Raw genomic sequence first — 72,089 nt, 5'->3', positions numbered from 1 at the left:
CATCAGAGCCATAACTAACAAGACTCCCTATGAACTATTCAAAGGGAGGAAGCCAAATATCTCTCATCTCAGAGCCTTTGGATGCAAGTGTTTTGTTCACAAAAATGGAAAAAGGAACTTGGGAAAGTTCAATGAGAGAAGTGAAGAGGCTATATTCCTTGGTTATGCCTCAAACAGAAAAGCCTATAGAGCTTACAATAAGAACTCTTTGTGTGTTGAAGAAAGCATTCATATCATATTTGATGAATCTAACTCTTTTATGAATGTACAAGAACATGATAACAATGATTTTGAAATTGGATTGATCAGAAACAGGGATGAAGAAGAAGAAAATCATAAGCAAACTAGAGAAGAGCAAAGAGATCCAAATGAAGAGATTGTGGAAAATCCTCAGGAAAACAATCAAGAAGCTCAAGCAAATGAAGAACAGACCAATGAAGAGCAAATCCTCGAGGATCATGAAGCAGAAGAAGAAGGTATAAATGTAGAAGTTCCGGCAAGAGAATTCCAGCCTAAGCCCTTCAAATATCAAGGATCTCATCCCACCGATCTAATAATCAGTGATATAGGCAGAGGAACTCAGACCAGATCACAGATGAGGAACTTCGGCGCATTCAATGCATTTCTCCCGATACTAGAACCTCAAAATCATCAGGAAGCCTTAGAAGATGCTGATTGGATTGTAGACATGCAAGAGGAACTGAACGAGTTTGAAAGAAACAAAGTCTGGCATCTTGAAACCAAACCCAAGGAAAAGAAGATAATTGGCCTCAAATGGGTATTCAGGAACAAGCTAGATGAATACGGAACAATCGTGAGGAACAAAGCTCGTCTAGTTGTGAAAGGCTACAACCAACAGGAAGGTATTGATTTCGAAGAAACCTTTGCTCCTGTAGCTAGATTAGAAGCTATTAGAATACTTATTGCTTTTCCTTCTTACATGGGTTTCAAAGTTTACCAAATGGATGTGAAATGTGCTTTTCTCAATGGTTACTTGATGGAGGATATATATGTTGAACAACCTCCAGGTTTTGAAAACACAAAATTTCCAAATCATGTGTATAAGCTTGATGATGTGTCTATTTTATATAGTATTTTACCCCCATCCCTTGGTCATAATTAGTAGTGTTTTTGGCTCTTTAGAGCCACTTTTTTTACTAATTGGTGTTTCTAGTGTTTTCGTAGATTTGGTTGACTTTTGCAGGGATTTACACTTTTGGAGTATTTTCCCGAGATATTTTGGAGCAATCACAAACATTGGAGAAGCACGACCAGATTTTATAGCCCGGGGCCGGTTAGAGCAATCGAACCGGTGATTAAGGGCTCGGTATAGGTGATACCGGGGCATTAGGACCGAGTATTCAAAACCGGTAGAGGAAACCCCGATTGGCCCGAAGAATTGGAGCCCAATCGTAGTCCAAATAGTGGCCCAAGAGAGTCGTCCGGCCAAAGAGGCTGGCGCCCGGAGGCGCGCCCGGCCGGGCAGGAGAAGCAAAGGTCGGCGCCCGGTGACGCGCCCGGCCGGGCACGAGATTCAATTTGAAGAGCAAAAAAGGCGCGCCAGATCGGGCGGTGCCTCTCCCGATCGGGCGCGTGTAAATATTAGGAGTTAATTTCGTCGTTTAAGTTTGTTTTAGTTTAGGATTTGTACGGAGTACAAATACTCCTCCGTAATACGATTTTAGGATCTATCTCGATCTCTCCCTCTCTCTCTCTCTCTCTCTCTCTCTCTTAATTGTTTTCTTAGATTTTCTTTCTTTTAAACCTTTGTTCTTAATCCATTCTTAATTCCAGATTTATTTTGGTAACGATTTCTCTTCCCTTAATTGTTTATTTTATTCCTTTAATCATTTCTTGCTTTATTGCTTTGATTAGTTTAGTTTCTATTATGTGTGAGTAGTTTTCTTTCTAGGGTTTATGGGGATCCATAAATAATATGAAGGGGTAATTTATTGTTGTTAATTATCAATGCTAGATTAATTTCCTATTGATTGATTTAATGCTCTGTGACTAGATTAGGCCTGATCTTTTATGCATGAGTTTGACAATATTGATTCGATATTCGACAAATGAGAATTGATGTTTAGGTCTAGTTTCAATAGGCAGGTTAACTTATAAATGGTTAGATCGATATTCGAAAGATGAGATTTAATACCGGTAAATTAATTGTGTGATTATAATACGTAGCGAAAGCCCTTTATAATCTGATTAATATATGCATTGATGAATGATTATTATATTCTACCCTGGAATATTATTTAGTGGTGAACCTATGCCCTAGATCCTTTTATTCATTGTTTTCTCCCTATTCTTAATCTTCGTAGTTTAGTTTCATATTCAAATTTATATATTGGCTACTTCATAATCTAGATTATATTAGTTAATTAGGTATAGAAAGACTCGTTTCTCTGTGGATTCGACCCTACTTCCCTGTCTACATTAGTTAGAGAATTTAGGAATTACTTTTGATTAGGGGATACGACTTTACCCTGTCAAAATTTTAGCGTCGTTGTCGGGGAAACGGTTTTTATTTTTTATTCTGATTATTTTTGTAGTTTAGATTATTTCTTTTTTGTCTTAGAGATCGTTAGATCTTTGAGGAAAATCTCACATTTGCATCTAGTTTTTTGTTTATGCCCAGGTGTTCCAGATCAGGGTACATCCCATTAGATCCTGAGATCGAACGCTCCTTTCATAGACAGGAAAATCTCTACAAGCAAATCCTGGCGGATTCCGGTGATAATAATAATAATCACCGCGATCCTCCAAGTGGTTTTAGCGATTCAGAGGTATCATCAGACGCAGAATCAGAGATGGCGGTTCCAAAGAAGCTTAGTGATTACTCACAACCAAAGCTTTCAGATTTTCCACATCTCACTCCCACTCCGGCTCTTGATGGGGTTCAATTCGAAATTAAACCTCAATTTATCATGATGATAGAGAGGAAGCAATTCAGTGGAGCTAAGGGTGAAGACCCGAATCTTCACATAGCCGACTATTGTCAATATTGTAATACCATCAGGCAAGTCGGGGTCACGCAAGACCAAATCAGGGAGATTCTTTTTCCCTTTTCTTTAACTGGAAAAGCTAAATTGTGGTTTAATGGCTTAAATAGAATTGCACTTGGTATAACTGACTGGGAAACTCTGGTTTTGAATTTTTATAATAAGTATTATCCTGTAGAGAGAACAGCCGTACTACGGAGTGCGATTCAGAACTTTGCCCAAGAAGCCGATGAATCTTTATATGAGGCTTGGGAGAGGTTCAAGGACCTACAAAGAGAATGCCCCCGCCATAATTTAGCATAATGGCAGTTAATCCAAGCCTTTTATAATGGAATTGGAAATTCCTCTAGAATAATTTTAGATTCTGCAGCTAGTGGGAGATTTATGAATCTTAATGTTGATGATGCAGGTCAGGTTATTGAAGATGTGGAGATATATAATTCCCAATATGGGAATCCTAGAGGATTTGCTAACAAGGGGAAAAATAGTGTTGACTCTGTATCCTTTTTGCAAGCTCAACTGACCTCTATATGCCAAAAATTAGATAATCTTAGCACTGCCAATGTAGCTAATGTTTCTGCAATTAATGATAATTCTAATGAGGCCTTCTGTGAAAATTGTGGTATTTTAGGTCATTGGGAACAAGATTGCAGGAGTTCCGTGGAGCAAGTTAATGCCTTTCAAGCTTATAGGCAGAATAACCCATACTCCAACACCTACAATCCTGGGTATCGGAACCATCCGTACCTTTCCTACCGGAGTACTAATGTTCAAAATCCACCACCACAAGAACCACAGGCGCCACAGCAACAGCAGCAGAAATATTACCATCCCAGTGCTGGCTAGAAGAACCAACCACAACAACCCTCCTCATCTTCCGACCCTTCTCTGGTGGAAATTTGAGCGATGTTGGTTAATATGCAGAAGCACATGGAGAGTAGAGATGCGACAATTGATTCAATCCCAGCACACAATAAAATTGTAGATAATCAAATTGCGCAACTTTCCGCTACTTTACAAGCCCGCCAACAGGGAGCTCTGCCAGCACAGCCGACTAGGCCTACGGATCAAGCATATGCAATTACTCTAAGGAGTGGTTCAAACTATGAAGGGCCCTCTATGCCCAGAGTTGATGAACCTGATTTATTAAATAATGCTAATCTTGATTCCGTTAAACCAAACAATGTAGTTAATAGCCCTGCAGGGCCAAAGGATAGTACTAACATATCCAATTCTACATTGCAGGGTACGACTCCAATAGGTGGCTACTCCAGACAAGAGCAACAATGCTCCAAAGCCAATTATCAAACTTCCATTCCCCAATCGTCACTTGAAGACAAATTTGGATAAGCAGTTTGGTAAGTTCTTGGAGATGGTAAAAAATTTGAAGGTAACAGTTCCCTTCACTGAATTAATCACACAAATTCCTTCATATGCAAAATTTATGAAAGAAATATTGACAAGGAAAAGGTCTATTAGTGAGGTAGAGACAGAAGCTTTCACTGTAGAGTGTAGTGTCGTACATCAAAATAAGTCTCCACCTAGATTAAAAGATCCGGGTAGTTTTTCTATCCCTTGTCATATAGGCAATCTAATGATTGATAATGCATTGTGTGATTTGGGTGCTAGCGTTAGTGTCATGCCATTATCCGTGTGTTCCAAGTTGAATATGGGTAAATTAAAAGCTACTAATATAACTCTACAAATGGCCGACCATTCTTTCAAATACCCCTTAGGTGTTTTAGAGGATGTCCCCGTTAGAGTAGGTAAATTTTATATACATGTTGATTTTGTTGTTCTTGATACGGCTGAGGATATGCAAACCCCAATTATTTTGGGTAAACCATTCCTTAACACTGCAGGAGCAATCATAGATGTGAGAAGTGGTAAGTTAACGCTATCACTGGGGATGATAAAATTGTTTTCAATCTTAATAATACCCCTAAAAGCCCCATGACTGAGGAGAAATGTTTTAGTGTTAATGTGGTTGAGAATTATTCTAACAAGCCCCAAGCTCTTGAAAAAGATCCCTTGGAGGCGGTATCTTGTGTTGCATCCTTTTCATATGAGATAGACAAATGGCAGAAGGAAGTTGATGCAATAGAAAGAGCCCTCTACACTGTTGGTCTTGGTTTTGAGGACGAAAAGGTGGAATCAATCAAGCAAGTTGTGCAATTTGAGCCTACGGTAAGTATTCCGCCAGATCGAGTTGCAAGTGTTGAATGCAATGACAATTTGATGCAACCCTCGATCAAAGAAAGATCTTTAGTGCGTAGCATTGAAGACCTCCCAGTCCAAGTCAAGGAGGATCCACCAGACAAAGTGAATTGGCGTCCTACAGGGCATGTCAGGAAGCCGCGTCACAGCCTAAACACCGCTAGACCGGGTGAGAAACTGCTCGATCAAGCGTTTGGCCAAGGGTCCTAGTTGTTATACTTGGTAAGAAGGTCGTGCGGGACCTAGATAAACCAGCGCTTTGGGGGAGGCAACCCGTATTTTTAATGCTTTTTAGACTAGTTTTTCTTTCCTTTTCTTATGAGAGGAGAGATGAGAGAATTTAATGAGTTTTATGAGTGTTTATACAGGTTTGAAAGTAAGGAGTTAATCAAAATTTGAAGAAAAGAAGAAAGTAGAGATTTCGTCAATAAGCCTCGGGCCCGACCGGGCGAAGCTCGCCCGATCGGGCGCGAGAGCAAGGCTTCAAAATCAAGTAATTTTGCCCGACCGGGCGATGGGCGCCCGACCGGGCGCGAAACTCGTCGTATACGGACTAAATTGTCCGCCCGATCAGGCGAATCTCGCCCAACCGGGCGTGAGAAGAGGCAAAAATTATCTCATCAGATCGCCCGACCAGGCGAATCCCGCCCGACCGGGCGCGAGAGACCATCAGATTTGAGTGTTAGATCGCCTGACCGGGCGAAGGGCGCCCGATCGGGCACGGGAGTTGAAGGCAATGCGGGGCATCAGATCGCCCGATCGGGCGAATGGCGCCCGACCGGGCGCGAGAACTAATTGAATCGAAAATTCCAGATCGCCCGACCGGGCGACATACCGTCCGACCGGGCGTGAGGTTGTCCGCCTCCTTTTCTTATCTCTTTTCTTCTTTCTTCCTTCATTTCTTCTTTCCTCCATTACTTTCTCTCTCTAAAACTTAAATTCTCTCTACCTTCTCTCTAAGATTTCTTCTTCATTTCTCACCCAAATTCAAAACTTTTTACATATTTGTAATCCCCTCTTCATCCTCTACATTCCCATATAAAAATTTTCAAATTTTGTTCAAATAAATTTTCATACCCATTTCTACCATGGCTTCAAAGAGGGCTCGGTCTATTTTCAGTAGGAGCTCCAGTTCGAGGGAGGAACAACTCCCGTACTGGCCGACGATCCGTATTGCTAGCCGAGAGCAAAAGGAGCGGCTAGAACACTTAATCGGGCGTGAGGTAATTCCTTCTCGGTGGTTACACCGCCCTACTTTAGAATCATTTGGTTTGTATGATTTTGTAAAACGATTTTTAAATGACATTGGCATGAGAAAATTTGTTGATATGCACTATCCTACATTCCGAGAACTTACTTGTGAATTCTTGTCTTCTTTACAAGTTGTTAGTAGTAGAAATAGGCCGGATTTAATTTTTAGGTTGAACAATAGGAATATTAGTTTAACTTATGTAGAATTTTGTAAATTATTTGAATTAAATTCTGAATTACCTCACCAATGGCATGTGGACTATAAAATGGGTGACATATATCATTCTTTGACTGGTTTGCCTAATCCTGACCCCCAACATGCTAGTACCAAACCTATTCATCACCCTGTCCTAAAACTCTGACAAAGATTTGCGGGTTTGTGTTTTTTAGGTAGGAACGAGCCCCATAATTCCCAATCTAACGAACTAGCTGTCATAGGACACTATGTGTATGGGTTCGAGAAATTGAACATAGGTAGGTTTATTATTCATCATCTGAGTAAACATGCCACGGCCAGTACCACATCAAAAACCCTCATCCGTTTAGGAGGCCTTATCACTCGAATAGCAGTGAAAAAGGCCGGTTTTGTAGTAGATGGACCCCACCAATTGACCAACTGTGGACCAGATACCTATATGACTGCTAGATATTTTGAGGAGTTGGGGTGGGTACGACCGGATAGCGAGCAGACACCCTTCTGGTGTATTAGGACTGGGAGCGAGCAACCTTTGCCCATCTTTCCCCTACCCAGTCCTGACTTGACTGCCTTTCCCCCAGGGCAACCATCCTATACATATGATCTTTTAGTTGCCAACGCTAGGGGGCAAGCACCACCACCACCAGTACCACAACCCCAGCCTCAGCCTCAGCCCGAGGTGGCATTCTCTCCACCTCGCATGTCTCACTCCGTCCCTCATGTTGACTCTGACCCAGTTTGGGACCTTTAGAGTATAGGTCAGGCCTTAGGACGTATTGAGCATTCCCATACTGACCTTAGGAGGATGGTAGGCTCCATAGACCAGAGGTTAAGGTACCTAGAGAGGAACCATGGTAAAGCTCTCTACCCTATGTATGATGTTTATGCTCGTCGGGGCAACATTCCCGACGATGCTATTCACCCTTACTGGTTTCAGCCTCCACCCCAGGGATACGATAGGGATCCCACTGCCCATGGTATTTACACTGACTATTCTTCCTTCCATGGGTACGGCCAGGACATTCCTTTCGGGAGACCGGCGGGGGGGAGTTTTCATGCTGGTTATTTTGGTGGTAGCTCTTCTGGTGCAGGTAGCAGTGGAGGTGCAGGTTTTGGCTCCATGGATGAGGATGATCAGGACTAGCTATGCTGGGCTAGTTCCCGAGCCAATGAGGACATTGTCTGATTCTAGCTTGGGGGAGATTTTGGATTTGGTATCTTTCTTTTTCTTTTTTCTTTTATTTTTGGTGTGTTTTCTTAGGTTAGATTTATTGCTTTCTAGGTTAGTTTTATTGCTTTCTTATACATTAAAAATACCAAAAAAAAATTGAAAAATAAAAAAAAATCCAAAAATACGTTCCAATGAATTGTAAATCATGCTTCCCTGTGCCCCTTACTTGAGAAAATTGTTTTGATTCTTCGTATTTGATGATAAGCATTGTGGATTAGTTGATCATGATTTGATGTTTGATTTCCTTGAAACCTTAACATGCGTCAATTTTGCCCAACTACTTGTGAATATAGTGCTTGACTAGTTGATTTGATTAGGAATGTGTGTTAGTTCCTGGTATGTCAATGAATTTGATTATTATTTGCAACTTTAAGTAATGTTTATACGACTCATTATTATGCACATTGTGGAGGACGAAGGCATCTGTTCTTTTAGGTAGCCTCCAGATGATTGTAGATACATTTGTTCCCTTCTTGCTACCCATGTTGTTGCCTTGACTTTTTGTTGTTTTATTAGCCACATTACGAGCCTATTCTGCCCCATTGGTTACTAGTCCCAAGCTTGGCTTGGGGGAGCTATTAGTGAGTGAGGTGAGGGAGTTTGTAGTGTGCTTATTATTTGCACAATTTGGGTGGGTTTTTGAGAAGTTGTTTTGTTTTTTATCATGTTTATTTTTGATGAGTTTGAGAGTTATATTCAAACTCATCAAAAATAAAGCATGGTGTTATGAAAAAAAAAAAAAAAAAAGAGGAGAAGTTCAAGAAAAAAAAATGTAAAAAAAAATAAGTGAACTTCAAAAGAAAAGAAAAAAAAGGTGTTCAAATGTTCTAGTTGGAGGTTAATCAAAGAAAAAAAGAGAGCTTGAATGAAAAATTCAAGTTTGGAAATAAAGTTTGTTTATTCACTCCACTTCTTCATTATCATATTCTTATGAGTGAAATTGTAAGTGTTGGGATTGTTTATTATGATTGGAGTATGTTTGGTTGATGTTAGAGTTGGTTATGTAGGAGATGTTGATAATTATTTATTTTGATCATGGGCTTTATTAGTATTTTCTCCCTTAAGCATAGCTTTTCTCTCACTTATTCCCAAATTTATCCTACCCTTTACCCTAGCCTTACATTACAAGCTTTAAAGACCTTCCGACCTTTGTACATAGAATTGTATGAATGTGAAAGTGTTGTTTATCAATGCAAGTTATGATTTGACATATTTCAAGTCGAATAGTAGGTTGAGCGTTTATTGTTTTATACACACGAGAGTGTGAGTTGGGAGGGCATTGTTCACATAAAGGGGTTGGTTGGAGAGCGATCGAGTACATCTTTTACTCGCCACATAAATGAGAGTTGAGTGTGTGAGCATTAGTCTTGAATTCTATATGCTCTTGTGGTTTGCTCTATTTGAAAATTGTTAGGGGAGATTGGTAGTTAGATGGATTTGATTGGATGATTTTGAAGCATGTTTATTTGATTTACCCTGAATCGTTTGTGCTTGATTTTTACTTTTTGGGGTGAAGCATATTTATTGATTCATTGATGAGATCTTTGCTTAGGGACAAGCAAAAGGTTTGGCTTGGGGGAGTTTGATGTGTCTATTTTATATAGTATTTTACCCCCGTCCCTTGGTCATAATTAGTAGTGTTTTTGGCTCTTCAGAGCCACTTTTATTACTAATTGGTGTTTTCTAGTGTTTTCGTAGATTTGGTTGACTTTTGCAGGGATTTACACTTTTGGAGTATTTTCCCGAGATATTTTGGAGCAATCACGAACATTGGAGAAGCACGACCAGATTTTATAGCCCAGGGCCGGTTAGAGCCATCGAACCGGTGATTAAGGGCTCGGTATAGGTGATACCGGGGCATTTGGACCGAGTATTCAAGACCGGAAGAGGAAACCCGGATTGTCCCGAATAATTGGAGCCCAATCGTAGTCCAAATAGTGGCCTAAGAGAGTCGTCCAGCCAAAGAGGCTGGCGCCCGGAGGCGCGCCCGGCCGGGCGAGAGAAGCAAAGGTCGGCGCCCGGTGACGCGACCGGCCAGGCGCGAGATTCAATCTGAAGAGCAAAAAAGGCGCGCCCGATCAGGCGGTGCCTCGCCCGATCGGACGCGTGTAAATATTAGGAGTTAATTTCGTCGTTTAAGTTTGTTTTAGTTTAGGATTTGTACAAAGTATAAATACTCCTCCGTAATACGATTTTAGGATCTATCTCTCTCTCTCTCTCTCTCTCTCTCTCTCTCTCTCTCTCTCTCTCTCTCTTTCTCTTACTCTCTTAATTATTTTCTTAGATTTTCTTTCTTTTAAACCTTTGTTCTTAATCCATTCTTAATTCCAGATTTATTTTGGTAACGATTTCTCTTCCCTTAATTGTTTATTTTATTCCTTTATCATGTCTTGCTTTATTGCTTTGATTAGTTTAGTTTTTTATTATGTGTGAGTAGTTTTCTTTCTAGGGTTTATGGGGATCCATAAATAATATGAAGGGGTAATTTATTGTTGTTAATTATCAATGCTAGATTAATTTCCTATTGATTGATTTAATGCTCTGTGACTAGATTAGGCCTGATCTTTTATGCATGAGTTTGACAATATTGGTTCGAGATTCGACAGATGAGAATTGATGTTTAGGTCTAGTTTCAATAGGCAGGTTAATTTATAAATGGTTAGGTCGAGATTCGAAAGATGAGATTTAATACCGGTAAATTAATTGTGTGATTATAATACGTAGCGAAAGCCCTTTATAATCTGATTAATATATGCATTGATGAATGATTATTATATTCTACCCTGGAATATAATTTAGTGGTGAACCTATGCCCTAGATCCTTTTATTCATTGTTTTCTCCCTATTCTTAATCTTCGTAGTTTAGTGTCATATTCAAATTTATATATTGGCTACTTCATAATCTAGATTATATTAGTTAATTAGGAATAGAAAGACTCGTTTCTCTGTGGATTCGACCCTACTTCCCTATCTACATTAGTTAGAGGATTTAGGAATTACTTTTGATTAGGTGATACGACTTTACCCTGTCACTTGACAAAGCCCTTTATGGTCTTAAGCAAGCCCCAAGAGCCTGGTATGAAAGGCTCTCTAAGTTTCTTTTGCAAAACGATTTTAAGAGAGGAAAAGTTGATAAAACTTTGTTTTTAAAATCAAAAGGAACTGATCTTTTAGTTGTACAAATCTATGTGGACGATATTATCTTTGGTGCAACTAACAATGTCTTGTGCAAGTACTTCGCTGATCTCATGAGTGGTGAGTTTGAAATGAGCATGATGGGAGAATTGAATTTCTTCCTTGGCCTACAAATCAAGCAGACAGAGAAAGGAATCTCAATTCATCAGCAAAAGTATATCAAGGAACTACTGAAAAGGTACAACCTTGATCAAGCAAAAACAAATCACACACTCATGGGAACAGGCACAAGACTGGATGATGATCCAACAGGAACTAGTGTGGATCAAAATATGTACAGAGGTATGATAGGTTCCTTACTGTACTTAACTGCTAGTAGACCTGACATTGCTTTCAGTGTTGGACTTTGTGTCAGGTTTCAGTCAAATCCTAAGGAATCTCACCTAACTGCCGTAAAGAGGATACTTAGATACTTGAAAGGAACTGATGAGTTATGTATCTTCTATCCTAGAAGTGATTCTTTTTATCTGAAAGGTTTTGCAGATGCAGATTATGCAGGAGACTTAGTCAATCGAAAAAGTACATCAGGTATGGTCCAGTTCCTAGGGCCGTGCTTAGTCTCATGGGGTTCTAAGAAACAAAACACCGTTGCTTTATCTACTGCTGAAGCAGAATATGTAGCTGCTGCTGCCTGTTGCTCTCAAGTATTGTGGATAAAATAACAACTCAGAGACTTTGGTATGAAATTTGATTGTATTCCTATATTCTGTGATAACACAAGTGCCATATGCATCTCTAAGGATCCAGTGCATCACTCACGTGTTAAGCATATTCATATTCGTCATCACTTCTTAAAAGATAATGCTGAGAAAGGCTTAATTAAATTAGAATTTTGTGAAACTACTAACCAAATTGCTGATATTTTGACTAAGCCTTTAAACAGAGAAAGACATGAGATGATGAGGATGGAGCTTGGAATGATTAATTTGTGTTAAGGAAAAATCCTTGATGTTCCCTCAGGTAAAATCTCCAAACTAATGTACATTTTATCTCACACAAAAATGATATGTTTATTTACATAGATATGGCAAGTGATTTAAGCATGTATGTTCAAAGTTGTGCATAAAAGAAATGATAATTCTTGAAATCCTTGACTAATGGCATGAGCTATGTTGACTTGTTCCGTGCATTAATTTGTATATTCATAAGTTTATCTATTCGACAAAATTAATCGTTTTTGATAAATCTTCCTTAATTTTTTTAATTTTATCTTATCAAACACGGTTTATCTGATGGATACATTCAATATTCATCCTCTTTTTTTGAATTAATCCCTTTACATGCAAAATACATTTCACTTTCTAGAATTATCCTTTTATTTACCCAATGCTATAAATGCAAGTGACGCATCATCATAATTCACCTCACCTAACCTCTGCTCTAAAACGACACATCACAATTACTCCAGTATAAAAGGTGATGGGTAATTCAGAGAAATTTTTTCCTCTCAAATCAATTATACCTCTCCCTTACAAAGAACCTCACTCATATTCACCCATGGACATCTCACCAAAAGACCAAACCCTAAACAAAGAACAAACCTCTGTTGTTAAAATTCAAGAAATTACCACAGATAAAACCTCATAAACTCTTCATCAACTTCTTCTTGAGTATCCTTCGTCACCGAACACTACCAAAATGGAAGAGGAACCAGAACAGCAACCCACAGAAGAAGAGATTGAGGAATTGGGGGTTTCTTTCAAGAACAAGACAGCAGCGATGAAGCGTCTTGAGGATAATGCAAGGCATTTTGTGTCCGGTCTAAGCTTGAATCTTCCATGGTGTAAAGCTAGTAAGTTTAATAAATTTCTTGAGTTAGTTGAATTTTAAAATTGGACTTATCTGTTGAGTGAATGCTTTAATAAGCCATTGTATGCTAATGCTTTGAGAGATTTTCATTCTTCCTTCTCGTGTGAAAAAGGGAAAATTTCTTGTGTAGTTTTAAGGAAGTCTATTGATTTTGATGCCAAGTATTTAGGAGAGTTGTTTGATGTTCCTAATGCTGGCTATGAGTTATATTTCAAAAGATCTGTGCAGAAACCTCTTCCAAACACCTCAATTGAATCCATTGTTCAACAACTTTACCCCTCTCCAAAAACTGCTGTTTGAAATCGTGTGCAATGATATTGACCCAAGAACCCAGAAAAGAGATTCAGCCAACAAGCTTGACTGTATCTTCATGTTTTGCCTTGAACACAAAATTCCCATCAACTTTCCTTCTATCATGATTCAGCACCTTGACCATTGTGTACCCCGCAACTGGAAAATAGGTTATGGTAACCTTCTGACTACAGTCTTTGAAAGCTTTGACATTGACCTATTTGCATGTGAACCCCTGCTTCTAAAAACTAATGAGTATGTTCAGAGAACCTTTTTCGAAAATAGAGGATTGCATTTAGTTCTAGATTTTTGGAGGTACTGCCTACTATCTCATAAGGAGAAGAGGAAACAAAGGTTGAGGGGGAAGCATCTGGAGCAAAAGTTGTTGAAGGAGGAAAGCCAAAAGAGAAAAAGAGAGAGAGGGAGAAAGGGTTAGAGGCTGAAGTTCAGGAGAAGGATGTATTGGAGACAGGGGGAAGGAAGAGGAAAAGTTTGAGGCTGTCAAAGAAGAAAGAAAAAGAGCTTGAGCCTGTTCTCATTGATCTAGGGGAACAGGACGCTGGGAAAGAAGCTCAAGTTCCTACTCCTCCTGTGTCTCCTAAGTCTGCACCAAAGGAAACAGGATTTGAAGAAATCAACTCTCCAGCTATGCTCAATGAAGCAGTTTCAATTGAGCTGCAGGAACTGAAGGACATGCTCAAAGATGTCATCTCAGAACTCAGGAGCAACACAGGCAGGGTGGATGCTCTAGAGAGAGCTGTGTCTAGTTGTGCTGCTGATGCAAAGTCGTTACTTCTTCAGGTTGCTCAGGCGAGGGATGAAGCAATCAAGCAGGTGGTCGAGAAGATTGCAGCCAAGCTTGATGACCTCACTGCAGAGGAAATCTGATCCTATTCCTGTTTCCTTAGCCTATGATGATGATGCTTTTGTGTTCATTTTGCTATTCCTGAAAAATGTTTTTCTTTTGGGTTTGCAACTAAAACAAGGATTATTAGCTGTTTTTTTAAACTTGTGGATTTGATGCACTTTTGGCCGATGTTTAACATTGGTTTTGGATGGATGTTTTGTCAATATTTTGTGCATATTTTCTTCTTTGAATTGCTTATATGATCTCTGTCATATCATTAAACCATGTTATGGTGCTGTGCTTGAGATAATTTGCTATATACATTGTGTTTTTTATAATGCCAAAAGGGGGAAAGTATACAGGCAAACTACCTACACACTTATCATCCATCTCTGTCTCCAGAGTTTTGTGTCTCTCTGATTCTCAGTCAGGTATAAAACTTTGAAAAATCTTCTTTTCAATTCCTTTTTCTTTTCGGTAGTTTAATTGATCCCTTAACTTGATTTTTGCTCTAACATGTTTGCCTTGTTTGTCATCATCAAAAAGGGGGAATATTGTTGCCCTTGATGTTTTGATGATAACACAAGTCAAATAAGTGGACTAATGATTTCTGTAAGTCTTGTGGTTTATTTATAAGTTGCAGGAAACACTCAAGGCAAAGGAACACGAGGAGCTAAAAACAAAAGAGATCAGTTGCAAAGTTCCTATAAAGGAACTAAAGTTTCGGAGCAGAAGCTAAGGAAAGAAGACTCGGAGCTGAGACTTCTTAGAGAAAATAAAGTATGAAATATTTTCTATTTTAGGTTTTATATAAGTGAAAATTAATAAGGAATTAACACTTAGTGGAATGCGTTTAAAAAAGATAAGCAGTATTGACTTGCTAAAAAATAGGAGTGTTTGTTTGGAAAAAATATCTTTTTCTGATTTTATCTTTTTAAATTGATATCTTTATTTTCAGAAAAATATTTTTGAAAAATAACTCCCTAAACTTACGTAACTGGTTGTTGATTCAGTCTTCATCACTTACAAATACACTGCTTCCTTAAGGCTCAACGTGTCCAAATTTTTAGGACATGATTTGAGATATTTGGAAGTGGTGGATAGTAGTGGCGTTGATATGCAGCGGTGGTGGGTTAAGTAGTGGGAGGTATGGCGTTTTCTCCAAGCAACATTCTCTTATAAATATCGAAGTTATTTTCTAGATAACTTCACCTTGCTCAAACACTTTTATCTTTCTTTCTAGCTTTCAAAAGAGACAAGAGTCGCATTCCACTTAAGTGTTTTTCTTAATTACTTTCACTAGAGTTTTATAATTGAGTTGTATTTTGGGAATTGGGAGTTTGTGTGAACTCTAAGAGAATTCAGTAAGAGAAAGAGAGAGAAGAGAATAGAGAAGAGAAGAGTAGCAAGTAGAGGGACTTGCTGCTGGGAACTTCAAGTTCATAGAGGAACTTGAAGATTGATTCTTTAGTTTGTAATAGATTGTTTGCCCTTTTATAGTGAAGAATCTTTCCTAAAATCCCAAGCGGTCGTGGTTTTTCCTCTTGTTAGGGCCAAGAAGTTTTCCACGTAAAATCTCTCTGTGTTTACTTTGAGTTCCTGTAGCTTAGATATTTTAATTCCGCAAAAAGTTATCTCAATTCTCTCAATCTACAATTCACCCTTCCTCTTGTATTATTCTTCTAAAGTAACAATCGGCCTAACCGAAAACTGGTCAGGGAAGACCATCATTCTTCTCCTTCTCTTCCTCAGCGGCTCTATGTCCGAATCAGAGCTCTCCGACTCTGAAAGATCCTTAACGGTGGTAGGAGTCTTCCCTTCTCTCCTTTCTCTGCCCTCTCCTTTGACAGACTGCGGAGAATGGGGGGTAGGAAGCGGATAAGCAAGCAGCCAAAAGAAGTAGAACTTCAAAAAAAATGCTAAGTCAAAGTTTGAAGAGCTCACCGAAGTCTTCAGCAAAGACTCGTCTTTAGCAACTGTTGCTCCTTGCAATTCTGCAGCTCTAAAAGTCCATTCACCACCTTCAAAAGCCCTGGCTACTCTGGCTACTTCAGCATCAGTCTTAGCAGCTTCTTCTTCTTTAGGGGTTAAGCAAATGAAGGGATATTGCTTTTCCCACCAAGGTCTCTGGTTCAGGTAAAGCAGGGCAGATTTGAAGCTTGTTTGAGTGAAGGTGCAGAGGAAGATCCTTAGAATCAGTGATCCGCGGCACGTTGTTTGTCACAGCTCTTTCAGCAATGATTCCTAAACGCCCATAATCAATCTGGACATCTCTCTCGTGCAGCACTGAAAGACAAAAATTCAAGCCGTTAATACAACAAAGCAAAAGCTGAAGAGTACTAAAATGTAAAGTAAAAAGCAGGAAAGCTAAATCCTCATCCCCAGCCGAAGATACTTACAGTCTCTGTACTTTCGGCTGAGGCTGACAGCAGCAAGCAAGCGCTCTTGGAACGCATAGAAAGAGTCTAGTAGCCAGTTCTCCGGCACATGCTTCCATCGGCCCGTCCTTCCGGGATTATCCTTCTTCCCGAAGAGTTTTAGCTGACCATAATCCGGATTGCTAGCTACCTCGGGCTCTTCGGGGCTAAGGTCCTCCATGCCGGGATTGGGTCTAGATAGGTACCGGGGGCACCAAAGAAGTTCAGATGATCAGGATCTTAAGGAGCTCTGGCCCAGATCCACTGCCCTCGCCAGTCCTTATCCGAACTTTTGTTCGGCCACACAGTCAGATACCTCGGCAAGCTCTCAATCCGCCACTATCCGGACCCATGCTGGCCATATCCACTCTGGGTATTCGACACCAGTCTGTGCAACTTTTTAAAGTAGTACAAGTTCGGTTGAAAGCCGTAAAACAGGCACACCTAGAGATAGGACATCATCCTTCGGATGCTGACAGGTGTCAACTAACACAGGGAGATTCGGTATTTGATAAGTAAGTCCCTCACGAAGGGATGCAGGGGGAACCGCAGCCCGTACTGCAATTTCCAAGTGTAAACCCTCACGTAGCCTGGGGGTGGACGATGGATTCTATCAGTCTCGATGGGCATTCGGCACCAATACCCGTCTTCTTCCAAAATAGCATAGAACAGCTTCACCTGTTCGGCAAGGCGACTATCCTCCCCATTCTTCACCCACCAGGGGTAGGGGCGGTTCGTCATCAAGCCGAAGTTCTCTTCGGTAATTACCCATCAACGGCCCTAGGGGGCAGGTCCCAAATCACGGCAGCCGGAGCTTCTTCCTGGTCGAAAGTGCTCGGCTCCTCCGTTTCACGGGGAGGCACCGTATTAAGAGGTACAGCGGGAATTCCTTCTTCTCATGCAAGCTGAGGGTTTTCCTCACCTTGATTGTTAATTCGATCCCTCGGATGTCGAGTTCGGCCTCGAGCTCTGCCTCTAGCCAGGGTCGCAAAAGCTCGAAAATTCGAGAGAAAGGTCGGAAAAAAGAAAAGGGATACTTCGAACTCAACGAAAATCAAAGGAAATTCGAAGAAAATTACCTTAAATCGAAGCGGAATTTGCCGATCTACAAGTTCGGAGTATCAAATTTCAGTTTTGAAGCCCAGTTCTCGGGGAATCAGTGAAGTTTGAAGTCGGAATTAAGGGTTTGCGCGAGTTTGGAGTGTGAATTTGTGAAGAAATGAGGAGAGAGAGTTCGAAATGCGGTTTATATTTCTAGAAATAGGATATCTGGGATTCTGCCCTTTAATCTCTCATTAATCCCTCATAAAGTAACCGTTAAACACACTCCCTCCAAATTAACTAGCCATTATCCGTCCAACTTCCTTAATCATTATCCAAATGACAGTTATTTCCTTAATGGCTGTTTAAAATTTAAATATTTTGATTTAATTAAATCATTTACTTCCCTCCATTTTTTGTTAATCAAAACCCGACGGGGGCAAGTTGTTTGGGTCCAATTTAGCCTAATTGGGTCAGTCCATAAATGATTTAATCATAAGCTCAAGGTCAAAAGTTCAACTCTCCAATCCATGCCAAGTAAAGTCAAGGTCCAGTCAACGTGGCAAGCCCACTTGACTCCAAACCCATTTCTCCTTATTGTGCTAAGGACCTAAGGTATAAAAGCCATCAATTGTCTCATTTTACATTCATTCACATATAGCCCCAAGCATTTAATACTCTTTAATATCACTTTTTCTTTCTACATTGTACTGACTTCGGCATCGGAGGGGCCTTTCTCGGCACAACCCCTGAGACCAGTTTACGTGTGTTTGCTGTGTAGGAAACCCTCGGCCCAGCCTCATTTGGACCGAGTTCAACCTTCATCCCACTTCAGAGGACCTTGCCGAAGGTCCCATTGTTTTACCCGAAACAAGTAGAAATGAATTGAAAGTTTTAAAAAAAAAATGTAAATATTCCTCACGAATCACGACCATCATTACGTCCATTAGTAATTCTATGGACAATTACATCACTTAGAATCATCTTTATAATACTTCGTATATCAAGTAAAAAGTAAAATTGTGAGCTCTATTGGTCTATAAACACAGAGCCCCTTGGATAATATTGATTGATGCTAGATGATGGAAGATCAGACACTTATTAAGGCAAAAGCGCTGCATTTCGTTGGTGATGCTGACATAGAACGCATGGAGTATGCTATTATCGACATATTACTGTATTGGTTTACTAGTTAACCTTATACAAGAATAGCCTGATATAATTAAGGTGATGATCGAATTGTGTGTAATGTTGTTGAATTTTGATCTTCCAGAAATTTTTCATTGTCTTCCAGCCCCCAAAAGTGGAGGAACTACCGTATGTATCTCTGTATCTTGTTTATGCTCAGGTTTATATACTCCGTATAGAAATTAGAATCTCATGTACTCTCCTTGTTGTTTGACTAATTATGCTAATACTATGAAAGATTTTGACTTTTCGACCTTGGCCAAGTAATGCTATCAAGTATTTAAGAGCAATGAATCTTTGATTGCCAGACCTGGTGCTGATCAATTCATAGCAAACTAAAAATTCATAGCAAACTGAAAATTCATAGCGAACTATTAAGAGCAGGAATTAAAAATTCCTGATGTTATCTGAAAAGTTCCTTGCATTGACTGTAACTACATTGAGGACTGATTACGGTTAATTACCAGAGGGAACTTGTATAAATCATTTACATCACGGGAATTTCAGAAGAGATACACATCTTTGAATCTGCTCCTCCACTAACAACAATGATGTGGCAACCAAATGAAACCAAGATTTTTTGTGTCATTTGCAAAAAAGAAATTCAATTAGTATGCCTAAGAACTGTAATGCAGAATTAACTAAAAAGCCAGTAACAGATAGGTTCAAAAAACGAAAAAAAACTAAAGTATTTAGAGTAATAGAGATAAGAGAGAACAGTGACACACCATGCTCCATGTTGCATTCCCTGTTTCAACATCCCAAATTATAAAAATCAAGGCACTCATACAATACTTTTTATTAGATTACAATAGTGTATCTGGTCTTAACTCTTAAGCAGTTTAAAACACAAGCACAGCTAGCATGACCAAAAAAAAAAAAAGCAACCTTTTCTTTGTTTTGGACTGTTTATATGATGCATTCATTCTCTCTAACCATAGCCAAGATGCCTCCAAAATTTAAACAACATATATGAAATCAAGTTAATTTGGCAAACAGCAGCACTAGTTAAGAATACAACATACAATCAAGAGTAGAAAATCAAAGAAATTTATTTTTTATTACTAGAATACGAAAGGAAACAATGAAAATATGAATAACCAAGATACGATTAATTTCTAATAGTGTGAGAAACAAATTTTCGCTATGAAAAACTGAAGCATCCCCGTTTTTCAAAAAACAAAAAAAAAGAAATGTTTTGAGAGTAAACATACAAGAAACTTAGGTCCTTTTCACTAAAATAAAATTATTTAAACGGATTATGTTGATTTTTTTACTAATTAAAGATGAATTTTGGATGGCGAAACCCAAAATAATACTTGATCCTTGAGTATACGAACATGAAATAGGTTCAATTGTGTTATTGTCCAAATTGAAGATGCCGCGATCATTATGCCAAATGTCTCCTTCCCAGTATGTCTTAGAAGGATCAATGAAGTAGATGGCATTAGGGTGTAAACCCGGGTACTTACTAGCACGTAGAGAAAAGGACTGATCGTGACCAATAAACACACAACGGTCTTCTAGTGCTGTCAAACGTACTAGCTCCCTCTCAGCAAATCGAACCTTGAAAATGTCGAAGTGCATAGTCTTTATAGGGGCTTCACGCCCCTTTGGAGTATTATTGACTAATTAATGCCTGAGAATGAGCACGACATCACTAAAATTGCTATTATCAAACGTTGTCAAGGTATAAACTGTATGACAAATCTTTCTCAAATCATTGAGCTCTTGGCTCTTCTCTTGTTTAAAATGTTCCTCAAGTTGAGTTTCAAGATCATCATAGGAGAAATCACACACTTTTTGCCTCTCATCACAAACAAAGTCGTACACCTCAAGCCCAGACTCATTCAAAACATAGAACAAGTTAGTAGTATTGGAGGAATCCAGCCGTAAATTAATCCTCTGTGGGAAATAGTCGTCTCGTACTTCAATCCACTCTTTACTAGACTTGGGAGCATCCCAAATGCGTAAGCAAGCAAGAATTGAATAGATGTTGTGCCATCCAAGAGCGGTGATCACACAATTCACATGACGTGGGTCTGAATGCGAGAGGGCCATATGACGAACTTGTAAAATTTCCGTAGAACCCTTCATCAAGGAAGGAAGACGGATGGCATTCATATCCTTGTCACTGAAATAGGGATTGGTTAGATAGATGGGGTGACAATTATCCTGAGGATCCTCGAAGGCCAACCATTCCCCTATTGATGCAAGGCACTTAGCCGTGTCGGGTATACCAAGACACTCCCTTCGATTTAGCCTCACCACTTGATTCACTACAGGGCTATAGAACGAGTCCACAATACAACCGGTCTTCTCATCTAGTTCTGGAGTGAGTTTTAACCATGGAATTCTCGGGTTTGGCAGACAGTTTTTACCATCCACCACCTCTAGTGATGATGATGGCAAGATGCTCAGATTGGCTAGTTGTTGATGTTGAGATAAAAAAATGTTTGGTTCTTGCTACTCCTGACATTGGTGTAACCAAACGATGACAACCAAGTGATGTTGTCAACTTCCTCAGCATTCTGACATCACAAAAACAGGGAGTTAGAAATCAGTTCAATCCAGAGCTAATATAGTAATAACCAAGAAAAAATAAAACCCCGATACCTTATTGCCATTTCAATTTCCAAAAGCCTGCAAAACAAAATCCCAACCAACAATAAAACACATAAAAATCATGTTTAAGTCTGACATTATAAACCCAAAAAACCCTGCAACACATTAACAACTCAATAATCTCCAAAAATTCTTGTTTCTTAAGAATACTAATAGCAAAATTATAGTATTAGATAGCTCGTTATAATGCTTGATAACCAATATTTCAATAGTCTGAAGCCTAAATTGATTATACCAACAATTAAATTTACGATTAACACTAGATTGGGAAATTGATATTCGATTATTCGGTCATTAATAAGAAATATGTGTTGGACCATATACTATGTATAGCTAATGGGCCGGTGTTATGTTACGCCCTAATCTCATAGGTTGTATATATAATTGTGTATACGCTAAAGAACAACACACTATTCACCCTATTCTCTCTAAATTGACAATATGTTACCTCAGAGGCTGCTACAATGGAGGAGATTGGAGAGGCGCTTAGAGAGTGGGGGGAGGGTGCAGCGAGGCATGAAAAAGTTCTTTTAGGGAAAAAAAAGAAATTTATAGAGAGTGCCACAATCTAATTTTTTCGACCAATATTAAAACAAATTTATTCTCCGTATTTATCATCACCTAAGTAAAAAATATACCAAATAATAAATAATACTATCGGTCAAATAAAAATTATTATTTACTAAACTAGATGAAATACAATTTGTGATAGGATATTGCGTGCACTTGATTGATCACTGCACTTGATCACAGAAAATTATCTAGCTCGTTGTTTTATATCACAAATACAAAGTACTAGATAATACCTTCCGTCAATAAAAAAAATAAACAACTAGTTTAGGTCCGTGCCACGCACAATAATTTATTAAAAATAATACTCCGTATGAACTTTAAATATAATTGGTTATTTTACACAAATAAAAAAAAAATCTAAAAAAAATTAATAAATATACACTACTTTGATGTGTGGAAAGATATATTAAATCTTTTTTTATCTAAAAAAAATTAAATCTTTGTTAACTTTATAAGATATTATTTTTGTTAAGATTTTATACTACTACTTATAATTAATTTTTGTATATAGTTATTGATTCTTAATACTATCTCAGTAAACAGTTATTTACAACAAAGGGCTCTGTGCGAACGCATAGGCAAAAGTTTAAGCATGATTATTGAAATTTAAGGGCATGTGGCTTAGTATTAATCCTACAAAAAAAAACAATTAAACAAAAACTCAAACCACCGAAACCCAGAACCACCACCACCAACCACCAGAACCACCATTAAAAGATAAATTGTGAGCTCTATCCGTCTATAAAAACAAAGGAGACGCTGATCAATTGCTATGTTAATTATATCACTTGAGTCATCTTTATAATACTTCAGTAAGTAAAAAGTAAAATTGTGGGCTCTATCGGTCTTTCCAAAAAAAAAAAAAAAAATAAAAAATAAAAAATAAAAAATTATAATTTGAAGGTCACCTTGGATAATATTGATTGATGCCAGATGATTGAAAGATCAGACACTTGTTAAGGCAAAAGTGGATGGCGATGCTGACATATGGAGTTATGCTATTTTTGACATATTATTTGCTTACTAGTTAACCTTATACAAGCATAGCCTGATCTCCGTGTAATGTTGTTGAATTGGATAATAGAGGTGATGATTGAATTTGAATTTTGTGTAATGTTATTGAATTTTGATCTTCCAGAAATTTTTCATTTCGTCTTCCAGCCCCCAAATAGTGGAGGAAAAGACCCCAAATAGTGGAGGAAGTACCTTGTGTATCTCCGTGTCTTGTTTTTGCTGAAGTTAATATACTCCATAGCAAATTAGCAATCTCCTGGTGCTAATACTACGAAAGATTTTGACTTTTTAACCTTGGCCAAGTAATGCTATCAAGTACGAAGTATTTAAGAACAATGAATCTTTGATTGCCAAACCTGGTGCTGATCAATTCATAGCAAACTAAAAATTCATAGCAAACTATTAAGTATTGAACAAAATAGTATCAAATAAAATGGATTTTTAATGTAATGTGAAAAGTTCCTTGCATTGACTGTAACTACATTGAGGACTGGTTACGATTAATTACCAGAGGGAACTAGTACAAATCATCTACATCACTGGAATTTCCGAAGAGATACACATCTTAGAATCTGCTCCCCCACTGACAACGCTATTGCCTTTCCACCAATCAACGGATAATACCTGAATTGGAAGACCAAACATATTTCAGGAAACTTAAAATGATACTTCGTAATAAGTAAAGATTGCTGTAATAAAGTACAAGGTCTTATTACCTTATCATTGTGTGAGTCAATCACGGACAGAGGCCACTGCATGACAAAAAATGTTACTTAGTAAGAACATATCAAAGGAAACAAACATGCATGATAGAAGAATAAGGAGAAATACCGCTGTTCTCAAATCCCATAGCATTACTTTCCCATCATATGATGCGGAAACCAAATGAAACCAAGATTTTTTGTGCCATTTGCAAGAAGAAATCCAATTAGTATGCGATGAAAACTGATACACAGGAGCTAATGTCCCTGCAAAATTAGATCTCAAGCTGAAACCAGAGAAAGAGGAGAGAAAACAGATATGGACACATACATAGTATGATTCATGAACAAATAATTAATCAAGCAGTAAACCTGGTCTGCGAGGATCCCATATCCTTAATGTGCCATCAGAACCACCAGCTGATACTAAACCAGAGCTCTCTCCTCCAATATCAATACAATTAAGAACCTTGCCTGAGAACTGTAATGGAGAGTTACTTTAAAAGCTATTAACAGATAGGATCAGAAAACGAAACAGATAGCGCAGAAAACTAAAGTATTTAAAGTAATAGAGAGAACAGTGACACACCATGCTCCATGTTGCATTCCCTGTTTCAACATCCCAAATTCGGATGGAATGGTCCCAAGATGCAGAATAGATAGTTTCATCATGTGCCCAAAGAACAGAAGATACACAATTAGTGTGTCCTACCAGTGTAGATACAGCTTCACCCTGAAATCAATATAAACTATGAAAATGTGCACTTTTGCTATTTTACAGGCAAATATTATTTTGTTGGTAACATCAATGCACAAAAACCAATGAACTGGTAACATAACAAGGTATGACTCTTTCTCAATAAACGTCAGAATTGTTTTTTTATTTTTTCCGGCCATGTCGCAATTGAAATTTGTCTTAATACAATCTTATGCATAATACAATTATCCATCATATAAAAATCAATAACCAGAGCTTCAGCCATTAGTCATTCTACGATACTAAAGCACAGAAGAGAAAAAAAAAAAAAAAAAAAAAAAAAAAAAACTCAATGGTTTAGGCAAGATCTAACAATTGTCTTTAGATCAAATTTCAAGTAATTGACAAAAGTCTCTTGTAACAGAATAGGGAGTACCAGCAGAAGCTGAAGAAAAATAAAACTTTACCCCAAAGGAAGACTTGAGCTAAACATTAAGAATATTTCCCTGCACCATCCAACCCCAACATTTTGGCAAGGAAAATCAATAAATGGTATTAAAACAATATATTTTAAAAAAATAATAAATAAACCCTTAAATGGTGATATAGCAAAAATAAAGTTGTGTTCTAGTATTAATTCATAAGGGCTTTTACAAGCCATAGACGGTGAGACGAACACTAGATGCCGCATACTTGGTGTTTCCAGTGATGTGGAGGATTCATCAGATCTCAAGTAATATGGACTTATGGAGAGCCTGATGCTAAAATCAAAAGCACCTACTGAAATATTTAACATCATAATTCAAACATTGAACACAAGGATACAAGCATATACTACCAGTTGCAAAATTGTCAGCAGAGAGAGAGTGAACCTATATGGGTGTAAGAGTTCAATTAGGAATAAATTAAGGCGAAGGAGCAGAGCATTTAGTGAGCTTTAATAGGGCCCAAAAAGGCACATACTTTAAAATATTCCATACCCATTTCACCAAGGTATCATTCTGAGCATCCAATTTCGTACTCGATATAGGATCAGATACCGAAGCATTATAACCTGCCTAAAGTCCTTAAGTAGTCTCTGAATCTTGGATCATTGCCTAACCCATGTTCCAAAATTTAGATGGCAAAATGGGTGAGATTAACACTAATTTTAGGAATGCATAAAGTCGACGCATTGCGCCAATAGTTTCCATATGATGAAATAAAGAATAAATAATAGCTACATATTGAGGTCACCAAATTACCCATTGAAACTCTCAAATGATGTGGAGCGAAATGTAGCCTTTTAGCACGCTTACAATGAGTTCAAGTTCTTCAAAGGGAAGTTAAAAGGAACACTATGATTCAAAGAATTCAATGAGTTTTTGCAACAAAACCCATTATATAATAAAACAACAAATTCCTCAATCCTTAAAGCAGTGATAATTAACCAGTGCATCATGATGAAGAAAGACAACACCCAATGAGTCAATGAGATGAAAATTAAAAATTCATTCCAAAACATTCTATACAAAGTCACAACTGTGTGATACAGTGAAAACATTGTTTACCTCTGATACTGATTCATTTACAACGCCACTCTTTTTCCTCTTTTTCATAGAAGCAAGATCACCATCAGCATCAGAGAGATTTGCCTGCCACAGATTAATTGTAGAGTCCCAGGAACCAGAACACACCTAAGTTTGCAGCACAAAGCAAAAATAAGCATCGACGTCACTCATACACCTGTCACTAGTTTGTGTACATCAACGACAGAGATACCATATTTCCAGATTGCTGCGATGAGACACATTCAACAGCTGCACTATGCCCTCGTAAAACTTTAGATGCAGTAATGGTTGCAGGATTATCTGTGGCATTTTCTGCATCAAACTTTTTAGGAAAAGAGATAAAATAATTAACAAGAAAAATATTTTTCTTTCTAAGTTTCTTCGAATTCTTAGTGTACAGATAAATAAAACTAATAATAAAAAAATTTCAAAAACAAAAAAAAAACAAAAAATACAGAGCAGCACTGTCTAAATTACCTGCCAAAGCCTGAGCGATTGATCCTTCGAAGCAGTAGCCACACAGATGTTATTACCATTATCAGAACCTGAGAAAAGCAGACTGATGATTACTAGATGTACTCAAAGATGACGAGACTACATACACAGAACTTCATCGACCAGTAAGTTGGTGTTTTTTATAAAGCCCCAAAAGCACAAATTGATCTAGTATTAAGACATAAACCTTTCTCTAGAGAATTACTTCAACATAGTCATATGAACAAAAAAATAACCAATGATAATCAGATTATCACACCATGTACCAAAGGTTCACGAGAAAAAGGAAAAAATTTCAGTCACTTGCCCTTTCCATTGATAATACAAAGAGAAGTTAGGGCACCAGTGTGTCCTTTTAACTTATGAGTACATGTCTCAGCACCCGTCCATATCCTGAAAAAATATTTTTAAAAAATCCACAATCAAATTTAAATAAAAAAAATGCATGGGAAATAAGATATCAAATCAACAGCTGCTTCCAACAATAGTACCTTCCAAGACCATCATAACATCCTGTCAAAACAAACCTGCCTCAGAAAAAACAAATAAATGAACACAAATCAACAATTTATTAGATTACAACACAAAGACAAAGTGAAAACTGAAAAACATTGCACAGTGTAACTGGTCTTAAGCAGTTTAAAACACGAGCATAGCTAGCATGACAAGAGAAAGGGAAAAGGCAACATTTTCTTTGTTTTGGACTGTCTATATGATGCATCCTCTCTAACTATAGCCAAGCCACCAAAATTTAAACAGCATATATGAAATCTAGTAAAAGGGCACCTAGCTGCCACAGGGACAAGGCAATAACCCAAAATAAAAACAAAAAATAACTATAACCCAATGAATCCACATATCTACCTAGGATCGGAGCCATCAATTGCACTGACCCAATCATCATGTAAGCATGGCTCTTCTTGTTTGCGTGGTACAACAGCCCTAATGTATTCAATCTCCACAACTTTTTCCTGCAAAAGAAGAAAGAATACTAGTAAACACGACATAATTGACATGGCAATTCGATAACAAACAACACCTTTCAGCTCCCATCAAACATATTTTCTACCTTTCAGCTCCCACCAAACATATATTCAACCCCATGTACACTAAATTTAGATAAACTAATCAAATTCCACCATAACAAAGAGGCATTACTGGACTCGATTTATGAAACCCATTACCGAAAAGCAACCAAAACAAAGACAAACTATATTTATATGAATCTATTCTAGTCCTCTATCTTTGCTTTACTCTTCCTGTATTACAAATTAACGAAGAATGTATTTTGTTGTTTTTATAATAATGTAAAAAAAATTAAAGTATACTCATATAATTCAATAACCACTTAACCCTGCATTGCACAAACGAAAATAAAAATAGTTTATAATTGAAATGAAATTATAATTTCTCACCGCAGAAATGCGCTTAGCAAGAAGAAACTCTTCAAGCGACAATCGAACCAACTCGCCATCAATTAAAAAATCGAAAGGTTCCGGCTCCCAATCAGAATCAACTATCAAAATTCATCACAAATAAAGGTAAAATCAACAATAACACCAACTAAAAACACACATTAAGCAACTGAAAACCTTCAATTAAACGAAGAAACAGCAGGAAAATGGAAAAGAGGAGTAATTACCGGCTTTGAGGAGATTATTGACGATAGAAGAGAGACCGAAACGAGTAAGGTCAGAAGGAATAGCAATGGCGTTTGAAGGAACTTTGAAGTGTTGTTCGAGGTGAGTTACGAACCGAACTTGCACTCTCTTCACGGTTTCGTCTGTCTCCATATCCATGGCTGCCTGAGTTCTGGAAGAGAGAGAAAGAGGGGTTTTAGTTAGGGTTTTAGCCTTTTTCTTACGTTGTTTTATTTGGGGAAGGGCTAGCTCTTACTGGAAGTTTTATTGGCGTGTATTTACACCTTTGGTTAGGGTGGTAGACCATGTAGTCAATCTATACTAATCTATACTAATATATTAAAAGTCATTACTAAAAACGACTTTGTACCACGTGGCGTTACCTTTTATAACAAAGATAGTTAGTTAATCATCGCTATGTTATAAAAATGAAAATAAATGTATATAATTGATAATCACAAGGTCTAAAGTAGCAATCGGTGCAACGCCCGAGCTACACACTAGTTGTAGAATTATAAGAAAGCCACCAAAATCTTTTAAGACAATTATTTTTTAAATCCTCAAAAGTTTGATAGTGTTGTTATTTCAAAATTATTATTAAATTATATTTAATTGATTTTCCATCTCTTCATATTTTAAGCGGCCATTGTTAGTTTAGAACTATTAATTGTTGTGCATGTTTCAATAATGCTTAGTATAATATTTCTAACGTGTTTTTCTTCAAATGAATTTTTTGCGAGTTTTGGTTATACGGAGTAATAATATGTAAAATGTTGCAGTGCAGCTAAAAACTTAATTAATAATGTAAGTTCTTTAATGTTCTAAGACGACCATCTAATATCTATATCAATACTAAAGCAATAACCAATTGGATATATTTTTTCTCTTAAATTCTCTCCATAATTAATACCATTTTTTTTCTACCATCAATTTCCCTTGATTCTAGGATTTTTAGTTCTTTATACCTCTTGATAACATACGCCTATTCAAATATCACTAAACTAAACTATTCAATATGAATCCCATTCGAATTCTAAAACATTATTTATATGTACATTAAAAAGCTAATAGACCTTAATAATAGTTGCAATTAAAGAACGACGAGCTATTAAATAAGAAGAGCAACTACGAAAAAGTAAAAATAAACAGTCTCTTGGTAATAAACCGTTTCTTCGTACATACAATCTTTTTTCTTTTTAAATAATAATAATAATAAATAAATAAATTAATTAATTAATAATAATAATAATAATAATAATAATAATAATAATAATAATAATAATAATAATAATAATAATATCATATAAAGTGAAAACAAAATTAATTGATGATATATGTTTAATGAAAAAAAAAACATTAAATATATTGAAACATTAAATATATTGAAACATTAAATATATTAATTACAGTAAACATATTAATGAGGGTATTAAAGTAAATACACATTTTATACACAATTTTGTACATTGTTTTGAGGATATAATTGGTAGTACACTATTCCTAAGAGTTATTTTTCTACTTTTTTAAAAGGTAGGGAAATAACATTATATGCTCTTTTGTAAAAAAAATTTAAAAAACAAATAATTCTTTCTTGTACAAAGGATTTCAAAGAGATCAAAAGAAAGCGTTTGGATACTCCGATAATTGTTGTGTATATATTTCCTTCAGATTATGTGGGGATTTATAATTTTATTGTACCCTTGTTTGCTCGATATATTAAACATGCAGTGAAATGTCTAATAGAGCATGAGTTTATTGTTGAATAATTTAGAGAATGGTAGACATAATTCTTGTTGTTTAAATTAAATTACATAGGTTAAGGTGTTGTAATTTAATTTTAAACAAATATTAGAAGCATGAACTTGGTTTAAAGGGAAGAACAAAAGAATAATGGTGAAGGAATTACATCTCTCGGTTTAGAGAAGCTGAAATTGCAGCCCCTCTCACTGCCTGGTCAGCCGCCGGTTAGGGTTGTGCTCGCCCTACCGGGCGCGAGAAGAAGACGAAACTCGTGTTCTGGAATTTGGGTAGCCGCCCGATCGGGTCTCCACCGCCCGATCGGGCGCGAGGGGACTTGATGTCTGATGTTTCAGTTGGCCCGATCGGGTGGTGGCAGGCCCGATCGGGCGCGAGTCAATTCAGTTTGTGGCTGACGGTTTTCTTCCATTATGCTTTTGTTATTTGTCAGTTGTTTTCGTGACTTTTGGCTGATAAAAGTGCTTCTATATATATATGTCAAAGACATATGAAGAAAGGGTACTTTAAGGAGAAAAATGGGCGGTTCATTATTTTTCTTTTTAGAACTTGAAGAAAATATGCAGTTTATTTTCTTTGAAATATTTTGCAAACTCTATATTTATCATCATCACAAATCACATACACTTATCTACATTGAATTGTAATCATCCTACTTGTGATTGCAATTGTTCTTCGTTGTATCTCCTAAGTAAATTTCCGTGAAACCCGGTTGTAGTATAGGGTCGGAATTATACTTTTGGGAAAGTGATTCCGTTCACGCCTCGAAGATTTTACCGGTTTATTTTGTTTGCTATCTTTGTGACCCTTGTTAAAACACAAAATCCCCAACAATCCAAAAGTATAATTCCTACAAAGATGGCAAATGTGAAGGGTATGATGACGAATTTCCAGAAATTGAACAAGTTCGAGGGTGAAGATCTTGGTATGGAGATGGAAACGAAGATGGTGATATATCTTGTGGAATTACAAGGAAAAGTTTTGATGGAAGGTTTTATCTAGTCAGTTATATGATTAAAGTCACTCCATTCAAGTAAGAGGTTTCTTATTTGTGATTAATATATATTTATATGTTTGATTATTTATCTCTATGGTTAATTCTTGACATGTTTAATTAATCTAAGTTTATTGATTATGTCTTGATTATTATTAGAGATGTGTTGTCTTGTAATTATGCCCATTAAAGATAATTGGTAAAATCATAATGGTTGGTTAAAACCATGTAATATAACATTGTTAATGGATGAACCAAGTATTATTATAGTTCATGAAATGGGTGTGAATTACTGTTTATTTTTACATTGATAATAAGATACTTAAGATGTTTTTCTTGATATTGTTAATATATTTGCTATATAGAAGGTTAATTCTTGCTATAGATGGACGGTTTAATAGCCATGATTATTTGTTATACAAAGTATGTATTATTTCATCTTGTTACATGGGTGATAGGTTATCAATTGACGGTTTGTACTTTGTATGGCCTAAGTGATATCGTTTCATTTATGGCAGTTATTTATAGCGGTTACTCATGTGTGATGAATTTTGTTTGGTCTAATAATGTGTTACTCCATGGTACTTATTCATGAAATGTTGAATGACCTTGTTTTGGTTTATTTGTGATTGTAAGTTTACATGCATGAATTAAATCAAGTAGTCATTTAATTATTGACAAAGGTATATGTCACTTTGTGATGTGATGGTATTGTATATCATGGCAAGTATAGTCTTGTGATTAATATGTTATAATTATTAGGTTTATTAATGCCTTGTTGTCTTGATATAAAAGTTAATGACATATGTTAAATTGATGATTAATTTGATTCAAGTTATTATTCTATGGTATAATAGAATAATGAAACTGCAATGATAAATTGTGTTGTAGTTATAGTGAATTAATCATGAATATATAATTCCTTGGTTTAGAGGGTGATGAGTTATATGTTAAGAATGGTTGATTAATTAATAATAATGAATAGTCTATGGTGAAATAGAATAAAGGTATGCAATGTGTGTCATGGTCTATGACATGAGGATTTTGTATTGAAATTATTGTAATTGATTATATCAATGTTTGATTTAATTATTGATGTTTTTAATTTTATGCCTCTATGGTGATAGCAGTATAATGAAGTGTTTGTTGATATTGTTTGTGAAATTTATTCAAGTTATATGGATAATGATAATCTCTTTGTGATTATGAGTTTATACTCTTGGTTACAAAAGGGTATACATGCATGTATCAAACAAAAGCTATGTAAGTGGGCGAATATCACTTATGTGATTGGTCAATTGAATAGGCTCACTAGTAATTCTAGAATGCTATGTTAATGCTATGTTGGCAAACGGTTTATTGTTTGTTGTAGTATTTGTTGAAAATCATGTATTATGGCTTGTGGTTTAGTGGGTTTCCTTCGGTTATTGAAGGATATTCGGATGCAAGTTGGATCTCAAATAGAGATTGTTCATTCACAAGTGGATGGGTATTCCCATATGGGGGAGGTGTCATGTAATGGGCATCAAAGAAGCAAATTAACTTGCATTGTGCATTCTATAAGACATTGGAGGTCATTGCATTACATTCCGCTGGTAAAGAAGCAGAATGGTGAAGGGTTTTAATGCATGATGAGATTTCTTTGTTGCAAAAGCCAATATCACTAATAGTGATGAATTATTAGGATAACAATGTAATTTTGGCTAAGGCATATAGTCAATTGTAAAATAATGAGTTAAGGTATATTGGTGTAAGGTATAGTTACATCAAGGACTTAATAAGGATAGTATTAAAAACTATTGTTTATTTCGTACGAAGTTTAGTCTCGCTGAATGTTTAAAAAGCACGGGTCAGAGATGTTAATAAAAGGATGGCAATCGGTTTAAGATTGGAGCCCTAGATAATCACAATTAGGAGAATCTCAACTTAACACCCAATAAGACGTTGGGTCTTAAGTTCAATGAGATCAATTCTCTTATTTGATGATTGGGAACTTGTTTATTCATCCAAGGTTAAGTTCCGGTTTTACTGTGATGAAAAGAGGTTGTTTTAACTTAATAGAATTCCTGATATACTGCTCGGTCACAGGAGCATGTTTGGAAATCTACCTATATAAGTACGAAGTTTAGCCGCTTCAAGAAGCTATTAAGGTTGTAGCTTTGATGTACTTATGAATAGATATGGACACATGGCTTATAGTGTCAAGTAAATATGTATTTAAGTAATTAATCTTGTGTGTGTAACATCTTCAAGTTTCCAATATGTGTCGCTTTTGGTTCAAACGTTTTACGATACCAAATGGATACGGATTCTTGAATTGTATGTTGTACTAAGTGGGAGTTCAAGTCTATGTACACTTTCATTTATGCATGAGATTGTTTTGTGATGATGATGTTATTTTTGCAATGAGTCTAGATTTATTCTCTAAATGGGGGAGGATTGTTGAATAATTTAGAGAATGGTGGACATAATTCTTGTTGTTTAAATTAAATTACATAGGTTAAGGTGTTGTAATTTAATTTTAAACAAATATTAGAAGCATGAACTTGGTTTAAAGGGAAGAACGAACAAAAGAATAATGGTGAAGGAATTACAGCTCTCGGTTTAGAGAAGTTGAAATTGCAGCCCCTCTCACTGCCTGGTCAGCCGCCGGTTAGGGTGGTGCTCGCCCTACCGGGAGCGAGAAGAAGACGAAACTTGTGTTCTGGAATTTCACTACAAGAAAATAACCTTTTCGTAGCGATTATTTTAACCTTTAGTATCGATTGTAATTGCAACAAAAAGCTTTCCCAACGAATGGTCATTCGATACAATATCCCCCGTTGCCTTAGCCTTTAGTAGTGGTTTTCAATATCGCTGGGGTTGGCCTCAATAATCGATACGAAAAACTACATCTAATCGTGGTGATTATTGTAGCGATTACAATCGCTATAAATGTTCAACTCATTTTCTTCAAAAAAATAAAAACATGCGTATGATCTTTACAAGATTCGAACATGCAACCTCAAACTCTTATATTAAATGTTTCACCAATAAACTATGACATATTTTATGTATTCTTTGTCAAACAATATTTATATATCTAGTGTTGAAAAGGCTTTTCGTATCGATTTTTAGGATTTAGTGGCGATTGTAAATGATACGATTTCTCAAAATTATATAAATGTGTAAAAATAGTGTGGATATGTATTATTATGCTTTCCGTATCGATTTTATATGGGAAAACCATGGCGATTGTAAAAATGTTACGACATCCTTAATTATTTCACAAACATACTTGCATATTGTAGCGAATGAACAATCGCTACGAAATAATCGCTACGAAAAGTGATTTTCCTTGTAGTGTTTGGGTAGCCGCCCGATCGGGTCTCCACCGCCCGATCGGGCGCGAGGGGACTTGATGTCTGATGTTTCAGTTGGCCCGATCGGGCGGTGGCAGGCCCGATCGGGCGCGAGTCAATTCAGTTTGTGGCTGACGTTTTTCTTCCATTATGCTTTTGTTATTTGTCAGTTGTTTTCGTGACTTTTGGCTGATAAAAGTGCTTCTGTATATATATGTCAAAGACATATGAAGAAAGGGGACTTTAAGGAGAAAAATGGGTGGTTCATTATTTTTCTTTTTAGAACTTGAAAAAAATATGCGGTTTATTTTCTTTGAAATATTTTGCAAACTCTATATTTATCATCATCACAAATCACATACACTTATCTACATTGAATTGTAATCATCCTACTTGTGATTGCAATTGTTCTTCGTTGTATCTCCTAAGTAAATTTCCGTGAAACCCGGTTATAGTATAGGGTCGGAATTATACTTTTGGGAAAGTGATTCCGTTCACGCCTCGAAGATTTTACCGGTTTATTTTGTTTGCTATCTTTGTGACCCTTGTTAAAACACAAAATCCCCAACATTTATGAGCGAAAATATTTACTTTTACATGGGGAACTAAGGGTCTGTTCTCATTGACTGAACTCAGCTGAATTGAACTGAACTGAACTGAACTGAACTGAACTGAACTAAACTAAACTGAACTGAACTGAACTGAACTGAGCTAAACTGAACCGAACTGAACTGAAATGAATATTTTATAAAAGAAGGAAATTAGGAGCTGAACGAATATTTTATAAGAGAAGGAAATTAGGAGTTGAACTGAACTGAACTGAACTGAACTGAACTGAGTTGAACTGAACTGAACTAAACTGAGTTGAACTGAACTCAACTGAATTGAACTGAACTAAATTTCAACGTAAGAGAACAGGCCCTAAGAGGTGGTTTTAGGCGGTATCCTTAATCCGTTCATATTACACATACGGTGCGTATTACAACACTCCTCCTTGAACGGATTTCTATAGGATGACTCTGATCTAGAATTTATGTAAAAACAAATATTACCGCTATTGTACCTATATGTTTGTCTACCTCATTAAAACCTTGCTAACAATATTACAAATAGGCCGATTTTCAACAGATTGTTATTGACGGACATGTATTTTCGTCGGAAAAATTGGAAATTCCAACGAATTTTTATTCCGTCGGATATTTCCGATGAAATTTAACAATTTCGAAAATCCGTCGGAATATATGGGCTTTCCGGCGGAATATTTTGTCGGAAATTTAAATTCCATCAAAAATTTCCAACGGAATATTCCGTCGATATATAATTGTTTAAAAAAAAAACCAAACAAATAAACCATTTACTTGTTAAACCCTAAACCGCATCCCTCCCCCTTCATTTCATCTCTTCTTTTTTTCTCTCCATCTCATTTCTCTTTCTCCTTCTCTTTTTCTCCCTTCTCTTCTCTTTCCTCTGTCTTCTTTTCCTCTCTTCCTCCGTTCTTATTGTTTCTCTCTCCTCCTTTTTCTCTTCCTTTCTCCTCCTCAACCATAATGATCATCTTCCTTTCTCCTCCTCCTTCTCTTCCTTTCTCCTCCTCAAAATGGATCATCTTTGATGTTTAGAGCACAAACAACCATTGGTGAATTCAATGGGTATTCTTTGTCCATATAGAACCTTTTTAATACTTCTCGGCATAATTGGAATGATGAATTAAGATACCATCTCTTAGAAGTTCAATTTGTAATCCGAGACAAAATTTTGTTCTTCCAAGGTCTTTCATCATAAATTTAGCTGTTTAGGGTAAAAATACCCCATGTACGTGGGCCAATCCCGTAGCGACACGTGGCCCACTTAAAGGGCGACACGTGTCACTATGGGAAGATGACGCGTGTCTAAGGCTCAAAAGAGCACCTGAAATCAACATTATAAAGGGCCTTCTTACATCATGGCCCAAATCTCGAGAGATATTCATGAAAGCCGCAAAACGGCGCCCCCGTATTACACGTGGCACCTCCTGATTGCGCAGCCAATCATGTCATAGAAATTTAGGGTACAAACCCTAGAGGGGCACAAACTCCCACCCCTATAAATACCCCAATCATTTATGATGGGAGGGGTGGATTACGACATTACATAAAAAGAGCATTAAATAGCTACAACTTCTCTCTACTTTATCTCTCTAGCCTTTTCCGTTCAGATCTCTAACTTGATTGTCAGAGGTGAATATTCCGGTAAAGGAATATTCATTTATTTTGCAGGTGTCCGAGTCTCATTGCCTGTAGAGCGCGACCAGTATCCGAGGAAATCCAAAAAATACTCGAAACATTTGGCGTCGTCTATGATATTCATCCGTTATGGCAATATATGGTCAGACACCTAATGTCGGCCTTGGTCCAGGCGAGGACAATCATATAGAGGACCTAGTCCCTACAATTCATTCCAGCAATCCATTGACCGCCTCATTTTAAGAGGCCGACAATCCTCCTATTACTGCTACTTCCTTGCAGACCGCACTGAACAAACTTCGAAAGGAGTTTGAGAGCAACCGAGCTTCTACCTCTAGGCAGCCGCCCAGAAAAGAGGGAGAAAGAGCTCTAATGAAAACTCATAATAGAGCAACCAATGCAACAAATGCTAGGAATACCCCATTTTGCCGGCCGAATGGAAGGTCTCCGAGGGTGCCACGGACGAATTTGTCTAGTTTGTTGGCGAAAATCGAGTCGGCTAGGGGGAGGGGCAGACCGCCTCGAAGAGAGGAGACAGAGTCGTCTCGACGCTGGAAGGATGCAAGAGACTACCTTCGGCATAAACAACGGGAACGTGCCGCTTACTTGGACACGGCTTCAACTCCCACAATGTCGGATGAATTTTTTCTAACGACTCTCTTTCCCAGCATAGCAACTCGGCCATCTCCAGGAGGAGTCAAGTTGTTCGTACTCCAACCCCTATTCCAGTACAACCGCTTCAGTATCAGTCCCCCAGGGTTTCAACGGCATTTTGCAGCCGAGCCCCAGGTCTTCGGACAATATGGGCCGTTCGGCCAGACGTTCGCCAGACTCCCTATTTGGCCGAACTGTTGGGGTTTGGTAAGTCCAACTTACCGCGAAAACGACCCCGACCCAAAGAACCACTCGCAATTAATAAAACCATAAAGCATAACAAATAAACATAAAAGGATAGAATCGTAATTTACCTTTGACGCGTGCTTCGCCCGACCTAATGGGCTCTTACTTGAAAGTTTTAGCTCCGCTCACACGAGAGCCTCCAACAGTATCCACCCACAAAGGACGAACACCGACTTTTTAGGTCCGCTACCTTGGAGTTAGCAAGGTCCGACCAAAACCCGAGTGATTAAATGAGTTCAAAGGTTTTCACAATGGTGATGCCTTTTTCAACTCTCACTCAAGTGATTTTCCCAATACCCCAACTTGGGTATTTATAGGGAAAACAAGAGAGTGAAAAAGCTCTCCCATCAATGTGGGAGAATTTGATTTTTTTCATTTTATTTTAAAGCTAAAATAAAATAAATAATCAAACTAGTAATAAATCAACAAGTGGCAAGCTCATGAGAGAGGTTAGGTGAGGACCATTTGGAGGAAGGGGGGACCAAACTTGCTCCCCACTCCCTCTCCAAAAACCGGCCACCTTATACCTCAAGCCTCCCCTCACAATGCTCCACATGGCACCACACTTGGGCACCAAGGCACCCCAAGGTGGGCTTCCATGTGCGGCTACCAGCAAGCCCAGCACAAGCGTGCGGGCTGCTTGGCGCTGCTGGCCAGCACACCCAGCACTGCTTGTGCGGGCTGCTTGCACACTCGGCCAGCAAGCCGCGCATCAATGATGCGGGCAGCTTGCTGAGTGCTTGCGCGCGTTGGCCAGCGCTGCTAGCTTGCTGTGCTAGCATTGGTGCGCTAGCACGCACCAGCCAGCCTAGGCTCGGGTTGGTGCGCATGCTAGCCACCATGCTATACCAAATGCCCCTAGCACTCGGTTTTCTCGGGGCATTCCGATGCTGATTTAACAATATTGCCCGGCTAACGTTTCCTAAAAAAAAAAGTATAGTTAGTACGAAAAATAAAGTCGGAGTAAAAAAAAAAAGTAGTATAGTAATATAATTTTTATGAAAGTGGGATTTAATGGGAGGATGAATTTATAAACTAAAAGTGAGTCCTTTACAAATATAGTGGTGTTGCAAACTTGCAAATGTTGCAATTATTATTATACTTACAAGGCCTATGAAAGCAGCAAAAAGTTATGTATTATGTTCTGGTACTATTGCATCTATACAATGATGTTGGGTTAAGTGTTGCCTAAATTATATAAGCCTAACTAATTACATCTCAAGGTTTCTAAAGGTTTTTATAAAATTATAGTACATTGGAAAATTGACGGCGAATTGTAAATGAATATAGAATTGGTGAATGCTCATAAAGATTGAAGATTTAAGTGTAGAATTTAAAGAGTATATGTGTAGAAGTTTCCACACACTTTATCCACCGAAATATCGCATCTATAAATCATTTGGGGCCATGTATCCACTTACAATATCCTTCAATAATAATGCTCCAATCCTATTATACAACTCTGTGAGGTGAGTGTCCCTCTGCACATTATTCCGATTTAGAGAGGTTTTTACCTATATTCAAAGAATGTCAGCTCTATATGAGATCATGATCAAAGCTTTATGTACATACACACAATCTTCATGATCCGTTATTCTTATTTTTACTACTTTCTTATTATTCATATATTGGATTATTTTCGGTGTTCGTCGTTTGTGGGCTTTTTTGCCTCAATGGAGGATTTTTCACGCATTAAATATTATGTGCCCTGGTTTATTTATCTTACTTTATTAATTATTTTTTCTCGATGTCATTACTTTTCTCACGCTATGCATGCATTCACCGACTCTAACAAAAACATTACCTTAAAATTTACATTTAAAGAATATTTGGATCTTAAATTAGAAACTGGATTAATTTTAATGTTATGCATGCCAAAATAAGAATTTTAATTCGTTGAAAATTTGTAATTAATAGCTAGGTTGATTTATCTACGAGTTTGCCTTGTTGTATTACGAATTAAATATAGCATCATCAAATAATAAAGTATAATCGTTTATATTAATAGTTTGCTCATAATGTACATTAGAGTGATGACCGTAACAGTTAAATTTTTGGAGTAGATTCAACCAAAATTGCCAAAATAAAATAAAATAACATAATAAGTAATTATAAGATAAGAATATGTATAGTTGTTAGGTTGATTTATCTACAAGTTTGCCTTTAATAGTTTATTGATAATGAACATTAGAGTGATGACCGTAAGTCCCTAACGGTTAAATTTTTAAGGAGCGACAACTGTATAGTTGTTGGTGGGAATTGAACCACTGTCTCCCGCAGAATGCTTTCAATCCCTAAATCACTGATCCATAGTTAGCATATATCTATATTTGTTGCAGTATATATTACTTATTTATTTGTAAATTTGAGGCTCCAACTAAATTTGGGTCGCAGCCACACAGGCTGCACAGGGTAAAGTCCGACCATGGTAGTATATATATTTAAGAAAAAAAAAAAGTAGAAGTTTAATTCTAAAAAGTCTTTTGTTTGTGTTAATATGTAAGAAGTGGAAGTTATTTGTAGATTATTAAACAGATACACAAAGTTTAAGGAATAAAGATTTGGAGTGTTAGATAATATAAAATAGATATATTTTGTTAAGAAAAATATAATATGATTTTTAACATTAATGCCGTTTGGTTAGGGTATTTATCAGAGTGAATGAGAATCAACTGCCCATAATCCCTTTGTTATTATTTGTTTGGCATTTTTCCCCATTCTCTTTACTCTCTCTATTCCCCCAAATCATTTCAACTTGATTCTCCATCCTCTCTAGGTGTTTCCATTCCCTTTTAGCTAGATTTTAGTGTGTCAGTTGTGTTACTTATTGAAAAATAGGTATTTATTTAGTTACTCTGCCTACTTTAGCATTATCAGTAACTTTTTTTAGCTTCCGAATATTATTTTCATTAAAATAGGTTATAATTATATTAAGTTCCATCTCACGCGCAGTTTTTACAAAATTTTATAACAAATAATAATGTTAATTCAAAATCTACCAAAAAAATAATCCTCATATTTTTGAACTGAAATTGAAAAGGGTTGAATCATAATTTATATCTAGAATTGAGGTTCGAATCAAAATGTAAAAGATATAAATTAATACTTTATACAATAAAAGATATGGAAAATATGTGAATATTTTTGTTAGGAAATAAATACTACAATTATATGATTTGGTGAATATTTTTTTTTATAAAGTGAATCATAAATATATTAAAAAAAATTAACTTTTTAAGGTAGTGAATAAAAAAAAAATGTTTTGAAGGGAAAAAAACTAAAAACAACACCAAGAAGTGACACGTGTCATTCTTGGTGTCTGTTTTAGTATTATGTTATTGATATTATGTATTTTCTTTTAAATATGCAGCTCTTTTCCTACTCAACATGCTTTTCGTTAGCATGTTCTGGCGGTACATACCACCAATCTGGCTGTATCGTGCGTCTTTTGCGGAAGGTTTTTTTTTATTTTTGCTTTTAATTGTTACAATTTTATAATTTGCTTGTTTAATATTTGACTAATATTTGACTAATATTTGTTTTTAGATCATATGCAGACACAACGACTATATATTTCTACATTAATAAGCATCATGTTGCGAATTAGTCTGAATGTTTGTATTTAAACATTCTTTGTAAGTAAACGCATAAGATAAACCTAGAGTTGATATAAGACACACTATCAATAAGCTCTCGAGTTGATATAAGTTTCACGTAATTTGTTAATTTAAAACTAATTTAATAAAATTTATTTTATTAATTTTTCATGTTTTATTAACTAATTTTATTTCAAGTTGCAAACATGAAGTATCATGTATTATAGAAAGAATTTATTAGTCTGTTTGGTAGATGGTAATGAAAATAAGTTAGTATCTAAATTTACAAAAAAAAAAAAATAAATAAATTTGAAGGTTAATTCTCAGGGTAATACTAACTCATCTCAAATTTAACATTTTCCTAAAATTCTCATTCCCTTTAATATCTCTTTTAATTACAATACAAAAAAAGACTTAATTAATGTTTCGTCAAACTAAAAGTTATAATACCCTAAATTTTTTAGTATATTTAGTCAACAATTTTGCTAGTATAAACTTTTAAATTTATAATTTATTTTCAAATATATACAAGTATTAATTATTTTCTATTTTCGGATTTTATAAAAAAAAATTAATTTTTGATAATTGCAGAAACTGGTTTAAAAGCTGATAAATTTTTTTTTGAAAATTTGTTATCGAGCTTACAGCTAAACAACTAAAAATTTAAAACCCCTTAAACTCAAATCTCGTTACCGTAGTTTAACTCCCAAAAAACACCATCATCTTCTCTCATTTAAGTTATATCCTAAATACTTCAACTTTGTCTTTCACAATCAAATCATATAATCTACCATTAATATATTACCGAAAGATTTTCATAAAAAAACATTGAATTATAAAAAAAAAAAAAAAAAAAAAAGGTGGGGAAAGCTAAAAAGTTCGGTAATGGAGGATGGCAGGGGTAGTTATACTTTTGAAGTAACTTGTTATTTTTAGACTATAGAGTTAACTTTGTGTTTTTTTTTTAAAAAGAAAAAGTACTATGTTTTGGCTCTTGATAATATATACCTTATATACAAGTATATTTTGAGGAGTAGTGTACGATATTACTAAGTTACACCCGTTTATTTGTTTATTGTAGACGGAGACTACTAGGTGAACGTTTCGGAAGTTGATTACATCGAGTTTTTACGCACGATCTAGGTAATTTTCAATGTTCATCATCCTTAGAATCCCATAAGGAAATTATTTTGAATTATTGTGTGACAACTATGTGTTTATGTAATTATATGTGATGAGTGTGTTATCGTATGATATTATGGAATTATATTTAATACTAGTTTTCTATATTTTGTGTACTAGTATAATCAAAAATTTGATTAATTGGTATCATATGAGTTTTTAAAATAATTAAAAGCTTGGGAATTGGATGATTGATTATATGTGATTGATGGTCTCTAAGACCTATTAGGAAACGAGTTGTAATTAGTATATCATGTAGAATGACTATGGTCTAATAATATTAAAATTAAAGTATTGTTACTTGGGATTAAATTGATTTGTGCAATACTTGAGTACAGTGTAATCAGATGATTTAATCTAATAAAATGTACAGTGAAATTAAATCTAAGAAGGGAAATGAAACCCGAAAGGGTGAAAAATAGGTTGCTACTAGTAGTTATGGTTGCTATTAGTTGGTTTAAATTATTGTATATTATTTTTAGTCTTTCTCCTAATCATTGGGTATTAGTGAGGGATATGCACACTAGGGACATTTTGTTTTATTTTATGGCCATTTGGGGTTATGCGCGACCCTCTGTAAAGTATGTGGTGATAGGGACTAGTACCGGCTTACTGACATTCTCTTTCCCTTTTCTAACTAAAGTAATAAAGTGTCATGTGACAATTTGATTTTGGCTTAATGTTATAATGTCTACGAGACTGTCACTAGTAGAATAAACGTAATGGGAAGCCCCAAATGGCAAGCAATTTGATATATCCGCTTGCCATTTCCCCGATTTTTAATAAAAAACCTAAAATAAACAAATGGCAAGCGGTTTGGGGTGAACAGTTTGCCAAAATGTAAATGGCAAGCGGTTTAAACCGTGAACCGCTTACCATTTGTATGAGAAACCCTAAAAAAAAACCCAGCTATTTATTCTCTCTCCTCCCCTTACCCCTTAATTCTCACGCTCTCTCTCCTCCCCTTACCTCTCAATCTTGACAGGGTAAAGTCGTATCCCCTAATCAAAAGTAATTACCTAAATCCTCTAACTAAAGTAGATAGGGAAGTAGGGTCGAACTCCACAGGGAAACAAGTCTTTCTACTCCTAATCAATTATTATAATTTAAATTATCTAAGTAACCAATTGCACCAAATTTTGATCCTACCTTTTTTTATCATCACTATTAATTATTTTTTATTACTATAATTATTGTTTTTTTGCAAATAATAATTATTATTTTGCTAATTATTTTTATAAACTTAATGACGTTTGTTTTATTACATAAAATGAAGGAAACGGGAAATAATAATGATTTTTATTCATAATTTCCAAAATACATGTTACAATTTGTACTTCTAAATTACTAAATTACAAAATATTGAAGTACAACTAACACTACATACATTTCTACCCTGCTCCACCGAAGTAATTTTCGATTTTTTACTTATGGATTAACAAGCAAATTAATACAACCATTAGGAGGACCACTAGCCCCACAATGTACATGAAATACACCCTTATCATCCTCATGTCTTCCTCAAAGGTGAAGACAGGCTGATCTTCCTGGTTTTCTTGAAACATGGTGGTTGAGTTTAATGGTGGTTTTTGTTTGATTTTTTCGGGTAAGGAGGAAGATGGAAGAAGATAAGAATTAAGTGGTGAGTGGAGATTTTGGATAAGGGTAATTTCTTTTTATAGTAAAAGTAAGTATTTTAGACCGTATTTTTATACGTATATGTATAATAATCGTATAGTATAAAGTACAATATTTTTTGTCTCGCCATGGGAATATGTCATTTTCCTTATAAGCAAGTATCGTTTAACCCTTTAGAGTATAGTAAGTATATTAATATGTTCACTTAGACAGTTAGAATTTTTTTATTTATTTATTTTTTTATCTGTGCACTACCCTATTATATGACCAGTTTACCTAAGCTATAAAGTCCACTACTCTAAAGACTCATGTCCAACCAATATAGGGAAATGACAAATATTTCCACACCTAAATGAGTACTACATGTTATAGTGCTAAAGGGGCCCCCTTTTATGTACGCTTGTTATAATATCTTTGTCCCGCAGTTAATACTTGATCCGATAAATACAAGTTCGGACCTAACCTGTCCATATTTATCTAGGTGTTGTATGGACGAGAGTAAACGAGGGATACGTATTTATAATTGTGTATAATTGTGTATGTTTGTTATTTAGATGAATAGTTTTTTCGGCGATAAAATAGGATCGTGTTTTTTTTTTTTTTTTTTTTTGTGCCTTTATGAGATTTCATCCACAATCTGACATTCATGTAGATGCTATCCGTTTTTTTTTACTTTTTTTTTTTGTTGTTGTTTGTTTTTTTTTTCTCTTTGTTTTGTTCTTTATTTTGTTTTTTTTTTCTTTTTCTTTTTCCTTCTCTGATCTAGTTTGTGTATTCCTTCTTCAGTTTTGATAAGCAATTGTCAATAGTGAATTAACGTCACCTTTTTTTTAGTCCCCACGGTTAATATTGTATCCAATTGAAAATAGTATAGTGCACCCGGGTGCATCATGCGCATGGTGCACCCGGCAAGAACATTAGGCTTATTTTAAAGAACATGAGAAGAAAAAAAAAGAACATACGAGGAAAAAGAACATGCTAGTATTTGAAAAAGAACATGCATAATAGTGTTCAACACAAGAACATGTTTGTGTTTGACAAAGAACATGGCCTCCGAAAAGAACATTAGACATATTTTAAAGAACATGGAATAAAAAGAACATGTTAGTGTTTGAAAAAGAACAAGCCAGTGTTTGAAAAAGAACATGCTAGTATTTGAAAAAGAACAAGCATAATAGTGTTCATTAAAAGAACATGTTTGTGTTTGACAAAGGACATGACCTCCGAAAAGAACATTAGGCATATTTTAAAGAACATGGAATAAAAAGAACATGTTAGTGTTTGAAAAAGAACAAGCTAATGTTTGAAAAATTAACCTTGATTGGTTATCTTCCAGTTGGCTTCAATTCATTACTATTCTTCTTTCTCCTCTAATTGTTCTTTTTTTGAACAACTTGTACTTTATAGCTTTAATTATTATTTTTTTTTTTTAAAAAAAAACCCAAATTCACAAAATTAAACACTTTAACTTTAAAATTATTGAAAAAAACAATTTGCACGTACAAAATTTATACTTACATTTTACTTGAATCCACCATTTGTTTAAGTTTGAAGGTTGAATTGTTGAAATAAGTTCAATTTTTTTCTTGGGTTTCACTTTGAAGATGAACAATTTTGCTATTTTGAATTTTTTTTGAAAAATAAAAAAAGATAGAGAGAAAAGTTATGGAGAGAGAAAATGAGTACTTTGGAAATGATTTTTACCCAAATTCATTGAAATTCTTAAATGAAAATGATGGTGTAAAGGAGAGTAAAAATTGGCAGCAAGAAAGAGAGTGATAGGAAGGGAAAGAGGAGTGAGAAATTGCAGGAGAAGAGAATAATGGATTTGCAGTTGCAAGAAAATAAAAACATGTTCATTTTTTACCCATGTTCTTTTAAATATACTAAATGTTCTTTTGGGTGCACCAACCACAAATTAGTATCCAATAAATTTCAATTTGGACCAATTGCATCAATATTTATCTGACGCTAGTTGGGACAACTAGATTTCAGACGTGTCATGTATTGCATTTCACTATTCAAACACTATTTGACACTATTCCATATAGTAATTTCTGTTATGATAATTTACTTTGCCGACGTGAGTATGACTTCCGTTTTATTTGTTGTTATGTTGTTTTGATCTAGTTTTGTATCTTTTGTCTTTTTTTTTTACGACTATGATAAATATAAATTTGTGTTTTAGTAGAGTAAAGTAAGATAAGAGTTCACCTTTTTTTTTAAAGGTTATCCGGTCAAGGGAATATATTTTACTCTTGACCACCTTAAATTTATGTTGTATGGCTTAATATTGTATGATGTATTTTCACGTTGACCATGTCAATCTTATGATTTTATATGATCTACTTTTTTTAGTAAGGGTTATTATTTGAAATGCTCGTATGTATAAAGTTTTGTCGTATGTTCAGATGTTCTGGGGTAAATTTATATGTACTATCTAATAAGGGCCGGGGTTATTTCTCTTTTTACTTTTTTTACTAACTCTGAGATATTTTGTCCAACCCTATTAGTATTGTAACCTAATGTCTTTGTGTATCTTTTAGAGCTGACATCTCAAAGCTGACTTTTTTATTATAAATGTTTTTTTTAACACCTTGGTGAGTATAATAGTGACTAATTAAATTTAGGCACTCTTTTATTGTATACCATGTGAGTATTATTTTTTTTTTTTTTTGAGTTATGACACGACTATATATATATATATACCATGGCATTTTAGAACTATTTTTTTATTATTATGTGAATATTAGAGTTGGTTTTATTACGGTTTTCTTTATTTTATCAGTTTAAGCGTTGCAAAACAGATTAGCAAGTTTGTTACATGTAAAACAAGAGAATTTAATATCAAGATTCTCATTATTACCAAAATCTTGATATTTACCAAAATAATCCTGGAATTTTAATTTATTTACTTTCTTTTATTTACAAATTAAACTCTTTATTTTCCTATAAATACCCCCCTAATTTTCAAGTTTTAGACATCAAAAAATTATTACAACTTCTCTCTCTAAAAATTCTCTCTAAAAATTTCTCTTCTAATCTTTGTTTTAGTTAAAATCTCTCTAATTTAGCTTTATTTTTAAGTTATTAGTTTATTAAAAGCATCTTATAATTAAGTTGCTACTTATATTTTTTTATTTAAGTATTGTTATTATCTTTAATTCCTATAAAAAAAACACAAAAAATATTTCAAGTTCAAGTATTGTTGTTATTATTATCTTTGTTAAAAATATTAGTTTAATTGCTCAAGTATCCTAGTCTATATTAAAAAAACCAAAAAAAAATTCTTTCTTAAGATTTAGTTTTATTTTTCAAGATTATTTTCTATAATAAAAAAAAATCATAAAAAAAAGGTTCTTTAGCTTTGTTTTGCATTAATTTCTTTTAATATCTCAAAATTCCAAAAAAAAAAAAATCACTTAGTCTCTTTATTACACTTTAACTAAGGAGTAATCATCTTTTCATTCTTGATAAGTAAGTAGGGTTATCCAAAATAATTGCTACATCTAGTTCAAGGTATTATCTTTATTCCTTTCTTAATTTCCTTAATTATTATTATTATGCTAACTAATGTGTTTGTTTTCATGTGGTGTTACCAATAGGGGTAATGACGATATTAGGTGCTAAATTAGCCCTAAATCTTTCATTACTCCACATTAGAAAGCCAAGCCTATTGGTGAGGTGATAGGTTACAAAGTGGGGGGTTAATTGCATTTTGCATTGTATCTCTTTATAATGCATTTTAAATATGAAAGGTTAATGCATTCACGTGACTACCTAATATTTTTTTTTTAAAAGAATGATGTATTTCTTAATGTGAACTTAAAGACCTAAAGAATTAAGAGTTTAAGCAAAGGTTGTTCAAGAGTAAAGAACTACTTACCACGTCCCAAAGATGGCCTATTAAAGAACCTTTACGACCAGAATCAGTTCTAGTTCTTTAACTCAAGTGATAGAAATTTTCAAGAGCTTTCCAACCATGTCTAACAATAATTTTTTTTGATTTTTCTATGATTTTTAATGATTTTTTTAGTTCAAGCTATCAAAAAGATGAAATATGCACGTTTTTCTCTTAATTACTTTTTTAAAAAATTTTATTATTTTTTTTAAGAACCTAATGGTGGTATGAAACCTATATTACACTATATTATATATATATACTTCTTAACTTATGAAGTTTTAATGAAAATATTTTTAATCTTATTTTTAAAATGATTTTAGAAATAAGAGTTTTAACAAGCCTTAATTCTAAGTGTTATTTTAAGAAACTTTAATCTTATTTTAAAGATGACTTCAGAAATAAGAGTCTTTAATTCTAAATGTTGTTGTTTTTAAAATCTTTAATCTTAGTATCTAAGATACCTTTTGAAATAAATGATGTCTTAAGGACTTTAATTTTCTTTTAAGACTTTAGAAATAAAAGTTTTAACAAGCATTATTTTCTTTTATAATTTTGTGAACCTTCTTATTTCAAACCCTTTTGTGAACAAGAATGAATCATAACTTTGATTGTTTGTTTTTTTAGGTAATGATAGTTAATATGAGGTTATGGCCTCATTTCCAAACATGAGGTTAAGATTAATTATTTAGCCATATAAGGTTGTAACAATTATCCATCTCCATGAAAATAAGCTTACATTCCATTATAATTACCCGATGGATTAATTGACAATCAGATATGATTAAATAGTTTATTGTTCCCTTTTATTTGGAAGTAAGGCCTTGACAGGTGTTGTGTTTTACTTGGCCAATGCCATTAAGCCTAAACACATAACCCTTAAAACTTTACAAAAATTATCCTTGAGTGAATTTAAACCCAAAGTGAGATTATATAGTGAACCCTTACAGTTTTGCTCAAAAAAATACCTTGACCCACTAAAAAGTCGTCAATTGGGACGCATTTGTTGAATTGTCTTATTCAAAAGACATTTTTGGTGATCACTAATCGGGGTGATTTTCCTCAACCAAGGTGGTTCGTTTTACTTTTATGAGTGAATCCGTCAAAAATCACTAAAATTCCACTTACGAAAATGACATTTATGTCAACAACCCAAATTAAAAACCCAATGGAATTGGTTATTTAAAACATGGCATCTGTCCGAACTACGAAAGTTTTGATTCGTGAGTGAATTCAAAATCTCACTATGATCGGTACGTAGTGCAACTTTGGTGCTCAAACCTACCTTGTATTAATTATTTTTTTTATGTGGTTAATATGTCTTAAAACTTGATTTTTGACAACGCAATAGTAAGAGCCCGTTCCATAGAACGGAAGAGAAGACGAGTTCCAGACGTTCGATTCTCTTAACCTAGACCCCGAACCCTGTGCCTTATTTCCTATTATGGAGTTAGCAATTGATTTTTATTAAGTTTTAATTTCTTAAAATTGACTGTTCTAAAATCCGTCCTTATTCGGATAAAAATAAGGTGACGACTCTAAGTTTTGTTTATAAGTCTTATCAGACACCTAAGTAGAACCATTTATAGACTAATTTTTGTCCACTAAAAACCAGGTACCACACCAATATTTATGATTAAATAATAAACTAAACTACGGAGATCAAGAATAAGGAGAAAATAATATATAAAAGGATCTAGGGCATATCTTCACCAATAAATAATATTCCAGGGTAGAATATAATAATCATTCATCAATGCATATATTAATCAGATTATAAAGGGCTTTCGCTACGTATTATAATCACACAATTAATTTACCGGTATTAAATCTCACCTTTCGAATCTCGACCTAACCATTTATAAATTAACCTGCCTATTGAAACTAGACCTAAACATCAATTCTCATCTGTCGAATCTCGAATCAATATTGTCGAACTCATGTATAAAACATCAGGCCTAATCTAGTCACAGAGCATTAATTCAATCAATAGGAAATTAATCTAGCATTGATAATTAACAACAATAAATTATCCCTTCATATTATTTATGGATCCCCTTAAACCCTAGAAAGAAAACTACTCACACATAATAAAAACTAAACAAATCAAGACAATAAAACAAAACATGATCAAAGGAATAAAATAACAACTAAGATTAAGAGAAGAGAAAATAATTACCAAACGAATCTGGAATTAAGAATGGATTAAGAACAAAAGTTTAAGAGAGAGAAAATCTAAGAAAACAATTCAGAGAGTAAAGAAAGTGTAAAAAGAGAGAGAGAGAGATCCCAAAATCGTATTACGGAGGAGTATTTATACTCCGTACAAATCCTAGACTAAAACAAACTAAAACGACGCTAATCGTCTCCTAATAATTACACGCGCCCGATCAGGCGCGTCTTTTTGCTCGTCAGTACCAATCTCGCGCCAGGCCGGGCGCATCACCGGGCGTCGACCTTAGCTTCTCCCACCCGGCCGAGCGCGCCTCCGGGCGCCAGCCTTTTTAGCTGGGCGGCTCTCTTGGGCCATTATTTGGACTATGATTGGGCTCCAATTCTTCGGGCCAATCTAGGTTTCCTCTTCCGGTCTTTAATACTCGGTCCAAATGCCCCGGTATCACCTATACCGAGCCCTTAATCACCGGTTCGATGACTCTAACCGGTCCTGAGCTATAAAATCTGGTCGTGCTTCTCCAATGCTCGTGATTGCTCCAAAATATCTCGGGAAAATACTCCAAAAGTGTAAATCCCTGCAAAAGTCAACCAAATCTACGAAAACACTAGAAAGCACCAATTAGTAATAAAAGTGGCTCTAAAGAGCCAAAAACACTACTAATTATGACCAAGGGACGGGGGTAAAATACTATATAAAATAGACACATCAAATCTCCCTTACCCTCATTTTTCTCACGCTCACTCTTCTCCCCTCCCTCCATTCTTTCTCTTTGAAGTCCGGTGGTGGTGCACGATGGACCACGACGACCCTTGAAGTCCGGTGGTGGTGCGTGTGGGTTTTTCAAGTTTTGATCTAGAGTTTTTATGGTCGAATTTGTCCCTAAAACCCAAATTTCAAGCCAATTTTCGAGGTTTTGGTGGAATTCAAGGTATGTTCCCTTTTTTTTGTTTTTTTTTTAAAGTTTTTTTTCCAGGCTGCCGATTTGGTGCTGGTAGGGGTCGTGGTGGGCGAAGTAGGCTGGGATTTGGTGGATGGTGGTCGTGCTGGTGCGTGGTCTGGTGCTGGTGCGTGGTGCGAGTGGATGGTGGTGGTACGCGTGGATAGTGGTGGTGGTGCTGGTGGTGGAACAAGCTTTCTCTTTTTTTTTAGACAACTTGTTGTAATAATTTAATTAGTTGTATTAATTTTTTAAAATATATTTATATATATATATATATTTTTATGAAAATGTAATACTTACATCAATTAATTAATAAAAATATTATTGTTTTTATATTTGTTTTGTTTCTGTATCAATTTCAGTTGGAAAAAACCAAAAAAAAAAAAATTAATTTTTTATAGCCCTAATGGGCAGCGGTTTGGCGCCAAAACCGCTGCCCTTTCTCTTCAAATGGCAAGCGGTTTGAACCGCTTGCCATTTAAATGGACAATGGCAAGCCCCCCAAGCGCGAGTGGTTCAAAACCGCTTGCCATTGGGGGGTTTGAACCGCTTCGCATTACGTTTATTCTACTAGTGTGTATTATGTATAAAATGTTTTCAAACTAAAATTATTTATTTTGCGGGATGGAGTTGGAATTACTCAGTTTATCTTATTTTGGGAGTTTACTCTCTTTTCTTGTTTTTGATTTATCTTATTGCGGTAAGAGGGTATTCGGTTACGTGTGAGGAGACGTTAGAATAATCACGTAACTAAGACAATTTAGTTTAATTCCGAACTTATTGGTTTTCCTTTTTGATTAATGTTTTTAAAATAATTTGTAGTTTTGATGCATTGACTATTTTATTTTGCCATCACTTAGATCACTTAGTTTATTAAATTGTATTTCGTTTTTCTTTGCATTTATTCTCTACAGAAAATAAGTGTAGCGGTAACACTCCCAGGGTTCGATGGTTGAGTTTGAAAGTTTAAAAGGTTACTCTTATTGTTTTAAAAGACTCGAATTTTGGGGGTATTACAAAATTCTTAATTAATAATAATCGTCCATTTATGATAAGCTTACATCTCATCCTATTGTGATGGGTTTTATGTAGGAGTTTATAGGTACTATAAAGCGGAAATAACATGAATCATATTCAATCAAGCACCTAATCCCAAGATCGCATGCGTAACACACAAGACACATAATCATACCTTTGATGCGTGAAATCCACATAGCTATTTGACAGACAAATCAGGGAGAGAATAGAGCCCCAAGTGTTGCTCCTCTACTTAGTCCACAAGCTTCGAGCGAGCCGTCCACCATTACTAGATTGGTCGAGTGATTGAGGAGAACCGCGATCACCACCTTCTATGGACTAAGTCGACCACCACGAAACACCACCACCACGAACCACCACAGAGAGGCGCCGGGAAGGAGAGAGAGCCGAGAGATAGAGGAGAGTTTGAGAGGGGGTGGTCTCGTGTTTGCTAATTAGGGTTTGATCTCATCAGTTATTTGCATGTATGCAAACCCTAGGCACCTAGTCTATTTATAATCACATTATAATTAGACTAGGGTTAGGAAGCCCAAGACTCTCTTATCCTATTCCATATGGCCGACCATACTAAAGGATGAAGCCCATCATGGGCCTTGTCCTCTCGTGCCCGATTTAGACCCTTTGTGTGACTTTATAGGATCCGTCCAATTGGGTTTTGGCCTATTTTACTAGTCCAAAGATCGTTAGTACCTCTAGCTATGATAAAACGACAACCCAAATGTACGAACTTAATTATCTCCATAATTTGATCCATTTATATATCTAGTAATTGCACACGACGAAAACATAAATCCTTCATTTTATGACGAGGTTGATAAACTAAACACAAACCTTGAAACCAAAACTACAAATCAATAAGCCTACAAGTAAAAAACATTACTTAAGAATTAAGATAAATAAACCCACAAACTTGTTTGAAATTTCTTTCCTCATTTTTCCTTATAACTTTTGTCACTACCGCCATTGTTAGACCTTTAACGTAAAATTCGAGCTCATATATTTGTCTAATCAATCATATATCCTCACACTTTTATTTCTATTTTTATTTTATATTTTTCAATATGAATTTTTGCTACTTTACCGCTTAATTTGATTTATGTGAGTAAGATAGATTGTTCATTTTTTTTTTTGGTTTGTGATAATCGTCATGAAATTCGAATTTTGTTTGCTTGAATTTGCAAAAAAAATTTCCCCTTGTCATACCATGTTGTTTAATTTAGGTTATTGTAAATTATTTGTTTAGTTTGGGATGTTTAATTAGAGGAGTTGATGAATCAATAATTGATTATGATGAATTGCTCTTTTTTTGGTATATATTTGAATGATGTTTTTTTCCCACAATTTTAAAGATAATTTTTAGGTGCTCCTAGCTACTCAATTCAATAAAATGCCTAAGTGAAAGTTAATTGCATCATTGTTTGTATATGTTTATGGAAATTGATTATATGGAATTCGTTCTTGCATTGATAAAATTTAAGTAGAACAGATTTTTTAATTCAATGAATTCGTTGGTGAATATATGACAATAACACTAGGTTAATGAATATGACACCGTGGGAATCAATTGTCGTCGGCTTTTAAAACAAATGAATCATTTGTGTTAGCTATAGTCAAGCATCACAAAACTTTTATGTGGTTGATAATGCTAATGAGGGTTCTCATGTAGCTGTGAAGACAGAACCTAGAGACTCTTCTCAAATAATATCAAAGCTAAATAATGACAACGAACACAACCGATCGAGATAGACAATGAAAATGAGAATTTTCAATTAAACTAGGGCAGCCAAAGCACTCGTTGATAAAGGAGTTAATGAGTGTCGCACGCTGGGTGGCCTGCCCTTTTAGCTTAATTTTTCTTGCCTTGTATTTGCACTTGACATGGAGTTAATGGGCTGATAAAGGAATATCTTTGCCAAGGGCTCTTGTCTTTAATGTTGTAGGATATTTTGGGAAATCTTATATAACAGGCTGCACCTTTATTCAAGTAGTGAAAAAAAAAAGTGCTAACACTTTATATAGGAATTCATGATACTAATATAATTTTTGAGCTCATTGACCTAATTAGAAACAACAAGGTACATCATATAGCAGTACAGGGTACATCACAATACATTGTAGTGGCATAATACACATGATTTCACAATGCTCAAAAGTTCACAGATAATTTAATCGAAAAATGAACTCGGACAAGATGCTCCTAACAATTTGGTTTCGCAGTAAAATAAGCTCTATGCAGCCCCATAATTTCCTTGAATCCCTTCTTGATTTCTTCCTTTTTTCACAGTAGTCAGTTTGGTTTCTTTCTTCCTAGTACATCTACTTTGGCACAATCATAGATTAATATCATTAGTTTCAATATTCTTTAAACACAATTATGTATAAAGTCGTTAATATTAACCTCCACACAATAAAGAAAAAGAACAACTCCCACGTAAAGCAACAACCTTTCGTTGTCGAGTGACTAATGTTGTCGTGTAATTAAACCATAACCCCCATTAAATAAAATATAGAAAATTTTAAACTTTAATATTCCATTCTCCATTTAATTTCTATTAATTGATGGGTCTTAAGAAAAATTACAAAATTACACATGGTGGTAAGAAGGTAAACAAACATTTTGAGGGGTATAATGGTCCATACACTATTCATAAGAACAATCTCCTACCACATAAAGAAACAACTTTCGTTGTCCAATGACTAATGTAGTCATGTAATTAAACCATAATCCCATTTAATTAATATAGAAAATTTTAAACTTTATTATTCCATTCTCCATTTAATTTCTAACTAATCGATCGGTCTTAAGTAAAATTACTAAATTATACTTGGAGGTAAAAAGGTAAACAAATACTTGAGGGTCAAGGTATAATGGTCTGTACGGCGTACACTATTTCATAAGAACAATGTAATCCCCCATATTTCTTTATTATTTAAACAAGTATTTTATTTCGTTTTCATTAAATAAATTATTTATGTGAAACTTAATTGAACTCTATTAAAGTAATAAGCACTAATCTAATTTAAATTCCTCTTTTCTATACACACCAACATATTTTGTCAATAGTCTTAGGCCTTGTTCTCTTCACCTTAAAAAAGTAATATTAAGTAAAAAATAATTTCAATTCAGTAAAAATAAGTTCAATTCAGTAAAATTAATTTCAGTTTAGTAAAAATAATTTCAGTTCATTAAAAATAAGTCCAGATCAGTAAAATTCAGTTTTCTTAAAGAAGAATTATAATAAAAAATCAGTAAAAATAATTTCAGTTCAGCAAAAATAATTTCAGTTCAATAAAAATAATTTAAGTTCAGCAAAAATAATTTCAATTCAGTAAAAATAATTTCAGTTCAGTAAGATTAAGATGAAGAGAACGGGGCCTTAGTACGCCAATTTCAAATAAAGAGAGCCTAAACTCATATTCAAGCCCAATCTACAAATTTCTATTCCCGCTTAAGTTTGGAAATCAAGCCCGCATGCTTATTTAAAAACCCCAAAAACCCTCAAGCTTTTCCCCTTCCTCACGTCAATCCCCTTCTCATTATTGTTTTCCTCCTTGATTTTCACGATAAAACATTAAAAAAAAATTAAATAAATAATCGCTGCTTACCTTGATGCCGCCGACGCCAGCCCACCACCGGCGCCACCCATCCAGCGATCGCACCACCACCGTATAGCACACCAGTCCACCCCCTTCTATCTCCTTTCTTCTTTCTTTTTTCTTTTGTTTTGATTAATTCAAGTTTCAATCTTTAATAAGTTTTTGTTTCTAATTGATATTCTTATGGTTTGATTAAGTATATTAATTGTAAAAGATTACAAATTTATGATCTTTATTTTGTTTAAATTAGTGAAGTAATTTTCACATTTATTTAATTGAGAGAATAAGGGTTTAAACCTTAGTTTTTCATGATTTTAGGGTCTAAAACGTGTTGATTAAGTTATCTAATTATATTATGTGTAAATTATGTTTAAATTCAATTATCTTGATTATAAACTAATTTTTGTTTTTGCTAAAGTCTTAATTTTGGGTTTGTACTTGTAGTAATTTCATCTTTCCATGATTCTAGTTTCTATAAATAATTGTTTGGGCTAATTTGTGAGTATAAAGTATTGAATTTTTTAAAGATTAGTTCTAAAAGTTAATTTGCAAATTTTATAATTATTATTTTGAAGCCTCTAATTACATTGAGTTGGTGTATTTTTGGGTTTAAAGCATACTAAACTTCTATATAATGTATGTAGTGATAAAAATTTCTATAATTTCAAGATTTCAAGGGTAAAATAAATTTCAGATTTTTATAAAGCTCTAAACTTGATGTAATTAAGGTTTTATGTAGTAAACTTAAAGAACTATATATAAGCTTTTAGTTCAAGTAAAAGGAAAGATTTTGAAATGTTGTTTAATTGAATTTTGAAGGTTTCAAAGTAAGTATTATTGTAAATTTAATTGTTATGGTATTGATTGGACTATTGTTGTTTGGTTTTGGAGAGAACTTCGTAGAAGGCGATTTCTAGTTCCTAAAGTGGCCAACCAACTCGTTTACTCAAGGTACATACAAGGATACGAAAACCTTGACTTTAAGAGCATGTTTAAGGACTTGGAAAATTTAGAATCATGTTAGGAAACTTGTAGATTGGTTTGAATTGTATGGTAGCAAGTTTAATTTGATCGGTGACTAATGTGATGATTGGTTTTGTTTCATGTATGAGAAATGCGTATTGATTTATCTTGAAAGTGTTAATAATGCATTAACTTGAATTGCAAGATGAGCTAAGAGGAAAACGTACGTAAATGTGTGGAATGAATTATTTTTAATCTCTTAGCCACCACTACACCACCATACCCACACTAGCTACCACCTTATTATACTACCCCCACCACCCAGCCACCACCCATTCGACTCGCTGCCCCTCCCCCGCCACTCTCCACTCCTTGAAGAGCCCACGCCACCCCCGAAAAAATCCCCCACCAACGCAAAACCCTAGAAATGCCTTCTCCTCCCCCAAAAAATCGCCAACCGCCCCTTTCCCCTCCTTAGCATTTCTAGGGTAAGGTAGTGGCGGCCGACGTTTTTTGGGGGAAGGAGAAGGCATTTCAAGGGTTTTATGGTGGTGGGAAATGTTTTTCAAGGGTGGTGAGGGCTTTTCAGGGGGTGGTGAGTGTCGGAGAAGGGTAAGGGGTTGGCTAAGTGGTAGGGTGGCTGGTGAAGGTGGAAGTAAAAAATAGATGGTTGTGTAGTGGTGTGTCCATAACTGATGTTATAGGCACCAGTTAACCGGTGCCCATAATATGTGACATGGGTAACCCCTTAATCAACACCGGTTCAAAACCAATGCCCATAGCTGATTTTGAACTGGTGTTCATCTACCTTATTCTACTAGTGATCTGCAATGGTTTTTTCTTTTCGGTTGTAGCTTTAAGAGTAGTTAGTTAGTCTATAGTATAAACTCTTGTACATGTCTCACCTTCTCAGCCTATTCCATAATATCTTCCATTTTTACGAAGGAACTAACTATCATCAGATGCATGCAAACTCTACAACACACCCCATCATAACTAAAAAGTTTAAGTCGTTGTATGAATCGCAAATAACCAAATAGATCCACCAACTCCACTTTTAAATATCCAAAATTTAAATATATTATTGAATAATTGATTTAATAGGTACATGTATCATTTCAAAAGTAAATGACATTATATGTCATTATTTTTCTTAAGGTTTTTTATTAGAAGTAAATTAGATGACCTTCAAAATGAATGTATGATGAAGAAGATGTTTTATGTGAAAGACAATGTATGGGTGTAGTGTTGTATTCGATGGAAAATTTCAAACTTGAAACTCTTATGGGAAGATAATTTTTTAAGTTTATCAATATAGTTTCGAATTTCAAAATTGATTATTAAATGAAATTGGTAAGTTACGGGAAGAGGATAAGTTTTAGGAAATCTTTTTATGCGAAGTTGAAATTTGTAAAATTTTAGAGGAAATGTGATCTCATTAGCTTTTGTTTATGAATAATTATGAATTAAAAATATTGGATCAATCTAATATATATAAATAAAATAGACATTTTTTTGGAGCATTCAGTGCGCAGCATAAGCAAAGGTATTATTTCGACCAATTACAAAGTTTTCTATTTATTTTAGAATTAAAAAAATCACTTGCCACCTAAGCAAAATTAACAAATGAAATTTGAGAGTTTAAATTCATTATTTATCTCACAATTGTATTAGATATAAATTCTATATAATATAATTGTTTGCTTTTTTAAGTTTTTTAATATTTAAGTATATCATTTGTCATTGCCTATTTCAATATATCTTTATCATGGGTTTTTTATAAATATAAAATCTTCTTTCTATGGTTATATAACTATTTCATATATCATATATCTAACTTATTTATATTAAAATAACACATCTTAAACAAAATGTTTAATATGGAAGCTACAATATATGTTATATACTATACAACATAGTATGGAACTACAATATGCTATAAATTATACAACATTACAACTTAATATCTGACTTTTTTGTATGATAAGATTTTTGAAAAGATATAATATACTACTCCAACCCAATATAAATGATAAATGTAGATGGCTTTTCTATTATAAGAATAAAAATATATAATTTTTTTTTAAAAAAAAAGGAAAAATTGACAGGAATAATCCCAACTTTGCTCGATTCGCCCAAAATAATCCCAACTTTTGATTATTTTTTAATAATCTGAACTTTAGTATGAATTTGCATTCAATGGTCCCAAGTGACCAGTAACCTGTTCAATAGGTAATTTTTTAAAAAAATGTTTAATGTACATGTGTCATTAAATGATTGGTCAAAAATAAGTTTAATTTATATTATTGATTTAATTGTTTAATTAATTAATTTAAAAAATATTATTAAAAAAAAATAAACACCACCAATGCAACAACCCACCGCCCCCAGCCTGGGCTAACCCCCAACTCCGACCACTGCCTAGCTGACTCCATGGACGACGCCCGCTGGCTTATTTCCCCTTCCCCCGCTGGCGAAGCTCACCCCGTTGGCTTATTTCACCACCCCCCGGTGGTTTTGGGGTTGTTTAAGGTACGCTTCTCGTTATGCAACAACCCACCGCCCCCAGCCTGGGCTAACCCCCAACTCCGACCACTGCCTAGACCCGCTGGCTTATTTCCCCTTCCCCCGCTGGCGAAGCTCACCCCGTTGGCTTATTTCACCACCCCTCGGTGGTTTTGGGGTTGTTTAAGGTACGTTTCTCGTTGGGATTTCTGGGTAGTTTTGTGTAGACATCCAAATGTGTCTCCCCAAAACCAAACCCAGTGATGAATACCTTTCATGTCATTTGATTATCGAACAAAGCGAAAGTGTGAAAAGTCTAGTGATGAGGATGTTTTTATTAAAATATATATCTCTTCTTTCTGTTTTTGAAAATATTTCTTTTCTTACCCTTTTTTTGAAAAACGTGCATTCTAGTTTTAGTTTGGTCCATGATATGGGTCCAATAATGGTGTAGTTGGATGGGGCTTGAAAATACCTTTCCAACGATATATTATAAGCCCAATTCCGATGAATAATGAGGAAGTTATGGCAAAAATACTAAACTGGGCCCAAACCGGATTTTACCTGCGGCCCAATGATCTAGAGGAGGGGCCTATTATTAATTATCATTCCTAAAGTTATTAGGATTGATTATAGTCTTATAGAATACTCTAGAAGGTTCTTTTAAATCCTAATGGAGTTAGGATTGATAATTATGTTTTAAAGAGTTTGAAATTGAATAAAACTACTCCTTTTTATAATCCTTGTTTTGTACGAAGAGGAATATATTTAGATTTTATTTTCATGCCTCATAATCTTTATCCAAATTTTATATGTTTGGATAGATCTTGAAATTATCTTTCCAATGATATATTATAATATTAAATCCGAGCTATGACGAAAAAGATATGAATGATATACAAAACTCTATCCAAAACTGACACCCTTTCACTATTTCAGCCATATCTTTTTATCTACAAAAGATTTTATTCTGATTCTAATTGGGTTGAAAATTAGACTTTAACAGCTTTCCAACGACATATTATATGCCTTATTTGGACTTCCGGATCAAAAGATATGATAAAAACAAAAATGCGTGAAACTGATTATTAGCGCCTAGCGCTAAGGCTTAGCGCCTGGCGCTAATGACCAGCGTCTGGCGCTAATCGTGTTTTATTCTCGTTGAAACTCTGATTCGTTTTTTTATCCATCCGACTGATTTTCTCTATAAATAGCCTCTTAAAATTCTGTTTTCAATCATCAATTTTCAACAATAATCAATTTCCATCAACTCTCTAGTTTTCTAATTCTCTTCTCTCTCTAAGCTAAAGCTTATTTTCTCTCTCTCTTTCTAAACCAACCCTTTTACAAATATAATTCCTCATACAAGATCTAGAAACACCTAGCCAAATTCGAAGTTGCCTTCGCCCTAGACGTAAATTTCTGAGGGTTTGGTCCCAAATCTCTATTTCAATTATTTAATTTAATTATTTGATTTATTATTTTCCTTGAAGTTACTAACGCGAGTATTTTGTTATTAGAAAGAGATACAAGGCATCCAAGTAAGTGCTTTAATTGTTTGCATTGATATTATGATATAGAAATCATGTCTAGGTTGTTATTATGATTCCTAGTATCATGTTAGGATGCTTGATGTTAACAATGATTCCTAGTATTATGTTTAGGGAAAAGGTTATAATATCAAATATGTTTATTATGATTCATACGATGCTTCCTATTTTCTTTCCTAATATTCATGTTAGTATCATGTTAGGGTTAAAGCTTTGATTTTTATATGCTTAGTGACATGCTAGGGTTTGTTATTAATCTTGTTAGTATCATGCCTAGGATCTTGCTATTATTATGATTTAACATGAATGATTATGATTATGATTATGGTTATTATTATTAATTTTTGATTATTATTATGTTGCTTGATGATTATTATAGTTATTGCTTGATCACACCTTTTATGCATGTTTAAAGGGAATTTGTACTTGTAATCACGCTTAATAAGATAATTAATAATCTTGTTTAGGGTTAATTTGATTATAATTCAAGTGATCTCCAATAATAGTTTTATTTTTGCATTAATATTCAACCAAAATAGATTAAACAGGTTTAGGGTTAATCCTATTGGTTGCATGTTAGTCAGAAAGCGCACATGAATACGATCAAAATAAAGTAGAGGCCTATTATTAGGGCAGGTTCAATCTCTTTAAGGTTGGATTTGTACTTTCATCCCCGAACTACCAGTCATGGTTCCAGACCTATTGGAGTTGACGATCTCCTGGATCGTTAAGGGGTGTAACCTTCATCTCGTGAACAGTTTACAAGTTCCTAAAACTTGTTGGCGACTCTTTTTCTCTATCTTCTTTCCCTTTGGACGCCACCATGCATAAGTGTATGATCACAGTGGGATTCAAGCTAGGGATAATTCTTGTAATATTCCCTACATTTTGAATTGGGTCTGAAGTTTTGGGGGCTGGCGAATAGGGGGCGGGGTCATTCCGGGAAGGAAGGGGCGTTTATGCGGTGGATAGGGGAGGAGAAATGGGAGGAGGGCAGTGCGTCGCGGTGGGGGAATTTAGTATGGGTTGTTCGTGGGAAGGGGAAAGGGGTAAGGTGGCCGAGCTTCACCGGAAAAGGAGGGGTTGTTCATGAATTTTGCATATGCAGGAATTTGTGTAATTAATTCAGTGAAGGGAACTATTACCTGCAAATCTTTAACCATCTCCAGAAACTTACCAAACTGCTTATCCAAATTTGTTTTTAAGTGACGATTGGGGAATGGAAGTTTGATAACTGGCTTTGGAGCAATACTGCTCTTATTTGGAGCTGCTACCTCCCCTAGAGTCGTAATGTATTATCAGAAATATTAGTACTACTCTTTAGCCCTGCAGGGCTATTAGCTACATTGTCAGGTTTAATGGAATCAAGATATCATTATTTATTAAAACAGGTTCATCATTTCGGGGCATAGTGGGCCCTTCATAGTGTGAACCACTCCTTAGAGTAATTGCAAAAGCTTGATCTGTAGGCCTAGTTGGCTGTGCTGGCAAAGCTCCCTGTTGACTGGCTTGTAGAGTAGTAGAAATCTGCGCAATTTGATTATCTACAATTTTATTATGTGCTATGATCGAATCAATTTGGGCATCTCTACTCTCCATGTGCTTCTGCATACTAGCCAGCATCGCTCTAATTTCTGCCAAAGCAGGGTCAGAAGATGAGGAGGGTTGTTCTACTTAGTTCTTCTGGTCAGCATTGGGGTGGTAATATTTTTGTTGTGTTTGTTGTGACGCCTGTGATTGTTGTGGAGGTGGCGGATTTTGAACATTGGTGCTTCGGTAGGAAAGATATGGATGGTTCCGGAACCCAGGATTGTAGGTGTTGGAGTACGTATGGGTCGTTCTGCCTACAAGCTAGAAAGGCATTGACTTGCTCCATGGAACTCCTGCAATCTTGCTCCCAATGACCTACAATTCCACAATTTTCACAAAAAGCCTCATTAGCATTATTATTAATTGCATAAACATTAGCTATATTTACATCACTAAGATTATCTAATTTTTGGCAAATAGAGGTTAATTGAGCTTGTAAGAAGGATACAGAGTCGATGATATGTCTATTTTATATAGTATTTTACCCCCATCCCTTGGTCATAATTAGTAGTGTTCTTGGCTCTTTAGAGCCACTTTTATTACTAATTGGTGTTTTCTAGTGTTTTCGTAGATTTGGTTGACTTTTGTAGGGAATTGCACTTTTAGAGCATTTTTCCGAGATATTATGGAGCAACTACGGGCATTGGAGAAGCACAACCAGTTTTATAGCCTAGGGCCGGTTAGAGCCATCGAACCGGTGATTAAGGGATCGGTATATGTGATACCGGGGCATTTGGACCAAGTATTCAAGACCCGAAAAGGGAAATCCAGATTGGCCCGAAGAATTGGAGCCCAATCGAAGTCCAAATAGTGGCCCAAGAGTGCCGCCTGGCTAAAGAGGCTGGCGCCCGGAGGCGCGCCCGGCCGGGCGAGGGAAGCAAGGCTGGCGCCCGAACTCGCGCCCGGCCGGGCGCGAGATTTATACTTGATAGAGAAAAGGCACGCCCGATCAGGCGATGCCTCGCTGGATCGGGCGCGTGTTATTATTAGGGGTTAATTATCGACGTTTAAGTTTGTTTTAGTTTAGGATTCTCGCGTAGTTTAAATACTTTTCCGTTAAGCGAGTTTAGTATCTTTTTTTACTTTTTCTTAATTCTTTCTTAGACTTTCTCTCTCTACTTAGCTTTTAGATTAGTTTCTCTCTCATATACTTTGTTCTTAACTCTATTCTTAATTCCAGATTTCTTTGGTAACGATTTCTCTTCTCTTAATCTTAGTTATTTTATTCCTTTGATTATGTCTTGTTTTATTACTTTGATTTGTTTAGATTTAATTATGTCTGAGTTTCTAGGGTTTATGGGGATCCATAAATAATATGAAGGGGTAATTTATTGTTGTTAATTGTCAATGTTAGATTAATTTCCTATTGATTGATTTAATGCTCTGTGACTAGATTTGCGCAGATCTTTTATGCATGAGTTTGACAATATTGATTCGAGATTCAAAAGATGAGAATTGATGTTTAGGTTTAGCTTCAATAGGCAGGTTAATTTATAAATAGTTAAGTCGAGATTCGAGAGATGGGATTTAGTACAGGTAAATTAATTGTGTGATTGTAAACGTAGCGAAAGCCATTTATAATCTGATTAATTTATGCATTGATAATTGATTATTATGTTTTACCCTGGAATATTATTTATTGGTGAACCTATGCCCTAGGCCTTTCAATTCATTGTTTTCTCCTTATTTTTAATCTTCGTAGTTTAGTTCCTTTTGATTATAATATTTTGGTTACTTCATAATCTAGATTATATTAGTTAATTAGGAATAAAAAAGACTTGTTTCCCTGTGGATTCGACCCTACTTCCCTATCTATTATTAGTTAGTGGTTTTAGGAATTACTTTTGATTAGGTGATTCGACTTTAGCCTGTCAGTCGACACTATGTTTCCCCTTGTTAGCAAAGCCTCTGGGATTCCCATATTGGGAATTATGAATTGCCATATCTTCAATAACTTGACCTGCATCATCAACATTAAGGTTCATAAACCTCCCACTAGCTGCAGAATCCAATATTGTTCTAGCTGAATTTCCAATCCACTGTAAAAGGCTTGGATTAACTGTCATTGTGCCAGATTATGGTGGGGGCATTCTTTCTGTATATCCTTGAACCTCTCCCAAGCCTCATATAGAGTTTCATCTGGACCTTGGGCAAAGTTCTGAATGGCACTCCTTAGTACAGCTGTTCTCTCTTCAGGGTAATATTTATTATAAAAATTTAAAACAAGAGTCTCCCAGTCTATTATACCAAGTGTAGTTGTTTAATCCATTATACCATAATTTGGCTTTTCCACATAAAGAGAAAGGAAAGAGAATCTACCTGATTTGGTCCTGTGTGACCCCAGTTTGCCTGATGGTATTACAATATTGACAGTAGTCTGCAATATGAAGATTTGGGTCTTCACCCTTAGATCCACTGAATTGCTTCCTTTCTATCATCGTGATAAATTGGGGTTTAATCTCAAATTATACTCCATCAAGAGCCGGAGTGGGAGTAAGATGTGGAAAATCTATAAGCTTTGGCTGCGAATAATCACTGAGCTTCTTAGGTACCGCCATCTCTGATTCTGGATCTGAAGATACCTCTGAATCGCTAGAATCAGTTGGAGGGTCTAGGCGATTATTGTTATCACCAGAACCCGCCAGGATTTGCCTGTAAAGATTCTTTTGTCTATGTAAAGATCGTTCAATCTCAGGATCGAATGTGATATGGCCTGATCTGGAACACCTGGGCATAAACAAAGAACTAGAAAGCAAATATGAGACTTGCCTCAAAGAACTAATGTTCTCTGAGACAAGAAGAAATAACCTAAACTACTGAAAACAATCAGAAATAAAAATAAAAAAATAAACGTTTCCCCGGCAACGGCGCCAAATTTTGACAGGCTAAAGTCTTATCACCTAATCAAAAGTAATTCCTAAAACCACTAACTAATAATAGATAGGGAAGTAGGGTCGAATCCACAGGGAAACTACGTCTTTCTATTCCTAATTAATTATTATAATCTAGATTATCAAGTAACCAAATTGTTATTAATAAAAGGGAACTAACTACGAAGATTAAGAGTAGGAAGAAATCAATAATAAAAGGCCTAGGGTCACAGGTTCATCAATAATTAATAATTCGGGATAAAACATAACAACCGATAATTAACATTGCACATATAACATGATTAACAGGCTCTCGCAATTTATTAATCAACATAGATCTAACAGGCTCTCGCAATTTACTAGATCTAAGTTCCTATTGAAAATAGCCTTTAATATCAAATTAACATCTGCTCGATTCATCAATTCAATATTGCTATACTTTTACAAGCAAATCACATCTGCTCGATTCATAATCTGGTTGTAAAGCGTTAAAACTATTCAATAAGAAATTATCATGCAACATCAATAATCATCAATAACAAATTATCCCTTCATATTAATTATGGATTGCCCAAAACCCTAGAATTAAAGTACTCACACATAATTAAATATAAACTAAACAAAGCAATTAAAGGAGACATGATGGAAGAAATAAAGTAAATAACTGAGACTAAAGTAGAAGAAATCATTACCAAAGAAATAAGAATTAAGGAGTTGAATTAAGAACAAAGTTATAGAGAGAGAAAACTAATCTAAAGATAAGTAGAGAGAGAAAGCCTGAGAGAAGAGGTCCTAATTGAAAGCATTAAAATCGTATTTATATCTAAAACAAATACTCCTAATTAAAACTAAAATAAATCGCCAGAATTAGCTCTAAAAATCTTGCGCCCGATTAAGCCCGCCTTTTCTTCAGTAAGAGCTTCTCTCGCGTCCGGCCGGGCGCGAACTTCTCTTCCCCGCCCGGTCAGGAGCTCTCTTGGCCGGGCCCGGGCACTTGGGCACATTTGGACTTATTGATTGGGCTTCGATTCTTCGGCCCAATCCGGATTTCCTCTTCGGGTCTTGATTACTCGGTCCAAATGCCTCGGAATCTCAAATGCTAAGCCCTTAATCACCGGTTCGATGACTCTAACCGGCCTTGGGCTATAAAAAATGGTCGTGCTCCTCCAATGTTCGTAGTCACTCCATAATATCTCGGGAAAATGCTCCAAAAAGTGAAAATCCCTACAAAAGTCAACTAAAACTACGAAAACACTAGAAAACACCAATTAGTAATAAAAGTGGCTCTAAAGAGCCAAAAGCACTACTAATTATGACCAAGGGACGGGGGTAAAATACTTTATAAAACAGACATGTTAGGTATTGATTGAGATCTTATTGTTTGGTTTAGGAGAGGACTTTATTGAAGATGATTTCTAGTTAGTAAAGTGGCATACCAATTCGTTTATTCAAGGTACGTACGAGTTACGAAACCTTGCATTTAGAAGCATGTATAAGGATGTGTCGAGAACTTATTAGTATCATGTTTAGAGAAGACTGGGCATAAGTGTTTCGTTATACATTGTGATTTCCGTATGCTGTGCACTATTTTACTTTGCAAATATTATTTATGTATTAATTTTGCAAGATGCGCTTAGAGGCAAAGGTATGTGATTTGGCGGAATGATTTATTTATTATTCGTTCATGATTATTGAAATAGAATGAGTAAAGGAAGAATTCAAGCCTTATAATGCGAGGTTAAGGTTTTGGGGTGCCCTATGAACTCAAGGTGTTTATACACCGAGGTAGTTAAAGGAATCAATAATAAACATTGCTTGTCACTAATAAATCAAGAATTGAATTAAAAGTTTGGTTTGGTTTGTTTGATTGAATTGATATTGGATTGATTGTATTATTTTGCATATGAGTCATCACCAAGTCTAAACTTGTAAATCACGTAAAGTGCAAGATGGATGAGCAATAAAACTTTGGATTGGTGCACATCTGGAGTAATGACAATCAGGGGTTGGGTACACGGGGTATTAGCCGTGCACTTTTCTCGAGGTCGTCTGATCTACGAGTCTCATATTTCAAATACTTTTCAAAACTAGAAGTTAGATGAGATCTCATACTAGCTACGGTCACGGAGTCGCGCCCGTGGTCGTTGAATGTTTTTATTGATGTTTCCGAAAGGAGCATGGGGTTTTTCTTTTATTGATGTTCCAAATAGAACATGGGATGGACAACCTTGTCTATTGCTTAATCCAATGAATAAAATGAAATGATTTACCTATTATTATTTAGTGGAGTCTTAGTAATGTAAACAATTGAGTCATGTGTTTGAGTTTATAATTAAATTGTATTCGATGATTGATTGTTAGTAGCATGCTAGGAATTTCTTATTATTTTTCGTAACTTGTATGTACTCAGCTTTGCTGATTGCATGCTTTTGTGTGTCTTTCTTTGGCATGGCCTTTGCCTTTTAATGACCCTGTAATGATCCAATCTTTACACTTGTAATATTAGGGAGCAGACTCATCACAAGTTTTACATAGTTTGGACTTGCATTAAGGTGGTGGGATTTTAAGTGGAGAGTTGTTTATTGTTCGCAGTTTATTTCTTTTCATAAGTTTGAATTTATTTAAACTCTTGTTTTATTTATTTACTACTTTTGTTGGGTTTTGAATAAGGGCCTTAATGGTTTCAACTTGTAATACTTAATTTGGTTTTATTTGTTGGTTTTGAAACTTATTTATAACTGAATTAGTTTTTTCGCTGCTAATTTCTTATATAGCCTTAACGTTTGAACACGTGGCGGTAACACGCCAGTAATTCTCTTGGATTTTGTTCAGGAAACTCATAGGTTTAAAGAGAGAATTATTAGGGTGTTACATCAATGGCAATCTCTCTCCCATAACCGAGAGACTTTTCTAATTATAGCATGCATTAAGGTGGTAAAACCTATACCTTGAAATGATCTTAACATATATAGAGGGAAAACTCTGCTCTATTTGATACATTTAATTAAAAAAAAAAAACTTAGCTTGCATCCCATGGTTCGACTTCATAAGAATATTAGGTTTTATATGTGTAGACACCCAAATGGGTCTCCCCAAAACCAAACCCGATGATAAATACCTTTCACGTCATTTGATTATCGAACGAGGTGAAAGTGTGGAAAGTCTAGTGATGAGAATGTTTTTATTAAAATATTTCTCTTTCTATTTTCTAAAAATATTTATTTGTTTACTCTTATTTTATGAAAAATAGCCAGTCCAATTTGGTTTGGTCCATAATAAAGGTCCAATAATAGTGTAGTTGGATTGGGCTTGAAAAGAGATATCCAATGATATATTATAGGCCCAATTCCAATGACTTATGAGAAAATTATGGATTAAATTAGATTAGGCCCATTGATTTTTAAAGGTGACCCGATGATCTAGAAAAGGACCTATTAACTATTATTTTAAAAAGAATGTTTTATTTAAAAAAATGTTACCCGGAACGCGGGACGGTATAGCGTTCCCCGTACCGGAACGTCCGTACCGAAACGCGGATCTGACGCAATTTGGTTCGCATTCTGGTTCGTCGATGACGATGAACCCGATTTTAGTAAGATCTAGGACGCAATCTTGAGTGACATTTGGGTTATTATTTGTTTATAATTTCATGTTTAATTGAAAGCTTAAAACACTTTAAAGGTTTTGTCAATGGTGTTTCAAAATAAAAAGTTTTCATCTATGGAGGAGGGAGATGAAGAAACGTGTAAATAAATAAGTCTAGAGCAAGATTGTGGACCCTATGTTCCCTTTTCTTTCTTTTTTTTAAAAAAAATTGCCTACACAGTACTATTGTGGACCCCTATATCCCCTTTTCTTTCTATTTACGTGGTATTAAATTGCCTAGAATGCCTACACTGTAATCACTGTACTAAATTTAAATTGCCTACACGGGAATCAATACTGCTTATTAATTACAATTTCCACCTTTATCTTTTTTTTTTTTTTTTTTTGTATGTGTATTTATTTACGGTAAATATCAGTAATAAAATTTTTAAAACACTATTAAAATAAATGACCATACGTTCCGGGAACTTTAAAGGCTACGTTCCACATTCCCGTACCAAGTTCTGGAACGTCCCGCATTCCATGTAACGTTGATTTAGAATAAAAATATTAAATCTAATTTCGAAAACTGCCCGGATGCTTAATTACCTGCAACCGGTGTTAAAGGTAATTACGCGTGGAAAAGCGCGTTGATTTTTGGACCAACGCGAGACGACGAAGTCGTCGCCAGGCGCTGACCTTCGTCGCCTGGCGTTGGCCCCGTCGCCTGGCGACGAGGTTCGTCGTTTGGAGCTGGCACCTGTCGTTTGCGACGGGAGGGGTATTATGCTGAATATGATTTTCTTTGATACCGTGCTGTTTTTATTATAATATTTATAAATAGGGGTCGTATCTCCCTGTTTTCAAATCATCAACATCTACAATCATCTCTCTTTCTCTCTCTCTAAAAGCTAGAAGCTTTCTTTCTCTCTCTATTCTTTTTCTAAACCTTCCCTTTTGCAAAATTCCTCATACATTAGTTTTAGACACACCTAGACAAGTTCGAAGTTGCCTTCGCCCTAGACGTGAAAGGTTGATAATTTCTGAGGGTTTGGTCCCTAATCTCTATTTCAATTATTTAATTTAATTGTTTGTTTTATTACTTTTCCTTGAACTTACTAACGCGTGTATTTTGTTATTAGAAAGAGGTACAAAGCATCGAAGTAAGTACTTTAATTTTTTTTATTGATATTTTGATATAGAAATCATGTTTAGTTTATTTTATTGATTCCTAGTATCATTGTAGGGAATAATTTCAAGCCTTAATCCCACTAGCTTGAACCCCACTGTGATCATACACTAAAGTACGGTGGCGTCCAAAAGGGAAGAAGATAGAGCAAAAGAGTCGCCAACAAGTTTTTAAGGAACTTGTAAACCGTTCACGAGGTGAAGGTTACACCCCTTAACGATCCAAGAGATCGTCAACTCCATAAGGTCATGAACCAAATAAGGGTTCGGGGATGATGGTACAAATCCAACCTAAAAGAGATTGAACCTGCCCTAATAATAGGCCTCTACTTTATTCTGCTCGTATTCATGTGCGTTTTCTGACTAACATACAATCAATAGGATTAACCCTAAACCTGTTTAATCTATGTTGGTTGAATATTAATGCACAAATAAACTATTATTGGCGATCACTTGAATTATAATCAAAGTTAACCTAACAAGATTATTAATTATCTTATTAAGCATGATTACAAGTACAAATTCCCTTTAACATGCAATAAAAGGTGATCAAACAATAAAGAAATAATAAATATCAAGCAACATAATAAATAATCATCATAATAATAATCATGATAATAATCATAAAATAAAATAATCATCATATTAATAATAATTGAAATAATTATCATAAATAAAATAATCATAATAATAATAATAATAATAATAATAATAATAATAATAATAATAATAATAATAATAATAATAATAATAATAATAATAATAATAATAATAATAATAATCATGAATTATAACAATCATAATCATGTTCATGTTAATATTAAAGCATAATAAAAATAGCAAGATCCTAGGCATGATACTAACAAGATTAATAACAAACCCTAGCATGTCACTAAGCAATAAAAATCAAATCTTTAACCCTAACATGATACTAACATGAATAAAAATTAGGAAGAAAATAGGAAGCATCATAACAATCATATTTGATATTAAAAATACCCTAGACATGATACTAGGAATATCATAATAACAATGTAAACATGATTTCTACATCATAATATCAATTAATCAATTAAAGTACTTACTTTGATGTCTCGTACCTCTTTCTAATAACAAAATACACACGTTAGTAACTTCAAGGAAAATAATAAATCAAACAATTAAATTAAATAATTGAAATAGAGATTTGGGACCAAACCCTCAGAAATTAAAACCTTTCACGTCTAGGGCGAAGACAAATTCGAATATGGCTAGGTGTTTCTAGATCTTGTGAATGCAGAATTTTGTATGAAAACAAAGTAAGAAAGAATTGAATGAATTAAAGAATGCTAATTAAAACTTGTGAATAAGGAGAATTGGTGAATTGAAATAAGAATTGATGAAATCTGATTATCGAAAACGGAGTTTTAATACGATATTTATAGAGAAAATCAGCCAAAAAGATAAAATTAACAAAACAGAGTCTGGTGCACGCAAAAAGAGGTTGGCGCCAGGCATTGGCGCCAATGGCTAGCACCGGGCGCCAATGGCTGGTGCCAGGCGCTAGGCCTGGTTCCAGGCGTCAATGCCTAGGGTCAGGCGCCAAGCCTGTTTTTAACGCGTTTTTGTTTTTATCATATCTTTTGATACGGAAGTCCAAATAAGGCATATAATATGTAGTTGGAAAGCTCTTAAAGTCTACTTTCCAAACCAATTAGAATCAAATTAAAATATTTTGTATAAAAAAATATATGGCCAAAATAGTGGAAAGGTGTCAGTTTTGGATAGAATTTCATGTCTCATTCATATCTTTTTCGTTATAACTCGGATTTAATATTATAATATATCGTTGGAAAGATAATTGAAATATCTATCCAACCATATAAAGTTTGGATAAATATTATGAGGCACGAAAATAAAATCTGAATATATTCCACTTCGTACAAAACAAGGATTCTTAAAAGGAGTAGTTTTATTCAATTTCAAACTCTTTAAAACATAATTATCAATCCTAACTCCATTAGGATTTAAAAGAACCTTCTAGAGTATTCTAGAAGACTATAATCAATCCTAATAGCTTTAGGAATGATAATTAATAATAGGCCCTCTTCTAGATCATTGGGCCACATATAAGGTTCAAAACGGGCCCAGTTTAGTAAATTGGCCATAACTTCCTCAATATTCATCGGAATTGGGCTTATAATATATCGTTGGAAAGGTCTTTGCAAGCCCCATCCAGCTACACTACTATTGGACCCGTATCACGGACCAACCAAACTGGATTGACTGTTTTCTTAAAATAAGTTTTCAAAAACAGAGAGAAAAGAAAAGAAATTAAAACTATCCGCAACGCTAGACTTTCCACACTTTCACTTCATTCGATTATGATTCGACGCGAAAGGTACTCATCACCGGGTTTGGTTTTGGGGAGACACAAATGGGTGTCTACAATCATGTTAGGATGTTTTATTGCTTCCTAGTATCATGTTTAGGGTTAATTAATATTTCTAATATCAAGTATGATTAAAAGAATGCTTCCTATTTCTTTCCTTAATATCATGTTAGAGATAAAGCTTTAATCTTTGATTTCTATTGT

General features: G+C 35.1%; 1 protein-coding gene and 2 non-coding genes across 3 annotated transcripts; 1 reads left to right on the top strand and 2 right to left on the bottom strand.

The window, feature by feature from the left end:
* Positions 1-3,194: 3,194 nt before the first annotated feature.
* On the bottom strand, positions 3,195-3,301 carry LOC145561144 (small nucleolar RNA R71). The gene has a single exon (XR_014093721.1). It is a non-coding gene; the product is annotated as a small nucleolar RNA R71 (small nucleolar RNA).
* A 20,008-nt stretch (positions 3,302-23,309) lies between these two features.
* Positions 23,310-28,222, bottom strand: LOC145558344 (ribosome biogenesis protein WDR12 homolog). The gene is made up of 13 exons (XM_081619563.1): positions 27,986-28,222; positions 27,759-27,859; positions 27,208-27,314; positions 26,835-26,870; positions 26,651-26,736; positions 26,326-26,393; positions 26,060-26,170; positions 25,849-25,974; positions 24,191-24,334; positions 23,974-24,082; positions 23,732-23,868; positions 23,617-23,652; positions 23,310-23,524 (listed from the first exon to the last, which is right to left on the bottom strand). The coding sequence occupies exons 1-13, from the start codon at positions 28,140-28,142 to the stop codon at positions 23,432-23,434; spliced, it is 1,311 nt and encodes a 436-aa protein (XP_081475689.1). The 5' UTR covers positions 28,143-28,222; the 3' UTR covers positions 23,310-23,431.
* A 35,721-nt stretch (positions 28,223-63,943) lies between these two features.
* On the top strand, positions 63,944-64,050 carry LOC145561137 (small nucleolar RNA R71). The gene has a single exon (XR_014093715.1). It is a non-coding gene; the product is annotated as a small nucleolar RNA R71 (small nucleolar RNA).
* Positions 64,051-72,089: the final 8,039 nt, after the last annotated feature.

The sequence above is a fragment of the Chenopodium album genome, chromosome 9, assembly GCF_948465745.1.
Source record: "Chenopodium album chromosome 9, dcCheAlbu1.1, whole genome shotgun sequence".
In the NCBI taxonomy this organism is placed as follows: Eukaryota; Viridiplantae; Streptophyta; class Magnoliopsida; order Caryophyllales; family Amaranthaceae; genus Chenopodium; species Chenopodium album.
The sequence above is the reverse complement of the archived record's forward strand: the minus strand, read 5'-3'. Positions and strand labels throughout refer to the sequence as shown.

Bases quoted from the DNA above. Each gene is read 5' to 3' on its own strand.
- LOC145558344 (XM_081619563.1), bottom strand. From the start codon at position 28,142: ATGGATATGGAGACAGACGAAACCGTGAAGAGAGTGCAAGTTCGGTTC. The intron at 27,860-27,985 runs GTAATTACTCCT...GAATTTTGATAG, and splicing joins CAATAATCTCCTCAAAGCCG to TTGATTCTGATTGGGAGCCG. The intron at 26,871-27,207 runs GTAGATATGTGG...TTTCTGAGGCAG, and splicing joins ATTGATGGCTCCGATCCTAG to GTTTGTTTTGACAGGATGTT.